Source organism: Ictidomys tridecemlineatus, chromosome 4 (genome assembly GCF_052094955.1).
Source record: "Ictidomys tridecemlineatus isolate mIctTri1 chromosome 4, mIctTri1.hap1, whole genome shotgun sequence".
Lineage (NCBI taxonomy): Eukaryota > Metazoa > Chordata > Mammalia > Rodentia > Sciuridae > Ictidomys > Ictidomys tridecemlineatus.
This window is the reverse complement of record NC_135480.1, coordinates 95,690,461-95,762,549: the sequence shown is the minus strand read 5'-3', so window position 1 is coordinate 95,762,549 and position 72,089 is coordinate 95,690,461. Positions and strand designations below refer to the sequence as shown.

The window sequence follows — 72,089 nt, the reverse complement described above, 5'->3', positions numbered from 1 at the left end:
ACCTAGGGCCTTGTGAATACTAGTCAAGTGCTCTACAACAGTCCTTTTTTTTTTTTTTTTGATAGTCTCACTAAGTTGTCAGAGCTCCCCTTGAACTTTAGATCTTACCTCGGTCTCCCAAGCAGCTCGAATTCTAGGATCACCACCCCACCCAGCTTGAGCATTTGTATTTCTTTTTGGAGAAAGTGTTCAAATCCTTTGCCATTTAATTAGATTATATGTCTTCTTCTGTTGAGTTACAAATGTTCTTTTATATTCTGGATAGTAGGCCCTTACAGATACATGATTTGCAAATACCATCTCCCATGTTTTAAGTTCTCTTTTTCACTCATAGTACCCTTGGAAGTACAAAACCTTTTAGTTTTGATAAAGTTAAATTTACCTATTTTATTTTCTTTGCTTATTTTTGCTTTAGGCATCATACCTAATAAACCACTGCCTAAACTAAGGTCATGAAAATTTACATCTACAATTTTTTCTAAGAATTTTGTAGCTTCACACTTAGTTCCTTGATTCATCTGGAATTAATTTTTAACAGCATAAGGCAGGGGTCCAGCTTCATTCTTTTGCATGTGGAAGTCCAGTTGTCCCAAGACCATCTTTGCTAAGTGCTTCTCTGTGTTTATTTTAGGGCATGCCTTAGACCAGGTGGGCACCTGGTCAGGTGGGCAGTTTACAACTCTGCTTTAACCTTCACCTCCTGCCTGTCAAAGCTTCAAGTTCAGCCAAATGGGAGAGACCTTTCTTGGGTATTTCCCGGGCATGTTCGTAGCCCCACACAAGCACGTGGCTTTCAGGATTCCCAAGAATTTGTTTGAACTTTTTAAAGCCCACTGTGGACTTCTCATCCTCTCGTCTTTTCTTTTGATTTTTGCTCAGTCTCTTGTTCGTCCCAATGGAATCATTGCCTCAGGAAGTGGCAAATGTTTAAAAATGCCTGCTGATTTTTTTCATGTTTTTATTAGCATATTATATTTTTGCATACTATTTTGGTTCATTCTGACGTAATCATATTGATTTTTTTTTTTTTTACAAAAATCATAGTGATAAGACTGTTCACACAGAGAAAGTTCTGAGTCAGGTGAAATAAAGACAAACTCAGAATTCAACTTTATAAAGCAACTTCCAAATACTGAGACATAGTGGCAGTTCTCTATGATGAGAGATTTTTGGAAAGCTCCAAGCCCATGCTGTCCCCTTCCCTTGGCTGCTATTTTGCTGGTCTTCACAGTTACCATAGGTATAAGGTTGTTTGCTTACAAGGCCCCCATGGAGATGGGGCCAGGGAGTAGAACGAGGCAGGTTAAAATGCCTCAAGGCTTACTGTTCTTGGTGATATCCAACCACTTTTTTAAAATGAATATTTGTAGATTGTTGCAGGACTTTTGTTTAATTTCCAGAGTTCTAAAAAAGTTGATCGTGGCCAGTGTTCCTATAGTTTTATGGAGGAATGGCTTTATCAGAGGTCCTCAATCTATTACTTTAAGTTCTTCTCTCGAAGGAACACTTTATAAATATTACCTTGATTCAATCCTACATTCTGGGGGAATTTTTGTTTTGTTTTGTTTGTTTATACTCACAAAGTACCCTATTTCTTTCCTCTTTTTTCCTTCAGTGAGTAAATTATAAAATTCAGAGGGGAGATGTGGAAAAAAATCCTATTTCCTGATTTTTTTTTCTTTAATAGTTTCCTTGTATTATGGCACTATGGACCAAAGTGTCAGGAACAAGGTGGACCTAAGCTGTTTCCTTCCAAAGAAATAAAGAAAAATCTATATTCAGTCTTTCTGGCTCTGTACCAGTCACGAAATGAACTCGAGATTGGAGACATTTCAATTAAGGAGGATTGGAAAAGGATGTGTAATAACTCAACAAAAGAGGGCTCCTGCACCCAGATTTCTTGCAGGAGAAAGAACAGAGCTTTTAAACAGACCAAGTATGTGGTAATTACTTGTGTGAATTTCCCTCCGTTGGTGTTGAACACTTCTCAACTGCTTTCCCCAAATAGCAGATGCTGAGATGAGTGAGAGCAAAATGAAACTCTAAGTTGAACATTTCCCTTTCTTGAGCAAAACTGGAGTAAGTAGGTAAAGGATCATTAGGGACAGGTGACTAGCAACTGGTGATTCATCATTGCTAGTGAGGTCTTGAACCAAATTCCAGAAGGCAGTGTGCTTCCAGGAGGGGTGGGACAAAGATTTGCATGTCTGACCTCATGCAGAAGCTCAGCCCCAGAGAATATAAACAGGGGAGCGGTCTTTGTCAGCCTCACCAGTGCCAGGCTCAGCCACTTCCAAACACAGCAAGGCCATGGCAGTCCCCCGATCCATGTTGCTACAACTGGGGCTGTCTCTGTGCTGTGCACTATACTTTTCTTCTGCCAGCCCTACACAATACAAAGACAACTGCATGGTCTTTGACACATCCGTCATCACCAACAACTCCAACATCACAGTCACCCCAGACGTCTTTGAGAACAACATAAACTACACAGGTGAGTAAAAGCCATTCTTTCTGCTGTCCCTTGTTCTCTGAGGGGTATGAGTCACAGGTTCAGAGCACACCCCTCCTTGTCTGCTTTCAGTTACGCAAAACATATGCTTTTAAGTTGGTCGGGAAGTGAGGGAAGAAAGAGAAAGAACAAAACTATGTGAGAAAGTGGACCAAGGGGACTATTTCTGCTGGTTCCCTGGACCACAGAGGCATGGCAGTCCAAGGCCCAGATTAACTAAGCCCAGCAAAAGCACACCTGGCACAAATTCTCTGACAAATAATAATGGGCATTTTTATCATTTTAAGGGCCATAACTGCGTTTGTTGCGGTATATAGTCTTTTTTTACATCCATTTGACAAAACAGTGACGCAGTGATGATCATACAATTCCAGGAGGCCTCATTTGCACTTAACCTAATGGGCAAAAAAATCTTACCAACTAGACAGATGGGGAAAACATCACCATCCCACTTTATATGTGAGAAACTCGGAGCTGAAAGAGGTTAAATGCTGTGCTCAGGGTCTCACTGCTAGCCGGTGGCAGAACCAGCTCTTGATTCTTGGTCTTTCTATTCTTAATCCAATGTTTTCCTTAGAAGTGTCTAAGAAAGTATTTTATAAATCCCCTTTGGGGAATCAGTCAAACTCAGAAGTCAAGGAACATGCTGTCTGTCCTGGATTGAACCTAGTAACCCCAGTACCACACACACACACACAAAAAGAATGTGGGTTCTAATTAGTTTCATGAGGCAGCAACAATGTTTGACATGATGCTTTATATGTAAGAATGTATTTAGTCCACAGACTGAGGCACAAATGCTAAGTGACTTCCTCAGGCCACAGGAAATGTGGAGCTGGGATATGAACCAGAGACCTGACCCTGACTGCACATCTCTTAATCACAGAAAGGAGAGCCAACACTCTTTACTACGTGCTGGGTACTATCTAAGGGATATTATTGTCCCATGAGAATGGAGGCACAGAGAAGTTCAAAATTTCCCTAAGGTCACTAGAACGTAACAGAGCTAATATTTGATCCTAAATAACAAGATCTGTCTAGCTTCAGATCCAGTCTTCTTATCCCCTATGCTATCCCGCCTCTCTTAAAAGTCGAGCCACATCTTGCAGAGAACTCCGGGGTGACAGCTGCACTCACAGTCTCCAGATTCTTGACCTCAGCAGGTGAACAACCATGGCATGCCTTCACACACTCAGCCTAGCTTATCTGTTCTTTCTACTCTTTCCTGGGGACTGCCACTAAGTGCTTGAGTTGTGATGGGGCTAACTAGGTCCCACTCCCTCAGGCAGTGGATCTCATTCTAGCATGGCAGGGAGGATAGTATAATATAATGAGTACCAAGTAAGTATGTGCATGAATCAAGGATTCATAGGCATTGTGGCAAGAAGGCCCAGCAGGGCCCTGATGTCATATGCCGTCCCATGGGGTGAAGGATTTTGTTAGTGAAGTAGGAAAATGAGAAGCTTATCATGTGAAGACCCTGTGGAGACATGGCAGATTTCTGAAAGGAGGGCAACAGGAAGACAAGGTGATCCACTGGGGGGAAAGGCAATCACAGTGTTTACAGAGGCACCAGCAGGAGCCAGGAAAAGGGAAGGGGGAAAAGAATGAGAGTTCTTTGAATGTTTTCCCATCTGTGCATATTATCAGATTCCATCTCAGAAGGGACAAGTGAGGTCTCTGTGGTAATCTAACTCATGATGAGAATACTTTTAAGTTGAAGATCAAAATCCTCTACCCACCGGGATAAGAAGAGCCAGATTCCACACCCACAACTACCCAGCAGGCTCTGTGGCTGCCTTTGTAGATCATCACTGCCAGGACTCAGGGCTTCCAGGGACTTTGAGTAAATGTCCACCCAAGCCAACTGCCTTTCCTTATTTTGGTTTCAGAATTCTTTTACGTTTGACCATTGTGTCGACATTAGTAAGACAAGTATAAATGACTTGGCAGATACCAAGAAACAGTCACAGCTCAGGCAATATCTTAGAACAGGTTCCCTGGGTCTGTTTTGATTTTAGGAAAGAAAAATCCTTAATACAGTGGCATTTACTCTGAGCCTTTGCTGGGTCAGCATCTGCCTCTATTTTTTTTTTCCTCTTTGGGCAAGAGGGATATGATTTGCTGGCCTTTCTTTCTTAACTTGCAGTTTAAAGTACCACATCAGATGGACAACTTCTAAAATCCATCAGCAAGCAGTTATTTTTTTGCCTTCCAGGTGCCCAGAACTGGGATCGCCAGATACTGACATAGATGAAAACTCAAAGTGTAATTTAGTTCTCAACTTTACAGTAAAAGATGTAAATGTTTCAGGTGTGAGAGGAAAAGTGGGCTAAATTGGTCCAGAGAAGGGACATGGGCAGGATGTTGGAGTGGAAGAGGGGATGGGAAGAAGGGAAGGATTCCAGACAGCAGCCAGACATGAATGAAGGCCAGGGCCAGGGATGGGCCCGGAGTGGGCTAGGTACATTTGCAGAAAGGGGAGAAATTATTCCTAGAGCAGAATACAAAGAGCAGAATGAAGCTTGGTTTTAGGGTCCTGAAAACCATGTGCTGGGTATTATTATTGACCAGACAGAAGCAGAAATATTTAAAAAAAAAAAAAAGCAGGAATGTTTCAATGCTTTAGAAGGAGGAACACTTGGACAGATATGTGTCCTGGTGCACAGGTTGTGGGAGAAAGTCTGGTCTGGCCACAGTGTTGTAAGGCAGCCTGAGGGAGAAAAGCTTGAGGCCAGAAATCCAGGGATACAGGTGCCTAGGAAGGGAGAAAAGAGGGTTTAATCCAGAGTGAAAGGGGGAAAGTAGAAAGAACAGGCAAGAACACATTCTTAGAGAACCAACAGAGTTAATGACTATCTGAATGATATCATCATGCGTCACCTTCCGCCATGATGTAGGACAAATGTTAGGGCTCCCTGAGCAAGTCGGGGCTGGTGGAATTGGATCAGCTGATTTTGATTGGCAAAGCAAACAACTAGCCAAGAGAAATGTAGTGTGCTAAAAATAATCACATCTGCAATTTATTTAACATCCACAAGGTGTTAGATTTTAACATTCTTCTCTTTAATCTTTCCAGGAACCTCTCTAGATAGGTATCATGATCCCAGATAATGAGGGGTAATGTCCTTATCCCCAAACCCAGAACAGGTGTAAAGTGGCCATTCAAGAAATGGGTGTAGTGTGGATGAACACTAAGAAACCAAGGCTCAAAGGTGACACAGCCTGCTGCTGAGTTTTAGAGCTAGAATTCCGTTCAGGACTGTTTGAGCTACATGATCCACTTTCTTTATTCTGTGATGAAGTCTTTGAAGGCATTCAGGTGGTGAGAGATCCCTGCAGACAACATCAGCCTAATACTGAGAATTCATTCATGAGCCATCTTCTAAGGGAGGAAATGGAGAGATTGAAATATTCTCTTCAAATTTTCTCCCCCCAATACATATCAGAATGCTGAAATTAACAAGTATCAGCAAGGTCCCTGTAAGTAAATGCCAGGCTGGGTCACAAGGGAAGACTCATCTGAGCAGAGAATAAGCCTAAGGAGTTATTTGACAGGTATTTAGTTTAGGTCTCTGTTGTCTCAGAGCCAAACCCCCCCCCCCCGCCGAACCTCACCCCTTTCCCATACCTTCAACATCGGAGCCCAAGAGCATCAGCACTCCTGGGATGTACTTTGCTTTTACTTAGCAACAGTATTATGTTCCTGGAGCACATCTCAAGAGCCCACCTGACACTATCACATCCATTAACCGTCCTCACACTCCCCTGGAGGAGGCCAAGCCAGCCCAGCTCAGAAAGGTTTGGAAATTTATTCCTAGGATCCCACCCCCTCTGTAGCAAACCAAGGCTAGAGGACAGGTCTTTTAATCACCTTTCACTGTAGAAAATTTGGAAACACACCAAAAAAAAAAAAAAAGCACTAAGAAAATTAAAATCATCTAATCACTACCAAGAAGTCACCACAGTTAACATCTCAATGTATTTCCTTCCAGACATTCTTCAACTTTTTCAAAAACAGTACCATGCTTTATGTACCCATTCTCTTTTTTTTATTTCTTTTTATTCTACTCATGTACTTATTTATTCTTATGTGGTGTTGAGAATCGAACCCAGTGCCTCACACATTCTAGGCAAGCGCACTACCACTGAGCCACAACCCAGTCCATCTATGTACCCAAGTGTCTTTCCTCACACTTATTTTGATTTCGTGCCCCATGCCCTGGCCCACACTGCAGGTGTCTGATGGCTTTCTCACTCTTTTCTCCTAGTATGGGTTCCTGTGAACGACAACCACAGTGCTGTGGTCCTGCAGGCCTTTGACAAGAACAACCACTCAGTGGGCTTCTGGCAAGACGCAGATGAGGACTGCAATGGCAGCGGCCTGTATCACGTGACCAGCTTCAAGCACCCACTCCTCAAGGCAAACTGGATAGTCTCTGGTTCTGAAGATTTAACTGAAGTTGAGCTGCAGTAAGTACTTGTCTCATTTTGCTTTGGGTTTTTAGACTTTTATTTGGGTCTTTGCAGTTTTACATTGACCCAGAAGATTAAAGCACAATCTGGATGCAACGCAGAGAAACCAGAAGTGGTGCTTCTTTTCTGCTTACCATTCTCTGCCTTGCCTTTCACCTCACGCATGCATGTGCATACATACACACACACACATACCACCACCACCACCACCACACCAGTTATGTTCCACATAAACAGAGAAAACTGGGCACCATTTTTCTTTCAGATTCTCTATATGCAAACTAGAGAATCACTATTTAAAACACAGATTCATTTTGGAAACGGCTTAGTAACAGGAAGGTGGTGATTGTGTAATAGAACAGGTTTCCCACTGTCACAGAAAATGGATGCCATCAGATTCTGAGGTGAGGCTACTTAAAGCTAGCATGACATTTGAACAACAAACCTTCCTCCCAGCTCTGGATTTGATATGAGCTTTACCTTAGGAACCAAGTGCTGGGATGTGTTTGTGTTCTCATGCTGTCATTTTGTACTGAAAGGGCAGGCCTGACTACCAGGCTATGTCCACTGTGAACAGCCCAGTTTCTGGCAGCTGGTGACCCTGATGGTGAGTCTGTTGGGCTGTTTTGCTCTCTCCAGTCATGCTCTGGCCTGGTCTGACTTAATTGGTTTCGGAGGAGGACTACAATGCCCACAGAGTGACATACAGGAGCAGAAGCCCAAGGGAACTGCTACTGTTCAGCCTCACAATGACAGCAGTTGCTTAGAAGCCAGCCAAGCCTAATTAGAATAAGAACTTTCCTCCCATCTCACCTCATTAAAGCCTCCACACCCCGTGCAACAACAGAAAAAGGACCAAAATGACAATCTGCAAGAGAAACAGCACAATCCCACTGACAGCCTGGTCTAAAACCCCTCTAACTCACACACCCACTAGAACACGCCAGCCTCTGCTCATTCACAATGTACACGCTACTCTCATGGCCTTGATGGGCAAGACTGACTCTAAGGGAGGGAAAGACAGGACATAGGTGACTCCACTGTGGTGGGCACTGAGCTGAGTAGGGCAGAAAGGGAATGTGAGGAGGTCCCAGCCTGTGGAAGTTCACTGTGAGGTCAGAGAGACAAAGTCCAGACACCTCAGCATCCCCTGTATTTCTCCCCTGATGGAGATCTGTCTGGGTTAGGAACAGGGAGAAATGACTTCATAGAAAAAGTTACTATTGAGCCTATAGACAGGTACAGCCAGGAGACATGTCACCAGGTGTTATAGACAGAGCAACTGTCTTGAACAAAGATGAGAGACTTGTACTAGCCTGTGAGGAATTCAGCCTGGTGAAGCTGGTGGGGATGGGGAATGGGAAAGGCTGTCTGGAAGTAAGACCTTGAAGGATACTAGTCAAGACAACATAGAGCAGACCGATATTGAATGATCTGCTAATTGTGTCATGGAGAAAGTCAGCACAAAAGAGGTGAAGAGGGTGGGGTGCCCAGGAAAGGCAGAGATGTGAGCTGAACTTGTGTATCCTGCAGCTGAGATCCTCACCATCTGTCTCACTAATTTTCCCTCCACAGAGTCTTCACTGTCAATTTCAACCGGACGGCTACAGTTTCTTCTCTGAAACTAGGAGGAAAAGGTGAGTTCCTCTGAGGCCCATTTGCATTTTTAGCAGTATACTCAATTGGCCAGGAAAATTACTTTTGGGGGGGGGGGACTAGGAAAAAAAGGCACTGCTTATTATGTATTACCCAGATATCAGTTGAGTATCCCAGTATCTAGGAACCTCTATAAGATTTGCTCAAACTCTTATCTCATGCCCTTTGGAAAATAAAGCCCTCACCAAGATCTCTATAAATTCCTAAAGGCCTTATTGTCTCCTAGTTACTGTGACTCCAAACTCCTAATAGGATCTGTTTTTATCCAATATTACATAGACATCTATATGAAAATCAGCATCCTTTTCCATTTTCACAGAGAATCTCCTCCCACACAGAGCCTTCATTGGGTAAACAATTGCCCAAAGAATGTCAAATGGGGGTGAGGATGGGAGTGGAGAGTTATACCAAAAAAAGTTGATACTATAGAAATATTGATAATTTTTCTGGATGCAGTGGTACATGTCTATAATTCCAGTAACTCAGGAGGCTGAGTGAGGCAAGAGGATCTACATTTAGAAGGCAGACAGCAATTTGGGGAGACCCTTATCAATTTAGCAAGACTCAACCTTACTCCTTCCTGAGATTCCTCACCTATCTTCTCCCTTCTCCGTCCCCTTCCTTTTCTCTTGCCTCCTTGTACTTTTAACTCCCAATAGGGACTTAAACTCAAGAAAGGAAGTTCAGAAAACATGCAACTTGCCTAAGATGACACAGAAAATCTAGAGCAAAATAAGATCTTCCATTCTACATTTTATACTGTTTTTCACTTTTCTCACATTTACATTAAAACTAAAAAAAAAAAGATAATCTTGTCCGATGAAATGTTTAAACATAAGATTCACCCAAGAATGAGAAACATTAGTCTTTCTCAGTGTCCAGACAACAGGACTTCCTCAGGAGCCCAGAGCACTGAAAGACATCCAGCATGCTGCCTATTTTCCTGCCAGTCATGCATTGCAAAATGTGCTCAAAGGGAATAATTATTTCCAACAACAAATTTTAAAGTGATTATGCCTAATGAAACTATTATATGAAAGTCTTCACTGTTTCCTTGGTGGCTTTTCCTCTATGAGAGAACTGGGATGTTATTTTCTTCCTTGAGGACATTTTTGAGATGAATACTTATGTAAATGCTAAGAAGGGGAGGGGAAGTTTGTTTCTAATTAGGCCCCCCTAGCTTTATGTTAATAAAAATCCAGTTTAAAAAAAAAAAAAGAAAAGGAAAAAGAAAGTGGTTATGTTCCAACTCTTTGGCTCCACAGAATGCCAGAGAATATTTGTCCTAGGGAAATGTTAAATGAGATAAGTCAATGCCACCAAACTGGAAAGCACACCCCACGCTGGTGGAAGACTGCCTTGGCCTGGGTGAATTATTGGACATTGCCCTTCCTCCTCATCCTGTAGTTCCCTCTATGGTCCACTCAAACCCTACTACTGCCAAGTTCTAATTTTTCTAGGATCAGACAAGCCCCCAGGACTACAAGTCTGGCTTTCTCTGCAAGACAACCTCAGAGAACCAATGCCTGGTCATGTCCCTGCATGTGAAAATGACCAGAGTTTCACAAACCAGAGCCAGGGGTTTCCATTAGTTTTAAAGCTGTTAAAGGTCTAAATGATATCAACTTCTCTCAAGTTCTTGACATTAGCAAGAAGAATAAAGGTCTGCCACTCTGGATCATATTTGCCCTGATTAATCGAATATTAAAGACATAAAGATATCTGAGGGCAGACTACCCGCCCCAACAATAAATTCAGCAGTCATATTTATTCAGTAGGTCTCCCCCTCACCTTGCAGGGCTGTGCACACCTCAGGGTGGAGGCTTATTTTTGTACTTAACACTCTACCCCCAGCTGTGCCCTCCTCTGCACATACCTGGCACTAGAGAGTGTTGACTGCATTTTACTCATGAACTCTGGTGTCAGGTGAGCTTCTTTTTTCTGGTGCCCACCCACCATGCAGCAGAGGTTCTGAGCTCATCAGTTTTGTTTGTTTGTTTGTTTTCCAGTGACAGCCACACCCTGGACCTCCAACCACATGAACAGCCTGACCACAATCCCGACCATAACCAAGACCACAGCCAAGACCACAACCAATACCACCACCAACACTACAAACATGACTACAACCATGACTACATCCAGGACCACATCCAGGACCACATCCCTAGCCACAACGAAAAGCTTGGCCGTCAGAGCACTCAGCAGTCCCATTGCAGGTGCCATCCACATCCTGCTTGTTTTTCTCACCAGCAAACTCCTCTTCTAAAGCACACAGTGATTGCTCCACCTGCAGCGCATCCCTCCATGCTCAGCTCCCATGCCTGCCACGGCTGGACTGTGTGAGTGAAGGCTCCACATTCTCCAGCGTGCACCCCGCTGCCTCTGCCTCAGACCACAGACCTAGGGCACTCTCTGGTGTATCTGTGTCACACAGATGTTCAACTGGGTCTTTCAGGACACAAATTATGCTTTTTGTAAATATTTAGACCTCCTCTGACTATCACTGGAGTTCTGCCTCTCAGTTTAACACGTTGACAGCCAACCTGAGCTTTTGTTCATTACCAAAGGATTCCTTTGCCCTCCCCCCCACACCCACCCCAGTTTCTGGGGGAAGAACCCTTTCTTCTTTTTAAGACAATCTCAGATTTCTGATCAAACCTGCTCAGGTAACTCATGGATGAAAGGGAAAGGAGAAATAGTCCTGAAGCTACTGGCTGCTTCCATTCTTATTCACACCAGTAGCTTTTGAAGGGCAAGAGAATAAGAAGATACAATGTCTGAACAGGAAAAAAAAATGACAGGAAAAATTATGTCAAAAAAGGCATTTTTTTCCTGTCACACCAAGTAAATGATACTCCAAATAAACGTGATGAATGTGTTAAATTCAAAGATAAGTCTTTAATGAATGATTAATATAAAAAAAACAGAAAATTCTAGTTTTATTCATTTATGTATTAAAAAACTTATGGAATGAGTGTGTGTATGTCTTCAAGGTCAAACCTAAGGATAAATTTATCTTGGTTTTCATTTTCCCAAGTACAAACTTGTCATTTTCCTCTTAGTAGTTTTCCACTAAAAAAAAAGGGGGTGGTGGGGAGCAAAATACAATATTTATACTACAATATAAAACAACAACAACAAAACCCATGGCATTTCCAGTAACAAGCTTAAAATAAGCAGCAAAGTTTTCTTTTAATAAATATGCTAAGTTCCAGGGTGACAGCACTCTCTCCTGATCCCTAAAATCATGTGCCTTGTGCAAGTTTGGACTCCATGTTTCCCTCTCCTCCTTAGAACATTCCGATGATATTTCTTACCACTCCCTGTTGTTTGGGACTGAAGAAAGCCCCACTGCAAATACTCAAGTCTGCTTATTCATTAAGGCTTGGCTTCATGAGTAACCTGCCACAGAGACAGGTTGGCTGTGATTCTTTTCTAGTGTCCAAAAAGGTCACTAAACAATTAATTTTCCCATCCAAAAATTTCCATCTACTAATTTAGGGGCTGGGAAAAGTGGTGTGCTCCTAAGCTCTTCAGAGGTAATGCTCCTGAATTTGGTGCCACACCAACCTGAGGGAGAAGTAACAATGGTTCCTGCAAAAGGCTGAGCAATTTTATGGGATGAGGAAGAGCCCATAAATATCCATTTGTCAACATTTCTCTTACACTTCATGATTGTTAATATTTAACACCATAAGAAATATACTAGTTTTTGTACTATAAAATTTCCTGCTTCGGTAAATATTTCAACCCTCTCCCCTTAGAAAATATATAAAAAGAATTTTACCACACTGTAGTCCATATGTAGAACACTTTTCTGATCTCGACAATGGCCAGCCCCAAATGCTTCAGGTTCAATTATCAACAAATATATATGGAGCATCTACTACCTGCTACATATTGTTCTAGGCTCTTGCATAAGGCGAAGATCCCTTCCCCAATGGATCCCAGCCTCAAACTTTCCTCATAAAATTTTCAATTCTTAAACATCTTCTATGTACAAATGCTGTTAGGTGCTTTTACATATGCCCCAGGTAATATCCTCACACAAACACACTTACCTGATGATTATCGATATTTTTAAAGATTAAAAAAAACTGAAGTTCAGAGAAGTCATGTAAGTGGCCTCAATCACAGGGCTGGAAAAAGTCAGAATAGGAATATAGACCTTCAAAACCTCAGATTTCCATTTAACCACGATGCCCTGAGTTGGCACTCACCCTACAGTCAACACTTGCCCTGATTCCTTGTGTGAGTGTATAGCAACAGCAATAATAGTAGCAGTGATGACTATTCAGTATATAGTAGCCATTATTCTAACATGTCTCCATGTGTGCCTTTCTGGGTTTGTCCTTGGAGTTTGTTAAAGTTTCTCGAATGTGGAAATTCATGACTTTTATCAACTTTGGTAAGTTGTCAACCATTCTCTTAGCATCCTTCTCTCCTCTCCTTCTAGAACTCTAATTATGCATATATTGGTACACTTGATGGATCTCACAGGTCTTTGAGACCTTGTTCATTTTTCTTCATTCTTTTTTTCCTCCTGCTCTTCAAACCGAATAATTTCAACTGACCTGTCTTCAAGTTCACTGATGCAATAACCTCATCTGTTCAAATCTGCTGTTGAACCTCTCTAGTGAATTTTCTATGTTGGCTATTATACTTTTCAAATCCAAAACGTCTACTTGGTTTCTTGTTATAATTTCTAGCTATTCATGGTAGGCTCTGTTATTCAGATGTCATTTTCCTGGTTTCCTGTAATTCTTTATCTTTGGTCTCCTTTTGCTCTTTCAGTATATTTAGGACAGTTAACTTTAGTTTTTGCCTAGTAAACTAGTCTCTGCCAGTTACTAGGCTTCCTCAAGGACAGATTTGTCAATATTTTTTTCCTTTGGCTGGACTATCCTTTCCTGTTAGAAACAACAATTGCCTATCTACCCAAAGGAATTCTGAGGAAGTAGGAAAGAAAATTGTGTGTGTGTTGTTTTCTTTGTAGGAGAAAAATAGCTGCTATGGGGATAAATGAGTTAATATATATAAAGCATATAGAACAGTGACTGGCACAACATAAGCACTATCTAAATATTATACTTTAATGCCTGAAAGGCATATACTGATCGTGCAATAAATGCACTGATCATGCAGGAGTGCTTCAGTAGGAAGAGGAGAAACTGGCAGTCAGGCAAGAAGAAAGGAGCTATGTAATCTGAAGGAGCTATGTAACCCTTTCTTCCTCCAGCCCCATTGATACTCTGTCCTTTACCCCAGTGCCAATCAAATAACGAGGACAAGGTTTTGAGAAGAAGGAAAACAAAGTTTTAATGATTTGCTAGCAAAGAATGCAGTAGACTTGGGTCTCAAGCCTGAGATTCTCTCCACCAGGAGGAATACAAAGGCTTGGGATCCAAATATCAGTAGATATAATTACTTAGTGTCCATCGGGTGTCCTTGGGAGAGCTTTGAGAGAGTGCTCCAGCTTCCAGGTGTGGAGTCTCTTTATTCTGTGGGCAGTGTATCACTGTGGGTAGTGAAGGACAAGAGAGCTTAGCCTAGGATGGGAGAAACGTTAGTCTTGTTTCCTCCACTGCTAGGGAGGAGGAGAGGGTAAGATAAAGAAAAGTTTGTTTGTTTGTTTTTGTTTTTTAAAAAGTCAGTTTTAAAATAAGCCACCTGTGGTTGAGCAGCAAGGTTTATATTCAAAGCATTAAGTGTTACATTTTCCCACTGTCAATTTTTACCTTCCATTTCTATGAGAAAATAGGTGATGACATCTCCAAGCTTGCTGAAAATGGGTGACAAAAGGGCTCCTTAGACTGGGGGGGATTTTACCTGTTATTGTTATTTTGTTTTGTGAGATTTTACTGGAAGGGATGAACATGTAATATTAACCTTAGTGGGGACCTGGGAGAAGCAGGTCTGTGTACAGCAGTTATGATTTGACTGATTTATTGTATGTACTTATTTTAGTCAGCTTTTTCATCACTGTGACCAAAACATCTGACAAGGACAATGTAGAGGAGAAAAAGTTTATTGGGGGCTCACAGTTTCAGAGGTTCAATCCATGATCAGCCGACTCCATAGCTCTGGGCCCAAGATGAAGGCGAACATCATGGCAGAAGTGCATGGGGGGAGAAGACAGCTCAGAACCCCGCAACAGGAAGCAGAGAGAGCTCCATTCATCAGCGACAAAATATAAGCCCCAAGGTCACACTCCCAGGTCACACTCTTGTAACTACTACCTGCCTATAGTTACCACCAAGTTAATCCATATCAGTAAATTAAACCACTGATTAAATTAAGGCTTTCAAACCCAATCATTTCACCTCTGAAAAATTCTTGCATTGTCCAATACATGAGCTTTTGGGGGACACATCGTATCTAAACCATAACAACACTGTTTTTATCTAGTGGGGTATTTTCTGTTACAGCCATATTTTCCCCTCTTCCCCTGGGGTACCAGGAAGGGTCTGCCATACACTATTATAGGGGCTCAATGTAAGCCAGCTTCTGGGGGCTACTGGTATTCAGAGGAGAGCACTTGGCAACACCTTATCCCATCACAAATGATTATTTTAGCATAACTTAGCCATTCTTTTCCTAAAGTTGATTCATTTTATCCATTTTTTTCCTGTAGATTGGGATCTTCAGGATGCATGTAACTTTGTTGGATATCCAATGCTTTGCTCACTTGTTGAGTCACTTTTGTAATGAAACATGATTCATTGTCACTCTGCATTGAAGAGGGGAGACTGTATCTTGGGATCAGCTCCTTTTTTTTTTTTTAAGAGAGAGTGAGAGAGGGAGAGAGAGAGAGAGAGAGAGAGAGAGAGAGAGAGAGAGAGAGAGAGAGAGAGAGAATTTTTTTAATATTTATTTTTAGTTCTCGGCAGATACAACATCTTTGTTGGTATGTGGTGCTGAGGATCGAACCCGGGCCACACGCATGCCAGGCGAGCGCGCTACCGCTTGAGCCACATCTCCAGCCCCGGGGATCAGCTCCTTTAAGAGGATGTTTACTATCTCCAAAGCTTTTTCTGTTCTGGTAGATAGCCTTAATTTATCCTGAGAAGGTGTTTATCACTACAAGCAAATGTCTGAAGTTTCCCCTGGTATTGGGAATTTGGATGGAATCTATCTGCCAATCATCAGAAGACTGAATTCCTATTGAATAAGACTGAATTCATATTGCATTCCTTTTACAGAAGGCCTGCCTTTTAGTTTATGGATTGTTTCTGGTACATAAGACACAGTTCTGAGTCACCTGCTGAATTATCTGTTGAATGTGAGCCCTTACAAGGACTTGAAATGCACCAGGGCACCTTCTGGCTGCCCTATCAGCATCCCTCCCACAGTGAATACTCTCATGTAGGTGTTTTCCCAAGCACCACATCAGTGCTTCCAGCAGGAGAATGAGCACATGGGAACTCCGTCTTCACTTGGCAGTGCTATCCCAAGAGTCAAAACTCCATTCTTTGGTCCATTTCTCATCTTCCTCAGTAAAAAGAGGTTTGTGTTAGTTTAATTTAAGCTGAAGTATTGGGGGCCCAATAAACTCTTTGTTCTTTATGCCCCTTCTAACGGCCCTATCATAACTCTCACAGGTCTTTTGCTATCAGCAGCCTGATTTTCTTGCCATATAAGTGTCAGTCTTCTGATAACCAAAACAATTCATGATTGTCACCTGTTTTGATTCAGTCATAGCTGGTATTCATGCCAATATTCAAGAGCATGTTTAATGTCCTTGTTTTTAGCAGTGAAGAGATTCTCTCTTTTATCTTTCTCTCTCTCTCTCTCTCTCTCTCTCTCTCTCTCTCTCTCTCTCTCTCTCTCTCTCTCTCTCTCTTCCTCTCCCCCTCTCTCTCAGAGAGCTCTGTGTCTATGCAATAACATGAAAACATATTTTGAGTTTTTCCTCTGAACAATCTGAAAGCTCTTGTCAGAGCAGTTATCTCAGTTTTCTGGGCTAATTTTCCCAGCTACAAAGCCTCAGTTTTTAGTAACTGCTGTTCTGTGACCATAGCTTACCCAGTTATCACTGGCGATTACCCATGAAGCTGCTGCTCCCTTCAGTGAAGAGGTCTCAATCTGGCTCTGTGAGAGGCTGATCAAACAAATCTGACCTTCCAGAGTAAAGAGTCTCCAAGATCTGTAAGCAGTCATGTTGTATTGGCCCATTATCATCTGCTGGCAACAGGGTTGCAAGATTTAAGGTGGACATGACTTCAAGACTGACATTTGGATTGTCTAATAGGATGACCTGGTATCTCCCCGTCCTTCCAACAGTCAGCCAATAGTCGTCCTTCTTTTTCACTACACATGGGAATTGCTGATTCACAAATACAGTAATGTGTTGCCCTAGAGTGGACTTCTCAGCTTCTTGTAGTATCTCACAAATGACAGCCATACCCAGAGGCTGGAGATGGGGCATCCTTTTGTTTTGGTCAAGCTATTTTGATAAATAGGCTACTGGTCAGGGCATGCCTCCCAATGCCTGTAGGAGAACTCCAAGGGCTATTCCTTGATTCTCATGCACATGCAACCTAAACTCCTTTTATAAGTCAGGCAAACCTAGGGCCAGGGCTGTGAGGAGGCTTCATTTTAACTTCTCAAAGGCAGCTTGGCATTCTGGGGTTCAAATCAAAGGTTCTATTTCTGTTCTTTTTAAGGTCTCATATAGAGGTTTAGCTATTGGTCCAAAATTCAGGATCCAAATATAGCGGAATCCTGCCATTTCCAAAAACTCAAATAACTGTTTCCAGTTCCTAGGTTCTCTAAGGTTCAAGATAGCCTGTTTATAATCTGGACATCAAACATCAGGTTTTTTGGCTAATCTGGAATACCAGATATAGGTGACTTGTTTATAAATCTGAGCTTTCATATTGACACTTTATATCCACAAGAGGTGAGGTGATCCACTGCAGTAATAGTGTTTGAAAGGCAGTATTTGTAGGTGGGGTTGGCTATAAGCAGGTCATCCACATATTATAAAAGGATTCCTTGATTCAGTCATAACTCTCACAGGTCTTTTTCTAGGCTCTCATTAAACAGAGTAGGACAGTTTTCAAAGACATAGACAGTCCAGCAATACTAGGTAGTTACTTTGGCAATGGACTCCTGCCTCTCAAAAGCAAACAATTAATTGGGACTTTCCTCCCAGTGAGATGTAGATGCAGGTTTGTATTAGTCTAATTTAAGATGAAGTATTAGGGGCCCAATAAACTGTATTGTATTTAAATGTATCCCTTAAATCTAGAACTGTGAAACAACCGTATTTACTTGGCACTGCAGTCAGCAAGGTATATGGATTTGGCACTATGGTGTGAATATTCTGGACAATATTATTTATAGCTCTTAAGTCTTATACAACTCAGTACTAATCAGTTTGAGGTTTCTTACCAGGCAGCATTGAGGTACTGGGGACCTGGCAAAGCCTACTCAATTCATGTTTTAAAAATCTGTCTAGAAAAGGGTGGCTCCCTATCAATGCCTCTCTCTTAAGGGGGTATTGTTTCTTCTGGGGTGGGTTACCTCCTCAAGTAAAGTCCTGATTGGGATAGTGGTAATCATCCTTCCCCAGGGTCCTACGTGCCCATAGGGGCTTCCTCACTTTCTAGCAGGCCTTCAGCAGAGTGGGCAAGTGAAAGCTGGAATCAGAGTGTGTTTTCTGGTGGCACTTACAAATGGAGTCATTGTTTTTGGGGTGAGAAAGTTATCTGTGCATTTAATTTACACAATAAATGTTGTCCCAGGAGAAGAATTGGATAATCTGCAATGTACAGAAACTGCACTTTAATTTTTGTTCTTCTAGCTTGCTTTCAAGGGGTTGGAGCAATGAATGTTATTGAGTCTGACTTCTTTGAATGTGTCCCAGTGAAAACTGGGACATATGGATCATCCCCATCCTGTTTTATGTACATAACATCCATAAAAATAGAAAAAATGAAGTTAAATATATAAGTACTTGATATAAGTAGGGAATAATATATGCAAAATTTTCTATACTTATTAATACAAGACCAATACATAAAAATAATTTTAGATACAGATGCTTGAGTCCAACAAATTCAAAAAGCCTTTCACTGAAATGACAAAATATGTACACACTGCATGTTTAACGAGTTTTGGAAATTTTTTATAATTATTTTAATTGTTGAGCCCTTTATGTGTATTCATGTGTGTATTTTAAGCCTAAAAGATCTACAGTCAAACCTCAGTTCTTCCACTTACTGGATGGCTTTGAACAAAATTCTTAATCTCCTCAAACCCCAGATACTTCTTCAGTAAACTGGAGGTGATTCCTACCCTAAAAAGTTGGGGTGATGGAGACAACTTATGTGTTATGGAGACTGGCATTATATTAATTCATAACAAGCCAAAACATCAAGGCAATCTCAAATAAGGTGGTTAAGTTGCCTTTTCTCTGTTCTAATCACTGTTTTCTCCTTCAAGAATGGAATCTTGACTTTCTCCCTACTTCACTGGGAATTATTGAGGGTTATTAAGTTAACAAGTCAGGTCACTGTTTGCTGAAAAAACACAAATACTACCTGTGATACACAATGAGTTCAGTTTCACATTCCATTCACATTCTTGCTCTTCGGGTCAAAGAGAGGAAATGATAAAAAGCATTGTTTGCAAAATCACCTAAGGCTCCCTGCTAGGGTAAACCTACACTCCAAGAGCTGGGGAAGAGGCAATAACTGTGCAGCTTTTCTGGGCTGCTAACTAATGATGATGTAGTCAGAGGACAGCTATTGACTAACAGAACTTTAATTCAGAGTTCGTGCTTATCTTTATCTAAATTAATAGTTGAGGACCAGGAGATTATACTAAAGTATGGAAATGGAAAATTCCCAGGAAGATAAAGTTAGCTAGAAAAATAGGTTTGGTGGAAGTCTTAGGAAACCTTACTGTGGTGACTGTTCTCTAAACTGAAATGCATTAAGAATATCTGAAGTTCGGTATTAAATCTCAAAAAAATTATCAAAACCATACTCTACCAATTCTTTAGAGATGGCAAGCGTATACATTTATTCAGTAAATAATTAGCTCTCTTGTGAGTTCCACACCACCACAGATCCAAAATATGAAGGAAAAAAAAAGTTTCTGTACTAAATACACACACGTTTTTTCTTACTATTAGTCCCTAAGCAAAACAGCATAACAGTTTTAACACCTTTACATTGCATTAGGTGTTATAAGTAACCTAGAGGTGATTTAAAGTCTACTAGAGGATATGTGTGGGTTATATGCTAATATTATCATTTTATACAAGGGACTTGAGCATCCATGTTTTTGGTATCTGTGGGTGGTCCTAGAACCAATTTCCCATGGATAGGAGGGATGATTATATTCAGCACCTGCACTGTAGGAGGCACTAACCTGGGTCCTGGGAAAACAAAAGTGAACTATACAGGCACGGCTTTGGTTCTCATGACATTGATATCTTCATGGTTGGGATGGATACTAAACTAGTATATAAATAAATAAAACAAAAGAAACCAATATAGAAAAAATTTTAACTAACAGAAAGGTGAGTGCAAAGTATATCAGCAAATAACAGAGGGCTTCTACCTATTCAGGGTGATCAAGGAAGGTGTCTTCAAGAAGGTGAAGGTAGGGCTGGAGTTGTAACTCAGTGGTAGAGCGCTTGCCTACTACATGTGAGGCACTGAGTTCAAACCTCAGCACCACATAATAAGAAATAAATAAAAGTTGGGTTTTTTTTTTTAAGTGACATTAAACTGAAGTCTGAAGAATGCTTAAGTTTTACGCAGGGGAATGAAGAGGGTAGGGAGGTGAGGGAGGGTAGGTTTCCAGGCAAAAGGGCAGCCGATCGATGCAAGGTCTCGAGGAAGGAATGAAATTGATATGCTCTCATACTTGGAAGGTCAATGTGAACAAAACAGTGAATGGCTTGAGGCTGCAAGTAGGCAGTGGCTAGATCACACAGAGCTTGGTAAACTAGTGTGAGGTGCTTGGATTGTATTCTAAAATCAAGAGGGAGCTTTCAGGAGATTATATGGGGCCTGAGGAGATCTCAATTGCTCTTTCAGAAAGACCCATAGAAGTGTGGAAGAGAACAAAAGTACAAGTAGAAAACAAGTTAAAAGACCATGTCAGAACTCCAGGCCAAAACATGGCAGCTTAGACTAGGGTGATTGCATCAGAAATGAAGACAATCAACATGAAACGTTTAGGAGGTAGAACCAGCAGAGCTTTCTGATAGATTAGATGTTAGAGGTAAGAAAAATCATTAATTCTTCTGTCTCAACGGCTGTTAAGCACAGGTGAGAGTGAGTTTGTGGCTATTTTGAAGGAAACAAACCAACTGATGAACCAATGGAAAGCAGAACTACACCACTTGCCTCTACCTTTCTTTTGCAGCAATAACAGTTCTCTCTGAGGCACTGTAGAGACCTTACCAGTTTATCTGGGACATTTTCCAAGTGTCTTACAGCAGAATCTTGCTGTAAAGTTAAATTATGTGAAACTAACAATGATTTTTCTGTATGTGAGGAAAGCTAGAAATATCTCAGACATAACAAAAGCAAAATGAGAACAGTCTGTTTCTGATCTTTAGGATAATTTCAAGTCCAGGAGGAATTTGAAAATTTGGTATTTGCAAAGCCAAATGGATAACTTATCACAGGTCTAGTGTACCAGTGACTACATGTACTGAGCTGATTGTAGTACTCTGGCCATTTTCATAACCCACCAGTGGTTACATCAATTAAGGCAATACCAATGAAAGCTGAGCTCTGGTCATTATGCTCATGAGATTCAGTGACTATATTTTTCATAACTTCACCTTAGAATTGGTTTTACTTTCAAGAGTTGTGCTTCTAAGATTGTTTTATATCCCTACCCACAAAACCCACAATTCCCTCTATAAACAACCACTGCTGCTCTGATATTTCACTCCTGCAAAATGAAATTGTGCTTTATTCCTCTGGCATCAAAAACAGCATGATACACACTTTCTGTCTACCTCCCTAGCCTGTCTCCTGCTATCTCCATCACACTTTTCACACTAGCGATGTAAATGTAATCTCCTCCCCTAGAGTGTGACCTAGACCTAGTGACCTGCTTCTAAGAAGCAAAATATAGAAAAACTGGTTAGGCTATAAACGACTGTGACATCAGTTTTGCAGGCACTCCCCTTGCCCTTTATCTGCCCGCTTGGATGGAGCAAGCTGTCTTGCAGGAGATGCTTTATAAAATACCTAAATGGCAAGAAACAGGAACTGAAGCTTCAGTCCAATCACCCATGTGGAACTGGATCTTGCCAACAACCATGTGAGTGAGTTGGGAAGATCCTTCCAGGTAGATCCTTGAGATGGCTGCAGCCTTTTCAGAGACCTTGGACCAAAGGTCACAACTAAGCCACCCCTGGCTCATGGCCCACAGAAACTGAGACAATAAATATATGCTGCTGTAAATCATGTTTAAGCTATGCTTTGGGTAATTTGTTACTCAGCAATAGGTAACTAATACCCTCACCAAGTAGGATGATTGTGGGGATAAAATGAGGTACTATAAAAGTACTCAGCAACATGCCTGATGCCACATTAGGCACTGCACAATGTTAACTTGATCCTCCTTCCCCCATCTCTTTATTTCTATTGCCACCACCATGGTCCAGGAACCCATCACTCCATGAATAGATTCCTGTAGTAGCTTTGCACCTGGTTTCCTTTCTTTCCTTTGTCCAGTTGGCTACCTTCTTTAAAAAACAAAATTTCAACAGCTTCCTATTACTTAAAAAACAAATCAAATTGACATTCAAGGACGTCCAGACTGTCCCATTCTATATTTCCAAGCTCATGTCCCACAACACTGTCCTACTTCACCATTATTCTACTAAGATTAACCTATTCACCATATCACCAATATGCCTGTATATTCCCTCCCTAGTAGCTTTGCCAAGTAACTTTTACCCTTTGGCATTCAGTCCCAAAGTTTTGCGCAATGACAGTATCGTAGCCAATGAGTCTCGTAGTCTCTCTTTTCTCCTGAATTCCAGACCACCACTCTCCTTCCCAATCACTGTCAGTACCATTAAGGACTTACCTCCTTAATGGAGTTTACAAAGCTTCCAAACCTCATTACCTCGGAATGATCTTCTCCCTTTTCTATAATAATAATATTTACTCATTTGGTATTTAAAATCATCTAAGTATAAAATAGGCAGAAATAATTCAGAAAGTACCTAATCCAAGGACTTAACTTTACAGGTAAAGAAACTGAACACCAGAGATAAGCATCAGTCAACTAAATATTAACACCTCTAGGGCCATAATTGAGCCTCAAAACTTTCAGGTTATTCAAGTCTAAAAATATGTGCCAAGTTCTCAATTTCTATGTAACAGTATAAAATTTCAACAATTTTTACCAATATGCCATTCATTTATTCAATGAGCAAAAATTGAGTCCTATTTATTAGCCACTTTGCTTAAAATAAGGACTTTGCCCACCAGGAATTTACAATAAAAAGGGAGGAAAAACATGAAAAGTAATAATTGTAAGTTTGATATGGTCTCTGAAAGGAAGAAAAAAAAATCACCTATACCTGTTTTTGGTCCTCCCATTCATTTACTCATCTTTTTCACTCATGAATTTGGTGGATGAATGGATGAATGACTAGATAGATAAACAAATAAAATTCTTTTCCTAAGGAGAGAAGGTAGGGGAGAAATGTTTCCCTTGAAGCAACTCATGAGCAACCAACACCTTGAGTGTCATTGTTATCAAGAAAAACATTTCTCTAACATATCAGATTTGAAAATTTTGGCATCTTTTTAAAAATCTGGAAATATAAATACATTGTCCTTTTTTGAGTCTATGTTTTGAAGTGAGAAAAATCTCAATTTTTAATTTATTTGCTGAGTAATCTTAAGCAAGTAGCTTAAACCCTCTCAATTTTCTTATCTGTAAAATGGGAATAGTAACTACCTTACATGGTGTTTGTGAGAGTTAAAACATAAAGTAACTTCATAAATAGTAGCTATACTGCCTTTCAATCATTACAAAACAGTCTACATAGATAAAAAATAAGTTTGATAACTACAACACATCCAAATTTAAGTGGGCAGTGATTATGAAAATTTGTAATAAAATTCCTATAGTTACTTCCTCTCCAGAATAAGTCTTCCTTTGCAAAATTTTCTAGAATCATGATCACTGCATAAGTTTTTTATTTCTTCCAGGCAGCAACATTCTGAGAATCCAGAAAAAATATAGATACTATGTGGAGATAAATATATAATCCTCCATTTAATAAGTTTAGAATATAAATGAACACAAGAGAATAGCTCTTTGTGCATAGCAAGCAAATACATTCTTGTGGACTTAGTCATGTTGAAAAGACACCAGAGATAATGCCAAGAATATACTTCAACTTATACAGGTAAGTTTAATGATCAGAATAAAATGGGATCAGTCAGGAAAAAGTGCATACAGGAAATACTTCACAGAGTACCACATCCTTTTTATGTTGGCTAGGTTAACATGGTTTAAAATACATCATTATTCTGCAGTCTTCCAAGTTTAAATTATTCAGGTGGCTATAACGTCTGGTATTCTAGACAAATACATATAATAGTATACTTATACTGTATAGTATGTTCAATTGTTGTTCCTCACTAGCAATTCATAGTTCAATACCCGTGTAAAGCTGCAATGTCTAATGTCCATAAAAGCAGCATTTCCGTCCATCTTTGTATATGCATTCGCAATGTACCACCTTAGATAATTTGTGGGTCTAACTTTCACTGAATAAATTTGTGCCTTTAGCATACCAAAAAATAGTAACCAAGGGAGTTCAAATTATATATAGTGTCTCCAGATTTTGTAGTCATCTGAATTTTTATTTCTTTATTTTTTATTTCTTTTTTGCTACACTGGGGATTGAACCCAGGGCCTGGCGCATGCTAAACACGTGCTCTACCACTGAGCTACATCCCCAACCCTTTTTATTTTATTCTGACAGAGTATCACTAAATTGCCTAGGCTAGCATTGAACTTGTAATCTTCCTGCCTCAGCCTCCCAGTGCTTAATTTTATTTTTTTATAAAATTCATCTACTTTAAATTGCATAAGCATTTCTACCATTTATATTAAGAAAAATGAATGCTAAAAATGAGATAAGAGAATACAAGAAAAATAGATTTTTCTTTCAAATATTAACACACCAAAACATTTTGCTGAAAATAAAGTGACTTTTAATCTATAGATAAAGGACTCTCTAAATGATATTCAGGATACATTACAAGCTTTATTTTAAAATAGATTTAAATTCATAACAGGTCTTATAATGATTTCAATAAATCAGGCACTTCAGAACACAATGTAGTACAACAATTATGTGGTGACTGCTTAATATTCCAAGAAGATAAAGATCTTTTTTAAATGTGGAAGGAAATTAGTCTTTCTACAGTGTTAATCCCTAAGAACTATTCTCCTTTATAGACTACAATATTATTGTCAGTTTCATGCACTTTTACTTTATAAAGAACTCCCACAGGAAGAAATTTCTGGAGGTTTTCCCAGATATATACAGCTACATTTTCTGTCGTGCTATAGAGGAAAAAAAAAAAAAAAGAAATTCAAAACGCAAAAAATAACCAAAATTTCATATCTAATAGTCACAGAAAACAAATTCTAGTGCTCAAAGATATCATTAAACTAGAACTTTAGAAATCACACAAAAATCAGATAAAATGTTAAAATTAATTCTTCTTTCTTACTATCTCTATAAAGCAAGATGGTGACACCCACCTTACAACATCTGCAAAATATGGTACATCTAGATCCAGATTCTTGTGATCAAGGGGCTTCATGATCGCCTCCTACACACAAAACAAAGGGGAAAACCACTGATTTTATTCATGACTCAAATTCCATACGGTTCTACCTAAGTCTCTAAATCTTACCCTATCATTTAGCCACTAACTCAGTACTGGTAAGTGATATATCCATGTCTTATACAGCAATCTTTCCAAAGTTTAAAGCTGTAAAAAATAAAGTCAGGTCCAGTTCCCTACAATGATTAGTTATCCTTGTTACTGAATGCAAAGAGGTGAGAAACTAAAAATTAGAATTGCCAGGGTTTTCTCGAAACACAAGTCACTGTGATTCAAAATTCAATTTAACACTTCTTGAATTCTGTCAAAAAAGTTACCAGAAATGCTTTTCCACAACAGTGCCACCTATAAAACAATGCCACAATATCATTAGGACAAACATCCAACAGCAGTATATTTTATAAAACAGACCTGGACTGGAATTATGTAAGTAGCTAAATTTCTGCTATAATAATTTAAGAATGATCTTAGGCTCTCAGAAGAAAAATTACAAATGTGTAAAGACTATGTTACCATTTAGATATGAGGTATCCCTCCAAAAGCTCCTGTGTAAGACAATGCAAGAATGTTCAGAAGTGAAATGATTAGATGATGAGAGATGTGACCTAATCATATTAATTAATTAATATGATCAACCAGGGGATTAATCCACTGATATGAATTAACTGGGTGTAACTATAAGCAGGAAGGTGTGGTTAGAGGAGATGGGTCACTGGGGGTAATGCCTTTATAATTTATAGTTTTTCTCTGGTAAACAAAGGGCTCTATCACTTTCTGTCTCCCCATAACCCCTCCGTCTCTCTCCCCACTCCTTCTCGTTCTCTCTCTCTCTCTCTTGTAAACACACAATTACTTCCTAATGCTCACATATATTAACACAATGTTTTTCATCGTCATTAGCAATGATTGTAATTGCTTTTTTTAAATAGGGTTTTCCTTTAAGTTCTTGTACAAAACTTCAAGCATTTGTGAAACAATCTAATTTTCTATATTATATGTCTTAAGGGTGCATTAATAATAATAACAATCATTTCATGATAAAACTAGAACAATATTTTTTAAAGGTACATCTGGATCCACTAGCTTTTAAAAATAATCAAACAATCAGGCATGGTAGTGCATGCCAGTAGTACCAGACACTTGGAAGCTTGCAAGTGCAAGGCCAGCCTGAACAACTTAATTCAATAACTTAGCATCTCCAAAATAAAAAACAAAAAGGACTGGGGTTGTAGCTATACAGTACAGCATGCTGGGTTCAATCCCCTGCACAAAAATAAATAAATAGATGAAATAAAATGGATCAAATGAAAAGATATTTTGAATGAATACCAAAAAAAAAAAAAAAAGATATCAGCTATTTCTCCCTCTGGAAATAGTCCACAGTCTCCCATGAATGTATATTCCTTGCTTTACCCCCAAAGCTTCTCTCTCACTCTTAAGATAGCCCACATTCTTCCTTGAATGTGCCTCTGTTTTCCTAAATAAATGTCTATGTCTTTGAAAAAAATAAAAAGGAAGGAAGGTAGGTAGGTAAAACAAATACCTTTGCTTTATCTTCAATCTCAGTTCAGTTTCAGCTTCTCCACAGAAGTCTCTTCTGCAGACTGCTTGTGCCATAAGCACACAAATAGGCATGTACAGTGTATGTTAGGTACACAAAGGAGGAAAAGAGCACAGCAAGCCCCTATGTAGTATTCAACTATATGTGGGCTTGAGAGCTCTAATTATTGTCTTACATGGTATAATACTTGGTGTATATATACTGTATGTCCTTAGAAGACACAAGGATTCTGTCTTCATAACTTTCTCATAGTTCTTTCAGCACAGTGCTATTTGTTTGTTTACACATTCTCTTATTTCAACCAACAACTTTTGAGCATTTACTTTTCTTTACCTCCTGAAAAGGTAACACAAGTACCCTGTGGGTTATGTTTCGTTCATCTTTGTATTCCTAGCTCTGAGCTCAAGAACTGTTGCAAAGTAGGCAAGAGTGTTGAATATATGGATACGTAATGGGAAGAAATAATGTTTATTAACATCATTTTTATGAAACAAATGTCAAATTTTAGAATAAAAGTAAGCTGCAGAGTTGATGTGAAGAACTAAATAAATGATAGCCTAATAAAATCAGCTAGATGGAAAAAAAGCCTACTCTCAACTTTACAATATGACCTGGGGCAAGTCAGTTAACTGCCTGGCATCTCTCAATCTTAATCTATGGAATGGAAAAAATGGTTTGGATGATCTCTAAGATCTCTTACAATGCAAGAATTATATGATAACACAATCAGTAAGTTCTTTATTAAATATCTGCTTCTGTGTTATCTCTGTAAAGAACTGCCCCTAAGTTTATAGTAAAGACAAAGTGAATAATAAATGGTGATGTTAAAATATAAGGGCAAAGGTATAAGGAATATTCAAAAAGGAAACAGAAAACTTCAAGGAGAAAATTGTGTCCGGAAATAAGGATAGAATTTGTGAAGTGGAGGAAATCAGTATATTCCAACAAGGAATACAAGGTAAGCATGCTACTTGCACATTGCCCCATCATTACAACACAGCTTTGACTACTTTCCATTAAGGAGACTTTTAGAAGGCCACGAGAGCAATTTCTCCAACTATCCTCCCAGGCCCACACCCAACTCCACTCACAAAGTCATGGAACCCCAAGTGATAACTGACTGGGGAGGTGGAAAGGAAGTCACCAAAAATTATGCTGAGGACACAGCACAGAATTAGCACCCAATATGGCATTTACCTCCATATATTTTTTGAGGTCAGTCAAATTCATAACCATTCCTGTAACAGGATCGATCTAAAGAAGAAAAAAAGGTAAATATTATTTTGAGAGGCTCTTCACATCAAAACTTCTGGTAAACTATCTTAGAGGCTGTGCAACATGCAAACTGTGCCCATATTGCCTGCATCCCAGAGACGACACCGATCTCAACACAAAAGTACACATGCATCAGGCGTTCTTTTCACTGCACAGCTCTTCCACCTGTCCACAGACAGCACACAAAGTCGACACTTAGGAAGAGGAAAGACCTAGAATGGCAGCAGTTCACCACACACAAAAGCCACCATTGCTGAAACTGAAACACAAGTTTTCAACATAGAATCCACTAAGGAGACTGAAAGAAAACTCAGCAATATAAACAAAACCACACAAATATGTTCAGCACATACCTCTCCATATACTGTCACCTCAACTATGGGAAAGAAAACAAAATTTTTTAAAAAAACATGATTTTCAAAAGATTAATATGAAAGCACATATTAGCAACATAAATTATTAGATCTCTGGCCCCCAAAGCTATACTTATATTTTACCCCAAAACATTTGTCCTTTTAGATATCTATACTGGAGGCTAAGGCAGGAAGATCACGGGTTCAAGGCCAGGCTGGCCAACTTAGTGAGATGCTGCCTCAGAATAAAAAATAAAAAAAAAAAAAAAAAATTTTTTAAAAAATAAGGACTAGGGATATAGCTTTCAGAGGTAGAGTGCTTTCCCAGCAAGTGCAAACCCTGGGTTCAATCACCAGTACTGGAAAAAATATATATCCTTTCAGTTAAGACCATTTTATCAACTAAAGCAAGACTCAACCAAGACAGAAGAGCTTAGTACGAGCTTTGACTAAGTACAGGAAATTAGCCAATGCCCAAAGGGGTATAAATTCTTATCTGTTTATACATGTTTACATGTTTATATATTCTGCTTATATATTTATCAAGGTGTATCTGAATCTCTACCTGTAAAAGCAGAAATGTACATGCAGGTGTCCATCTATACACCAAACTGGCCCATTTCTGGACAGCACCTCTGAGCAAGCAAAATTACTACTGGGCCTTAAAAAAGAATGCATACAAAAAAAAAAGAATGCATACACAGTTTACAGTAATACTTTGTTAAATAACAAGCACTTGCAAAGCATTTGAAAAAAGCCAATCAGTGCTTTACAAATTAATAGCTTCTATGAACTTGCACTTTTTCAGCTCCACACAAAAACCATTAGGTATTGTATGATAAGTGATACACCAAGGTATCATAGATAAACTAAGAGACAGTGACTAAATTAGAAATCTTGATTTTTCTGACCCCTTGTCTGGTCTTTTTTTAATGCCACCCCCCCCCCAAATGCTGCTATCCTCTATAGCTTACATAGCTGTTTTTTGAGTCTTCAGCTGTGTCTCAAAGAATCAAGTCTCTTATCCTTATACAAGTTACTTACTTTCTTGGAACACGGCTGGCAAAGTTTTAGACACAAACTATTTTTCTGCCATACAGTATTCTCAGGCAATATTCCCATTTTATTACTCATTGCTTACTCAAAGAATACAATCTGGGGCTGGGATTGTGGCTCAGTGGTAGAGCGCTTGCCTAACATGAGTGAGGCACTGGGCTCGATCCTTAGTACCACATAAAAGTAAAAAAGGTTAAAAAAAATAAATCTTTTTAAAAATGTGAAGGATGTTATAAAAATATAATCTAATTTTTAATTTTATTGTTTTTTAATTTAAACTAATTTTTAACTTACACATAAATATCACACATAAAAAATTAAATAAAATTGCACATAATAATGGCACGCCATGTGATGTTTCATTACATGTATACACAGTAATAATGCCTCAACTTTTACTGCCCACTGAAGTTCCCAAGGGATATTCAAATTAGATGAAAATTCAAAATTAACACACTTAGCTGTTGTTAATGTTTAAGTTAGGTTAAACATATCTATTCATCTGTGAGGTGAAATGTCAAGACACATCCAACCAAGGCAACAGAGCTTTTCATTTTTTGAAATTCCATTTTACTTCTGATTCAAGACTCAACGCATTCATACTGTCCTTAAGGCCCCTTACTAGTCACACTTGCATTTGCTGAATACTCTTTCACCCTTATTGAAGGGATAACATTTCATCCTCTCCATATACTGTTTTTTCTCTCACCTTTACAATTGTTCTCTCACCTTTATAATTGTGCCCATGGCCATTCGGATTATTGCATTTCCCAAAAAGTTTCAAGTTTTCCTCATCACTCAAAGATTTGCTGAGCAAAAGAAAAAGAAAATCAGCATGACACAGTATCAAATTCAGACCCTCTCTCTGTTCCTTACATTATCTGCTCTGGTCTTTGAAGAGTTTCAAAATTTATTGTTACTGTAACTCACCAAGTAGAAAACTCACTTTGATTTCATTACTCATCTGTACATGGGAACAAATGTGCAATCCCTAATTAGACTACTGTACTGCAAAAAAAAAAAAATAGCATAAACAAACTTTAAATTCAATCCCTCTGCTGCACAGGAAGATTCCAACTACCTTGATAATGGTCCTTTCATTTTTCAATTCAACAAGGATTACTGATAACCTACTATGGAAAAGGCAAGAGTAGAATGAAGCAAGGATATACAATTATAAACACAAGTAGATGTTTGTCCTCAAGCAGCTTAAAATCTCATTTCCCTGAAAAATAATCCCATGACTTCAGTTTCCTCTTTAAAAATCTTGTTCTACTCTGCCTCAACTTTTACTGCCCACTGAAGTTCCCAGGGGATATTCAAATTAGATGAAAATCCAAAATTAACAACACTTAGCTGTTGTTCCAGACAGAACACAATTTAATGAATTTTTATATCTATACCCACTCAATCTCAGCTTCTGAGTTCTTAGCTCCCTCATACGTTTGAGCTTCCTATTATAGAATCCCTTTCTTTTTATGGTTGTTATTATTTCTCCCATTTTCTCCTACTTCTCACTCTAAGGGCGCTACAATTCACAAAGCTTTTGCACAAAATTCTCTCAGAAATACAGATTCTTGTACTTAACTCGTCACAAAATTGGCCACATTGTAAGCTCCAGATAGGGAGCAGTGACAAGTGTGTATTGGTCCCTGTCATCTAGCAGAGGGCCTTATCAGCACAAAACAAACCCTGTCCAGCAATGGATGGATGAATCCTGTTATCCTCATTTTACAGACAAGGAAAACGCAGGCTCAGGGAGTGGAACTAGCTAGCGAGGAGTGCAAGAATCCTCAAAATCAACTAATTCTTTGATGCAGGAAGGCAGTCTGAGTGCTCGGGGTGCAAATCCCAACTGTGCGCCTGCTTAGAGAACAGAACATCAGGGCTCATTTCATCTTTGGTAGAAAGGAGACAAAACTAGCCTTGTCATTATATTAGACTCGGTAGCTCAAGCTCCTAGCATACAGAATTAGCTAAAGTCTATGGTGTTTGCGACGCTCTGGGTACTGTGTAATTTAGGAGTTAACTTCTGCTTAACCTCATACCACGGGGTAAACTAGGTGACTCAGGGTCAGAAGCCAGTGAGTACGGAACCTGGGGCGACTCCTCCGCACTGGGCAGTGTTAACCAGTGCGCTTCACGCTCCTGTGAAGTTGGCCAAGTCCAGAAACCACTGCATTTCTGCGCAGGTCCCCGATTACGGCCCCGGCGCGCGCGCACAACCCACCCTAAGGCCGCCGCCCCAGGCCCGCCCCAGCCCCGCCCCAACCCCGCCCCAGCCCCGCCCGCTCGGGCTCGAGCCCGCGCACGCAAGCGCGCACGCCGGCCCCGCCCCCCGTGGCGCTTCACGGCGGGGCGGGTGCCCGCCTGCTGCCATCACACTTGTGGGCACGCCCCACCTGTGCAGCCGGTGGCTCGCGCTGAAGGAGACTAGGCGGGACACTCGCGCCCGACGGCCACCGCCCGGGACCGCCATGCTCATGGTCTTCAGCCCCGCACCGGGCGGCCTGCGTCTTGTCTTTCCGCCCGCAGCGGCTGCGCAGTGCCAGCTTGCGCGTCCCGGAAGCGGTCTTCCAGGTTCCCGCCCATCTCGGCCGCGGGCGCCACACTCCGCCCGCTGGAGGCGGTTAACTGTGTCTCTAGCTATCTAAACACCTGCGAGCAATGGGTCGGGAGTTAGTGTCCTGAATTTTGTAAGTCTGCGCAGCCAGAGGCCACCCATGTGCTTAGGGCTTGTATGGGCACATTTTGTGTTCTGCAGTGACCTCTGAGCCTTCCCTCTAGAAAGCCCTGGCAGGGTTTATTAGAATAGAAAGCTTCAGTGGATGTGTGCTCTTATCAGGTGAATCCCAGAGCTGCAGTCCACAAACTGCTTAATAACACCCGAAATTTGAGGGCATCTGTAGGACCAAGGGGCAATCGGAGATGACAGAACTATAACTTTCGGACTGTTGTGTAAGACTCTAAATTTCAGGAGTTGAGGCTGGGGCTGCGGCTCAGTGGCAGAGCACTTGCCTAGCATTGTTAAATGGGTTGGCATAGCCCAAACACGTACACCCATGTGACACATTAACAGGAAGAATGGTTGCCTTTGGAGAGAAAGGGCCTTGTTTCCTCACATCTACTGGCAAGGATGTTCCCAGTACTGTTCACCTTTTGCCTCTGTTTTCTCGTTAAATATATACTAGACACCTGCCAGGTGCCTGGCACTGTTCCAGCCACTGGGAAGACAGCTTACATTGTATATGAGAAAAATCAGATGATGGAAAGCAAGACAAGTCAGTGATTGGTAAGAGACTAGGAAGTTTCCTGTACATTTAAGAAAAGGAAGATAAAAATCACAGGGATTGTAGAAACAAGCCCCAGTGGTGTTCTCTTAAACATCTTCTGTCTCTAGCGATATCTTGTGTTTATTAATGCTATATAGCAAACATTATTCACTCATTTTTCAAATGCTTCTCTCTCCACTGGGCTGTAAAGAGAGGACTTAACAGAACTTAAAATTTTCAAAGATTTTTTTGAGATAAGGCCTACTCCAAGATTAAAAATTTTTCAAAAGCCCAGATAAGTGAATTACATATACAAGATCACTCAGAAAATAAACAATATTTCCCAGATATTGACTATATTACAGCTATATGCTCTCTAATAATCAATGGTTACACACTTCACTCATTCTGAAAATGTTTTAAATAGAACAAATATACAAAAACAGAAGGAATTTATGAGAAATTGTTTTAATTACACGTTTTAGTAAAATATTTCATTGCATTTGCAGTCTTTCCTCTAATTTGTTCAAGCTAATTCTACACAAAGGTATTCACCAAATTCACCTTCAAAGTCCAGTTAAAGTTATATTGAAACTCCTCCCAAAATCATAAATTGAAGTTCTAACCCATAGACCCTTTGAATATAGGTTGGAAAGGTTTTTGCAGATGTAATTAGGTGAGATGCAGTCATTAGTGTGGGCCCCAATTGAAGATGACAAGTGGATGACCTTATAAAAAGGGAAAATAGTCAAGTGTGGTAATTAGTACATACCTGTAGTCCCAGCTATTCAGGAAGCTGACACATAAGAATGGCTTGAGTCTCAGAGTAAGGGGCCAGCCCAAACAATAAAAATAAGTAAATAACATAGTAAGACCCCATCTCAATAAAATAAGTTAATAATAAAAAGGGAAAATTTTACACAGAGACAGACTCATATACAGGGAATGCCATGTCAAGTACAGGGACAATGCCATCTACAAATCAAGGAGAGAGGCCTGAAAACAAATCCTTCCTTCACAGCCCTTGGAAGGAACAAACCAACCTTAATGTCACACTTGCATCTTTCATCTATAATTCCTGCTTCACTCACACAAGATCTACTAGCTCTGTGCTTGGTTCCTTTTCTCAGGTTTCTTTACTCAGAGGCAGCTCCTATCAGCTCCTATTAAGAGGACCCATAAGATAGTGAAATGAACACATATTAACTTGTAACCCCCATAGCCATCACCCTCCAGCCCTTATTCACTCAATAAGTTAAAAAATGTTTACTCAATATCCTAATGTCAGACACTTATGCCAGAGTAACATAATATGAATAATGAACATAAAGTTCAGTTAGTGGACGAGTCAAAAAGAAATAATATCATGACAAACTAAAAAAGACTAGTTCTGTCTCAGAAGGTAAAGGAAGGCTTCAGAGAGAAGCTGAACTGGATTTTTAAAGGACTTTACCAGATGGATAAGTAACAATTGTAGGAAGAAGATGACAAGAACAAGGGAAATGTGGAAAATTTCCACATAAATGTAGCTCATTTAGTGCCTATTGACAAGTTATTGTTTACAATAGGGACTAGGTGAGAGATGATATTGTAAACATTGGAGACCAAATTATTGAAGGGCTGTTAGTGTCCCTCTTTAAGTATAAAGGAAAGAAGGCTCCACCCGCCTCCTATCTCCTTCCTCGTTTCTCTCCAATAAAAGGGAATTTTCATTTCTTGAATCATTTCCAGGTACCTTTCCTGAGCCTTCTTTACTCACAGGCAAGGTAAGAATGTGTGAAAGTACCAAAGATGGCTGTGGCTTATGGTCTGGAACTATGCTCCCGTGGGGAGGGGGGACTGGGCCCAAACTCCTCACCTCTTGTAGTCCTGGCCATCTAATTCACCTTCTCACCCCTGTGTGCTGCTTTTCAGGTCTAGATTCTAAGCCTGCTATCATTGGCATTCATATTTCTTCTAACCCAGGCACTGATCATCTCTCTTCTTTTCCCCTCACTCATACACTATATACTCCCTTTCTTTGAGTCTCTGGAACCTGGCTAGTGATTGATGGGCTAGGGAAGAGGCCCTACCTCTGTGCTGCACCTTAGTTATGTGCTCAATTTACTGGAACTTTCTGCATTGTATTACCAGGCACAGCGCTTAGATTATAAAATGCCATTGATCTTTTTTATCTTTTTCTTTTGTGTGTGTGTATGTATGCGTGTGTGTATGATTTGTTTGTTGTGTGTGTGTGTGTGTGTGTGTGTGTGTGTGTGTGTGTCTGTCTGTCTGTCTGTCTTCTTCAGGAACCTTGGCAGGGCCAAGGCAAAATTCAGGCATCCTTGAGTCAAAAATCTTATGAGTATACTGCCAGCCTTTGTATATTTGAACATCACTCCCTGTATACGAATATACGAATGGAGTAAGAAATATAAAACAGAGAAATGATGACATCAGATCTGTATGCTTCCCAGAGGTCAACCAGAGTCATCTTTACCCCTCAAGTCTAGCTAATAGATTAAATTTCCCTAATTTGTCTGAGAAAGTACAATGAATGCCTTTTCAGGGACTTCTGTGAACTTATCGGAACTTATGCTTCATGACTGCCTTGGGCTCTTCGCTTCCTCATCTGCTACATTGGTTCTGTTAACCCCTTCTTGCCATTCTATAGATGCTTTTGTGTTTTGCATCTCACAGAACCAGACATAGTTCTTGGCCCTTTTACTTATTGTCACAATACAAACGCCCCACACAAGACATTTATATGCTTTGAATGCTTCACTAAAGAGCTCATGGTTTGTGAAGTTTGAAATAACTCTTAAGAAAAATTAAAGAGGAAACCAATTATGTTGGCCCAGGACTATAAAGAAAACCTAACTAGGAGTTCATAGGTGCCCCCAAATTACATGTTTGGCAGCCTTCTTCAACAACAATCAATATGTAGACAGAGCCTGGACAGTTTAACTAGCCCAAGATTTGGGTTCACCCAGGGGAAGGGGGTGTAGCTAAAGGGAAATAAAACAAGGGTTTTTGAGGGTGTTGGCAAGAGTGTGGTTTACTTTGCTCTTTAAGGCTTCTGGTAAAAACTGCTGGGGTTTAGAAATGTGGAGATTATATGGTCTCTAGTGCCACCTGTTGCCCAACTAAATGAAGAACTACTGGCTTTTCATCCATCTCTGAGAACTATTACCGGAGATTAGAAGAAATGACTGATTTTAGTCATAACAACCACCTCCAAAGGCTGAGCTGGGAAAAGGTGGGGATGAGAGAAGGTAGTCTGCAGGAGGGTCAACAATTACAGTAGCATCTGCAGTGGACAGCAGAGAAAGAGAGCCAGTTTAGAGAAGGCCTCCAAGCATGAATGGGCTAGCTTCCTGCTATCCATACCTTAGACAATGATAACAGGCTGGTGGTGATGGAGAGAACAAGGTGCTTTTCAGATCTAGTTCTGGATATAAGCCTACTATCTATGATCACTTATAATTCTCACAGGACCTCTGTCATCTATCTATATTTTTTAATTTTTATTTTTTCTAAGTAGTTATACATGACAGTGGAATGCATTTTGATACATCATACATAAATGGAGTATAACTTCTCATTCTTATGGTTATACGTGATGTAGAATTACAAAGATCATGTAATCATATACACATATAGCATAATAATGTCCAATTAATTATACTATCATTCCTACCCCCATACCTCCTCCCCTCCCCTCACCCTATTCTGCCCAATCCAAAGTTCCTCCATTCTTCCCTACCACCACTACCCCCCCAATTATGAATCAGCATCCACTTATCAGAGAAAACATTCAGCCTTGGTTTGGAGGTGTTAGCTTATTTCGCTTAGCATGATATTCTCCAACTCCATCCGTTTACCTGCAAATGCCATAATGTCATTCTTCTTTAAGACTGAGTAATATTCCATTGTGAATATGTACCACATTTTCTTTATCCATTCGTCTGTTGAAGGCACCTAGGTTGGTTACATAGCTTAGCTATTGTGAATTGAGCTGCTATAAACATTGATGTGGTTGTGTCACTGTAGTATGCTGATTTTAAGAGCTTTGGATATAAACCTAGGACTGGGTCAAATGGTGGTTCCATTCCAAGTTTTCCAAGGAATATTCATACTGCTTTCCAGAGTGGTTGCACAACCACATTATTGCTTGTATTCTTGATAATTGTCATTCTGACTGGAGATGAAATCTTAGAGTAGTTTTGATTTGCATTTCTCTAATTTCTAGAGATGTTGAACATTTTTTCATTTTTTATTTGTTGATCATTTTTATTTCTTCTTCTGTGAAATGTCTATTTAGTTCCTTAGCCCATTTATTCATTGGGTTATTTGATTTTTATTGTTGTTAAATTTTCTGAGTTCTTTATATATCTTGGAGATTGATGTTCCATCTGAGATGCATGTGGTAAAGATTTTTTCTAATTTTGTAGGCTCTCTCTTCACATTATTGATTGTTTCATTTGCTAAGAAGAAGCTTTTTAGTTTGAATCCATCCCAGTAATTGATTCTTTTTTAAAAAAAATTATTTTTTAGTTGTACATAGTACCTTTATTTATTTTTATGTGGTGCTAAGGATAAAACCCAGGGCTTTGCTAGGCAAGTGCTCTACTGCTGAGCCACAACCGCAATCCCCAGGAATTGATTCTTGATTTTACTTTTTGAACTTTAAGGAGTCTTGTTAAGGATACAGATTTGGGCCTACTTTTTTCTTCTGTTAGGGTAGGGTCTCTGTTCTAGTGTCATAGTCTTTGATCCACTTTGAGTTTTGTGCAGGGTGAGAGACAGAGTTTTAATTTCATTTTGTTATATGTGCATTTCCAATTTTCCTAGCACCATTTACTGAAGAGGCTATTTTTCTCCAATGTATGTTTTTGGCATTTTGGCCTAGTTTGAGAAAACCATATTTATGTGGATTTGTCTCTGTGTATTCTATTCTGTACCATTGGTCTACATGTCTATTTTGGTGCCAATACCAGGGCATTTTTGTTACTATTGCTCTATAGTATAGTTTAAGCTCTGGTATTGTGATGCCTCCTGCTTTATTATTCTTCCTGAGGATTGCTTTGGCTATTCTGGGCCTCTTATTTTTCCAAAGGAATTTCATGACTATTTTTTCTATTTCTAAGAAGAATGTTATCATGGGTGGGGTTGTAGCTCTGTGGTAGAGTGCTTGCCTTTCATGCATGGGCACTAGGTTCAATCCTCACCACCACATAAATAAATAAAATAAAGGTATTGTGTCCATCTACAACTAAATTTTTTTTTAAAAAAGGAAGATTGTCATCAGAACTTTCATAGGAATTGCACTAAATCTGTGTAGCTCTTTTGGTAAAGATGGCCATTTTGACAATATTAATTATGCCTGTTCAAGAACATGGGAGACCTTTCCATCTTCTAAGTTCTTCAATTTTTCGTTAGTGTTCTGTAGTTTTCATTGTAGAGGTCTTTCACCTCTTTTGTTAGAATAATCCCCAAGTATTTTTTTGAGGCTATTGTGAATGGGGTAGTTTTCCCAATTTCTCTTTCAGTTGATTTATCACTGATGTATAGAAATGCATTTGATTTATTTATCAGTACTGATTTTCTATCCTGCTACTTTGCTGAATTCATTTATTAGTTCTAGAAGTTTTCTGGTCGAATTTTTTGGATTGTCTAAATAATAGAACCATGTCATTGGCAAATAGTGATAGTTTGAGTTCTTTTTTTCCTATTCATAGTCCTTCAATTTCTTTCATCTATCTAATTACTCTGCTAGAGTTTCAAGGATTATGTTGAATAGAAGTGGTAAAAGAGGGCATCCATATCTTGTTCCAGTTTTTAGAGGGAATGCTTTCAATTTTTTTTTCCATTTAGAATAATGTTGGCCTTGGGCTTAACATAGATAGCCTTTACAATAACTTTTATAATGTACTACTGAACATACCTCATCCACCTATCTGATGGTGGCAAGGACTCCATTTTAGTTTTCTTTCATGTATTCTTATTATTAGCTAGAGGGAAATATATCCAATAAATGTATATTTAAAACTCTTCTCAAAAGGCTATATTACCCTTGCTTAATGATTTCAAGGACAATCCCTAAGAAAATATAAAACCATAATTTTCTTACAAATTCTGTTTTTAATAGGACTTAAAACCAAATGCCTGTGGTTTGGGAAGTAGGATGCCTTCTTCTCTCTTTTCCACAGAGTACACTCACTTTAAATCTAGTTCCCAGACCTTGAAGTTATCCCATCAGATAGGTACAAATGTGCCGTGGAAGCCATAAGGCATTTGCACAGGTACCTCTGCTCGGCCTAGTTCTTCAAAGTTCCTGGCATCCAAGACAAGGAGAAAATTGTTTTCATTCTAGAAAAGGAAAGACAATATTGAACATTCCCTTCAAAAATCAGTCTATCTCCTCTGGGTGATAAAGTTCCTAAGAGAGAGACCATGTCTTATTCACTTTATTTATCTAGCAGCAGCATCTAGTACAATGCCTCACCTATTCACTCACTAAATGTTTGCTGAATTGCTGAACTCAACTGAAAATAAAATTGTGGCTGAGTATTTTTACACTTAAAGCAAATTAAATTCTTTACATCAGTCACCTTCATAGGATCTCTTTGAATCTAACAATCATTTTACCTGGCCCTTTCCAATCCCCTAAGAGACACAGAAATTTTTTCTTCTGAACTAGAAATGCCTCAATTTTTGTGTTACTTCAGAGCTGTTCAAAGAGCAGCATTGCAAAGCAGACTGAGATTGCCCTTATCTAATTACATGAGTGCCATATGTATGGCATGAGGACTAAACCCTTGGCACATATTACTAATTAATCACAGTATTTTTCCACCAAACCATTTAATGGCCAAGAATCCTATACCCCAGGCAGCCACTAATAATTGATCAAAGCTGGTACTCAAAGTGAACCTATTTGCCATTATATTGCCCCTGACAAGGAAGTCATTTAGTAAATAACAGTATTGAGATACTATACCAGGGCTTAGGATATTGGACTTTGAGGTCAGGACATTGAAACTGGCAACATAGATAATTGGCAACATAACTGGCAACATAAAAATGATATAAATATTAGACAAGAAACCAGTAGACTTACATACTGGCTTTACCACTAGGAGATCTGCTACAAGTCTCCTTCAACTACTTTAAGCTATAAATTCCATATTTTTAAAGTGGAATCCCAAAAAGTTGCTTTGATAACTAAGATACTATGATTAAAGCACTTTGTAGTACACACCTGTAATCCCAGTGGCTTGAGAGTTCAAAGCCAGCCTCAGCAAAAGTGAGGCCCTAAGCAACTCAGTGAGACCTTGTCTCTAAATAAAATACAAAACAGGGCTGGGGGTGTTGCTCAGTGGTCAAATGCCCCTGAGTTCAATCCCCAGTACCCTCCTCAAAAAAATACTTTGTAAATAACAAATTCCCATGCAAATGTGAGTTATTATTATGATTCTACAAATAGAACTTTAAAACAATAATAAAGTATAGACCTTGATAAAAGGATTGGCCAAAGGTAAGAAGGGGAAGAAAAGGAAGATGGTGCCATATAGGAATCAAAATAAACTATGGACTGCATCATTCAATATCATCCTCAAACAACTCAATGCTACTTTTTTTCTGACTGGTGTTAGGGAAATATATTACCTGCTTGGGAGTGATCACCACAGAAAGAATAATTCCATCATCTTCTTCTTTAGCTCCTGGTACTGGAACAAAAATAGGTTCTGAGGGATAAAAGCCATCTTCTCTCCAAAACTGAAAAGTCCAAAAAAAGTATTTTATAAAAGGCCATTCATGGTGGGAAGCTTTCTATAGCTTCTGTTATTCCCAGTATGAAGTGGCTGTTGATAGAATATTGCAACAATTAAAAAAAATCAGGCTGAGTTGAATACAGGAGAGGATTGGGAAGCTTTGGCAGCCCCAGATTCCATCACCATCAAACATTATTTGTGTGATTATAATTTCCCATCAACCTGAAATATTTTTCCAACAACCTCAACCTCACATATAACATCAACCTACAATAACATCAAACATAGAATTGGTTTTTCTGGGCTTGGTGTTCATTTAGATTTCCTAAAGGAAACATATTCACTTTTCTTTTTTTTAATATTTTTTTAGTTATCAATGGTCCTTTATTTATTTGTTTATTTATTTATTTATTTATATGTTGTGTTGAGAATCGAACCCAGTGCCTCACACATGCTCTTACACTGAGCCACAACCCCAGCCCCATACCCGCATCCCAAATGATTCCATGGTTCTCAAACTTAGGAAAAGAAAATGGTTTAGCTGTTTAAATATTAAACTATCAAGAATGACCTTAAGCAAAGCAAACTAATTCTAAGGACAGACAAGGTCTTTGAAAATTTCAGAAAAAGATAAAGGTTTTTGTTACCTTCAGTGACTTGTTTATCACATCAACCTTCATCAGAGAATCCCCCACCAAATGCCGAAAGCCACAGCCATAGAAGAAATTATATTTTTTGCCACTGAACTGGCCATAGTTGATCTGAGGAAATTCAATGCCTCCTTCTTCCTCTAGGTCCTCATAATGTAGATTTTCATGAGAGCACCAGATCTAAAAGAGGTCCCAAAAGGAACTGAAGTGGTTGTTTAATTGTCATTTATTTTCTTTAGTGTAGGTCAGTGATGTATCATTTTTATATTGTTACTCTTTCCATCATGACTGCATAGAACATTATCAGATTTTGTGAATAAGTTGTCAAGTGACATGGGAGATGGAAGTAGCTTTTTATTCCACTAAAGACATTGATGGCTGCACATTGATATGTCTGGGGTAAGTGCATCTCATCTAGAAGGTGAGATGGTCAATGATAATCTCGAATGATTAGACATTGCACAACAATTAGAAAGTTTATATAGCTGTTTCAAAACACAAAAAGGATAGTCAACACAGTGTTTATTCCTACTCAGTTTCTGAGATTCTTGTGTAAGCAAGGTTTCATGACCTTACCCTGCTCAGCTAAATGTTATAAAACCTATTGGGCACCAAACATTCTGGAGAAGAGCCAAAGACTAAAGTAACACCACTGAAGTCAAAGTTTTAGTCTACTGTCCATTCATAGCATACCTTCCCATCACTCTGTTTCACAGCACTGGCTGAAGAATAGGACAATGGACTGAGGTTCTCTCCTGCAGGGTCATTCTCACTGATATGTAAGGGCAACACAAACCTTCGAGGGAAAGATAGGGCTGCCGAATTATAGACCTGTTGAGGAGAGAGAAATAAACAGATGAAAAATTGTCATACATAATAGGATAACAGCACACCCCAATAATTTGGATGCAGTCAACATTATTGGCATTCTTAAGTAATTATATAAACAATAATTTCCATTCATTCATTCAACAAATATTTGTTGACTATCTACCATAGGTTAATTACTATTTTAGACACTGGGGATATGCAGTGAACAAAGCAAAGTCTTTGGCTTCATGCAACTTATTCTAGTAGCAGAATAATAATAAATATTAAAACTATACAATATATGTTATTTAATTGGCTTCAGATGACCAAATGATTAAAGCCAGAGGTCTGCAGGACTAAATAGCAAGGAGAGGTGCTCTCTACTTCAGATTGGTTGTAAAGTAAAGGATCAACCTACAGGCCTGGATTGCTCAACCCCTGAATATTGTTGAGAAATGCCTGTTTTTATGACTAACCCTTGGCTGAGTCCTGGGAGCTGAGTTCTTGGAATGGTGTGTGTGTGTGTGTGTGTGTGTGTGTGTGTGTGTGTGTGTGTGTGAAGCCTTGAATCACACAGGTATTTTATGTTAACAATGTAACTGAAACAAACACCTGAATTCTCCTGACAGTCTGGAACTTTAGTAACTAAGATTTGTCCTGTAGGGGCTATATTCCTACTTGACCACTCCCAGATGCAATTAACTTAAAAATTTAGTGATTAGGTTTAATGGCCAAAAATGCACAGATGAAGAAAGAATTTTTAGATACTAAGGCAGTAGAAAAAAATAACCCCCCAAGAAAATGCTTAGAAAGAAACAAGGATAGAAAATACTAATAGGAATAAAATGACAGAAGGATAGGGTGAAAAGTACTAATGTTAAGTGTATTGTAGTCCCCCTAAAAAGGAGAAAATGGTAGTGTCTTCATAATATCCCTGAGGCAAATTTCCAGTTCTTTGAAGTGGGACCCCACAGATCTGTATTCCAGGAATAAGAATAAACCTTCAGCTATAAAGTTGAGTTACAGCTGCCAGACATGGGAATACTCATTGCTCACAGTACAAATATTACCATATGCAATATTTGAAGAACTAATGGGTGAAATGTTTCAAAATTATAGAAAGACATCAGACAATATATTCAAGAATCCTTAAAAATCCAAGTGAAAAAATTAAAAGGAAAGCATTTAAGATATTATAGCTTTTTAAAAAACAGAGAAAAAAAATTTAAAGCAGCCAGAGGAGAGAAAAAGATAAACTCAAAGAAACAAAGATTAGATTAACAAATGATTTCTCAACAGGAATCAGAAGACAATAAAATGATATCTTAAAAGGGTTCAAAGAAAATAATTAACAACAGGGCTGGGGTTGTGGCTCAGTGGTACAGCGCTTGCCTAGCACATGTGGGGTCCAATTCTCAGCACCACATATAAATGAATAAAATAAAGGTCTATTGACAACTAAAAAATTATTAAAAGAAAAATTCTAAAAACAAAGAAAATAACTAACAAATTAGAGTTCTTTTCCATAAAAACATTCTTCTAAAAAGGAACAAAAATACATTTTTTCTGACAAATAAATTTCCATCAATAGATGAACAGATAGCAAAATGCAGAATCAAACAGAAAAATATTCAACCTAAAAAAGGAACAAAATTCTGATACACACTACAACATGAATAAATTTTGAAAATATTATGTATGTAAAATAAGTCATACACACAAGGATGAAGTATGTAAAATATGCAGATTCATGTACGAGAATATCTGAAATAGAACAATTACCAAAGGATGTTCTTTAGTTAGAAGAACATGTTTCCAGATAGAAATGTCTGAAAGACTAGGAAGAATTAAAAGCAATAAAAAAGGTATAAATGAGGTCTAAAGGGGTAGTATGCATAATTATGATTACATAAGGAAATGATAATAATAATGCCTTTTAGTATTTAAAAAATACTTGAGAATCAACCTAACAAAAGAAGTGAAAGATTTATACAATGAAAACTACAGAACCCTAAAGAGAGAAGTAGAAGAAGATCTTAGAAGATGGAAAAATATACCCTGTTCATGGATAGGCAGAACTAACATCATCAAAATGACGATATTACCAAAAGTTCTCTATAGGTTTAATGCAATGCCAATCAAAATCCCAACAGCATTTCTTGTAGAAATAGAGAAAGCAATCATGAAATTCATATGGAAAAATAAAAGACCCAGAATAGCAAAAACAATGCTAAGCAGGAAGTGTGAATCAGGCGGTATAGCGATACCAGACTTCAAACTATACTACAGAGCAATATTAACAAAAACAGCATGGTACTGGTACCAAAACAGGCGGGTGGATCAATGGTACAGAACAGAGGACACAGAAACCAATCCACAAAACTACAACTATCTTATATTTGATAAAGGGGCTAAAAGCATGCAATGGAGGAAGGATAGCATCTTCAACAAATGGTGCTAGGAAAATTGGAAATCCATATGCAACAAAATGAAACTGAATCCCTTTCTCTCACCATGCACAAAAATTAACTCAAAATGGATCAAGGAGCTTGATATCAAATCAGAGACACAGCGTCTGATAGAAGAAAAAGTTGGCTCCGATCTACATACTGTGGGGTCGGGCTCCAAATTCCTTAATAGGACACCCATAGCACAAGAGTTAATAACTAGAATCAACAAATGGGACTTACTCAAACTAAAAAGTTTTTTCTCATCAAAAGAAACAATAAGAGAGGTAAATAGGGAGCCTACATCCTGGGAACAAATCTTTACTCCTCACATTTCAGATAGAGTCCTAATATCCAGAGTATACAAAGAACTCAAAAAATTGGACAATAAGATAACAAATAACCCAATCAACAAATGGGCCAAGGACCTGAACAGACACTTCTCAGAGGAGGACATACAATCAATCAACAAGTACATGAAAAAATGCTCACCATCGCTAGCAGTCAGAGAAATGCAAATCAAAACCACCCTAATATACCATCTCACTCCAGTAAGATTGGCAACCATTAGGAAGTCAAACAACAACAAGTGCTGTCGAGGATGTGGGAAAAAGGGTACACTTGTTCATTGTTGGTGGGACTGCAAATTGGTGCAGCCAATTTGGAAAGCAGTATGGAGATTTGTTGGAAAGCTGGGAATGGAACCACCATTTGACCCAGCTATTCCCTTTCTTGGTCTATTCCCTAAAGACCTAAAAAGAGCATGCTACAGGGACACTGCTACATCGATGTTCATAGCAGCACAATTCACAATAGCAAGACTGTGGAACCAACCTAGATGCCCTTCAAAAGACGAATGGATAAAAAAAAATGTGGCATTTATACACAATGGAGTATTACTCTGCAATAAAAAATGACAAAATTATAGAATTTGGAGGGAAATGGATGGCATTAGAGCAGATTATGCTAAGTGAAGCCAGCCAATCCCTAAAAAACAAATGCCAAATGTCTTCTTTGATTTAAGGAGAGTAACTAAGAACAGAGTAGGGACGAAGAGCATGAGAAGAAGATTAACATTAAACAGGGATGAGAGGTGGGAGGGAAAGGGAGAGAGAAGGGAAATTGCATGGAAATGGAAGGAGACCCTCAGGGTTATACAAAATTACATACAAGAGGAAGTGAGGGGAAAGGGAAAAATAATACAAGGGGGAGAAATGAATTACAGTAGAGGGGGTAGAGAGAGAAAAGGGGAGGGGAGGGGAGGGGAGGGGGGATAGTAGAGGATAGGAAAGGCAGCAGAATACAACAGACACTAGTATGGCAATATGTAAATCAATGGAAGTGTAACTGATGTGATTCTGCAATCTGTATACGGGGTAAAAATGGGAGTTCATAACCCACTTGAATCAAAGTGTGAAATATGATATATCAAGAACTATGTAATGTTTTGAACAACCAACAATAAAAAAATAAAAATAAAAAAGAGAGAGAATTAAAATATACAAGTAGAGTAGAATATAAGCCACGAGTAAACAAAGGGACTTAAAGTACTGCAAAGTCCTTGCATTGTCTGACAAGAAGTAAAAAGACCAATTTACAATGTATTTTAATAATTGCTTATATATTTAAGTCTCTTAAATAATTGCTCAAAGAACATAAAACTACCAAAGTAATGGGCAAGGTTTGGGGGAGTGGAGAGGCAAATTAAAAAATAAAATGTAGAGAAGGTGAAAAAAGAGGAGAAAAAGAATCATTATACAAATAAGAAACAAATCACAAGATGACATTTTTAAACCCTGATATATTAGTGCTTGATTCAACTAAATGGCTCAATTAAAAGTAAGGAATTACCACAGTGGATTTTAAAAATACATGCTGCTTACAAATACAAATTTTGAAAGATTAAAAGTAAAAGGATAGGGCTGGGGATGTGGCTCAAGCGGTAGTGCGCTTGCCTGGCATGCGTGAGGCCCAGGTTCGATCCTCAACACAACATACAAACAAAGATGTTGTGTCCACCGATAACTAAAAAATAAATATTAAAAAAAATTCTCTCTCTCTCTCCCCTTCTCCCTCTCTCACTCTCTCTTTAAAAAAAAAAGTAAAAGGATAGAAAAGTTATAGCCTGCAAACAGCAAGAAAAAGTAAATTTTAAGACAAAAAACATTGTTCAGAGGTAAATATTCAACAAACTAGAAAAGTAAAACAATTCTAAATTCATATGCACATAATAACAGAGCACCAAATATGTTAAAGCAAAAATTAGAAGGACTTTATGGATAAACAAAAAAATCTATATGCTATTTTAAAATATATCTTTTAATAACCAATAGATCAGAAATCAATAAGGACAGAGAACATTTGAATATTATTAGCCAATGTTATCCAATTGACAAACATGAAAATTACATCCAAAATACAGAATATATCTCCTTTTAAGATGCATATTTTTAATATGGCATTATTTTTAGTTGTAGATGGACACAATATCTGTATTTATTTATTTTTATGTGATGCTGAAAATCAAACCCAGTGCCTCACATCGGCGAGGGAGGTGCTCTATCATTGATCTACAGCTCCAGCCCCTAAGATGGCACATTTTTTAAATGAACTTACTTTGGCTCTTAAAGAAAATCTCAATACATTGCAAAGTATTAAAATCATACAGTAAAATTAAACTAGAAATCAGTGACAAAAACAACCTAGAAAAATCCCTGTATGTTTGAGAATAAGAAATAAAGAAATACTTCATGTTTGTATAAATAAGTCAAAATATACTCTACGGTCAGGTATTTCTAAAAAGGACAAATAAAATTTTTTAGAAAGAAATAAAGGTATGTATTTCAAAGAAGAAAAGTCAGTGAAAATCAGAAAATGCTTTAACTTAAAATTTAAAAAATAATAAAATACATCAAAACTTGTGGCGTGCAGCTAAAGCTCTCTTAGAGAAAAATTTACAACAGCAAAAGTTTAAGCTAGAAGGAGAAAAGATGAAAAACAACAAACTAAGTTAAAAGAAGGGTAGCACATCAGCATGATGAAAGCAGAAAAGAAAATAATAAGAGAAAAAATGATAAAATTAAAAACACACGCACACACATTAAAGAATATCAACAAAATCACAAAGATGATCTTTTGGAAAAGCCTTATTAAATCAATTAGATCCTGACAAGCTAAACAAACAAGAAAGACAAAGAAAACAACCATATTAGGAATAAAAAAAAATGTGAGAAGAGGTAGGGCAACCCATCAATTGACTACATGCATCTAAAAATACCAGATGATCACAGTATAGGTAACTTCTACCAATAAAATTGAAGTTTTAGATGACATGGATTAATTTCTACCAAAACACAATTTACCAAATCTGACACAATAAGAAACAGAGAATTGGAATAATCCTATACCATTAAAAATAGAATTCATAATTTAAGGTTTATCTGTGGAGAAATTCACAGGCCCAAAAGGCTTTACTATTAAATTATTACAAAAAATTTAAGAAATAATGCCAATCCTATATAATCTCACCAGAAAGAAGAAAAAGAAAGAAAAATTTCCAACTTGTCTGAGATCAGCAAAACCTTGAAACCCATACCTTATAAGGGCATTACAGAAAAAAATTACAAGTTAATTTTATTCATGAACACATGTAAATTATTAGCAATATTTAAATATTAGCAATGCAAATCTACCAATGCATTAAAAAGAAAATACAAAAAAAAAGCAAATACCATGCAACCAACTGGAATTTACTTTAGGAATGGAAGTAAAATTCAAAATTCAATCAATGGCTGTTCTAAACATTCCTTAAGAATCAATCATTGTGGGCTGGGGATGTAGCTCAGCGGTAGAGCACTAGCCTAGCATGTGTGAGGCCCTGGGTTTGATCCTCAGCACCACATAAAAATAAATAAATAAAATAAAGTCATTGTGTCCAACTACACCTAAAAAATAAAAATAAAAAAGAATCATTCTACTTTACCACATTAATGGGATAAAGGATAAAATTTATGTTATTATCTCAGCAGTGCAGAAAAACTTTTGATGAAATCCAATATCCATCCATGATAAAATTTTTAATAATATAGGAATAAAAGGATACTTTCCTAATCCAATAAAGTGTGTCTTTATTTTTTTAATTTATTAATAATTTATGTTCATGCACAATCTGCACACAAATGTTTATAACAGCTTTATTCACAATCACTGAAAATTATAAGCAAACAAGATGTTCTGTAGAGAAATGGATACTCAACTTTAGTACAAGAGAATATTACTCAATTATAAAAAGAAATGAGCTATCAATTTTTTTCTTTAAACCTAAAACTTCTCTAAAACATAAATCTATTAACTTATTTTAATATATAGTAAACAGCATGCTTAATGATAAAATTCTGAAAGCTTTTCCTCTCAGATTGGGACTCAGACAAGGACATCACTGTCACCACTTATCAATAATGTACTGGAGATCCAGTGACATAAGACAAGGAAAAGAAAAGATCAAATAAACAGTTTAGAAAGGAAGAAAAGAAAATGTCATTTTTTGCATATGATAAAGATAGTGATATGGAAAATCTAAAAGAATCTATGGATTTTTAGAATTTATAAGACCCTTACATTATTGACTACAAGATGAATAAAAAGCAGTTGCTGAGGAGGATTCAAGATGGCAGACTAGAGAGAGGCTGCATTCTGTGTCACTCTGTGACCTGGGATTCAAGTAGTGGGAATACTGTTTCTCTGCAAGTGATTAGTGGACCCCTGAGAGCTCCTCCATTGAGGAATCATGGCTGCAGTGCCAGCACAGGACTCCTGGCCACTCGCCCACGTGGGACCTCCTGGTACCCGAGAAGGACCATCAGCATCAGCGCCTGCGCAAGACTCTTGACTGCTGCTCACATGAAGGATCGCTGGCTACAGTTCCCATGTGGAAGCCCATCTACCAACGTGGGGCTCTGCCTGTGGCCTCCATCTTGGGACACAGCAACCACAACCATAGTCCCCTACATGCAGTAGCCTGCACCTGGGGACACTGCACAGGTCCGGAGACAGCTGCAAGCCACAGCACTATATGCCACAGAGCTGCATCTCTGAACACACAGCACATTGTCACCCACCCAACCTGGCACCCATGGGTGAAAGCAGCCGCCTCCATCTTGGGACGCCTTTGTCACCATCTTTAGTTGGGGCAACCCCCAGCTTGGAACACTGGCTGGGGCTTAGAAGCAATATCAAGGTACTTAAAATCCCCAACTCCCTCCTCCTGATTGTTTCTTTGTTTGTACATCATTTAATTTTCTATAATAATATTTTAAAATAAAATATAAGAAGCAAACATTTGTTAGATACAAAGGAGAATACCAAGTAAGAAAAACAATTTTGTGCTTTAAGATAAAGTTAAAAGAAATTAAATCAGCCAGCTAACTTGGCACAGTAATTGCAGCTATGTAGCCAGTCCATATCTCGAAAAACCTGGTCCTGACCAACTGCTCTGTGACAGGTGCGTAGCCCACAAGACCTCCAGAGAGAAACGTTCCTTATTGGTAAGTAGAAATGGAAGGGGTGAGTGAGATACAGTTTAGAAACTAAATTAGGGACTAGGAATTGTGAGGTTTGCAGACAATATAAGGAGATAAGACCACAGGCCCACATCACACAAGCCAGCTCCAAAGGAGATCCTTGGGGTGCATTTTTTTTTCCTTTATACTAAAGGAAAAACCAATCAAAGGAGAAACCAAGACAAGTTAAATACCAAAAATAAACAAAAATGACCAGGAAAACAAATCATGTCTCAATAATAATCCTAAACATTAATGGCCTAAACTCACCAATCAAAAGACTTGGACTGGCAGATTGGATTTAAAAAATATATATATGCTGCCTTAAAGAGACTCAACTCATAAGAAAAAGACACGCACAGACTGAAGGTGAAAGGTTAGGAAAAAACATACCACTCACATGGACTATGGAAACAAGCAGGTGTTTCCATACTCATATCAAATAAAGTAGACTTCAAGCCAAAGTTAATCAAAGGGGATAAAGAAGGATATTTTATACTGCTTAAGCGAACCATACATCAACAAGACATAATGATTATAAATATATGTATATATGTCCCAAACAATGGAGCATCTCCATTTATCAAACTCTTCTCAAGTTCAAGAGTCAAATAGACAACAACACAATTATCCTGGGTGACTTTAACATACCTCTTTCACCACTGGATAGATCTTCCAAACAAAAGCTAAACAAAGAAAATATAGAACTCAATAACACAATAAATAACTTAGACTTAATTGACATATATAGAATATTTCATCCTTCAACAAGAGAATACACTTTCTTCTCAGCAGCACATGGATCCTTCTCTAAAATAGACCATATACTATGCCACAAAGCAAGTCTTAGCAAATACAAAAGAGAGAGAGAGAGAGAGGAGAGAGAGAGAGAGAGAGAGAGAGAGAGAGAGAGAGAGAGAGACACTTCCCTGCATTCTATCAGATCATAATGGAATGAAACTATAAATCAATGATAAAATAAAAAATAGAAGCTACTTCAATACCTGGAGACTAAATAATATGTAATTAAATGAACAATGGGTTGCAAAAAGTATCAAAGAGGAGATTAAAAAATTCTTAGAGGTAAATGAGAACACTGATACAACATATTGAAATCTCTAGGACACTATGAAGGCAGTACTAAGAGGAAGGTTCATTGCATAGAGCTCATTCCTTAAAAGAAGAAAAAGTCAACAAATAAATGACCTAACACTACATCTCAAAGCCGTAGAAAAAGAAGAACAAATCAACATCAAAAGCAGCAGAAGACAGGAAATAAATGAAATCAATGAAATGGAAACAAAAGAAACAATTGAAAAAAATTACAAATCAAAAAGTTGGTTCTTTGAAAAAATAAATAAAATTAATAAACCCTTAGCCATGCTAACAAACAGAAGGAGAGAGAAAACTCAAATTACTAACATACATGATGAAAAATGAAATACCACACCAGATACTATAGAAATACAGAAGATAATTAGAAATTATTTTGGAAATTTGTACTCCAATAAAACAGAAAATATTGAAGGTATCGACAAATTTCAGAGTCATATGATTTGCCCAAACTGAATCAGGATGATATATACAAGTTAAACAGATCAATTTCAAGCAATGAAATAGAATAGGGATGCAGCCACATCAATGTTTATAGCAGCACAATTCACAATAGCTAAATGTGGAACCAACCTAGTTGCCCTTCAGTAGATGAATGGATAAAGAAACTGTGGTATATATACACAATGGAATACTACTCAGCATTAAAAAAGAATAAAATCATGGCATTTGCAGGTAAATGGATGGAGTAGGAGAATATAATGCTAAGTAAAGTAAGCCAATCCAAAAAAAACAACAAGATATGTAATATCCTTATAATGAAAAGTACAACATTACTGAGAGAAATTAAAGAGGATCCCAATAAATGGAGGAATATTCCACATTCATGGATTAGAAGACTCAACACTGTAAAGATAACAGTCATCCTCAAGTTGACATATACTTTCAATGATCCCAGTCAGGTTTTTTTCCTTTGCAAAAACTGACGAACTGATTTGAAAATTTATGGGTATGCAGAGAGCTAAGAAAAACGCAGGCAATCTTAAAAATGAAAACAGCTAAAAAACTTAAACTACACATATCAGAACCTACCATAAAGCTATAAATAGTTAGGAAGTATAGGTAAACTTATTAATAGGTACTGTTTTAAGATATTTTAAAATAAAACTATAAATAAAAAGTAAAACTAAAGACAAAGCAAATTTATATTATATAATACAAGAGCAATTTTTACCTTGAATTTAGTATCAGGAAAAAGTGAATCTCTTCAGCTAGATGAAGTAATACACTGGTAGTCCATTTTAATATCCTTCCAGCAAAACATGTTCAATATATTCAGTGCTTAAATGTAATATAGAACTACGCACAATGGCTTCATAGCACCTATCTTAGCTGTCTTTACCATGTTTTCTATTTACTAAGCATTAAGTAAGCTACTTCAAATTATTTTTTAATATTAAATAAACAAATGACAAACCTGTATCTTCAATGCTTTAAAACTACTCTCCCTCCTTGTTTGCTACAAGAGGGCAAGGGAAACAGATAATTGCAAAGCCAAAGCCAGATTTTGGAAACAATACATTTATTTTATTTATTTATTTTCCAAAGCCAGATTTTGACTGCATCACAGCTATCCTGCCAACTGACAAATCAGTGACGTTTACCTGATCGAGCCCTTCCCCAGATTTCCTGAGATTCTGTAGTTGGTAAATATCTAGGTTTCTTCCATTATCTTGACAGCACATATCAATTATAATACAGCCCTCATCCTCAAAGGCATTGATTTGATGAAAAGTAATAAAAGGTTTGCTGTAGTACATCCCTGGAAGAAGCTGCAGGGGAAAACACAAACTGAGGTTGGTTGGTTGGTTTAACATTTTCTTTTCTTTCCTTTAGGGAACAGATCCACAAAATTCAAATTAAGGACACCCCTACTCCTTATATTGTACACCCAGTAGTTATAAAAGTAGAATCCATAATGTAGAAACAAATGTGCTTTAATTTAATTGCTTGCTTAATTATTTGATATAGAACAGTCAACTGCAACAACTAATTAGAAAGTCCTCATGAAATATGGTCCAATGTTTTAAAGGATAAATAAATTCTTAACTACATAGTTAAATAGAAAATACTACTACTTCGTAAACCTATTAACTAATTAACTAATTTTTTTCAAAAAATTAATTAATTCTTTTTCAAAGTAATGCACTCATTATTAAAATTTTTTAATGAAATTCAGGTAGAGCAAAATTAGAATAGTACTACTTGGAAAGGTTAAAATGTAACAGCACTGTTATTAATCAGGAGTATAAAAAGATATTCAACTAACATGACTTGGACTTTGGTGGGGTTATCATATTGACATGTTGATAAGTCACAGAAGGAACTAATGGAAGTATCATTGCAAAAGTTACAGAGGATCTCTCATGAGTACTATTCTCTTTTGCAACTACTATGATAGGGAAATCCATGATAAGAGAGTTTCCTAGATGCCATTTTAATTGAATCAGATAATTAAAAGAATAAAAACATTTTCTATAACTTTCCAATATGTAAATACACTGTAGTAATTAATAACTAGCCCAACCAACAAAAGAAGGTGATATTCTTGATTAAGGGTGTCTTAAATAATGCTGGTGACGATTTAAAAAAAATCAACCACAAGGAAATTCACATTTGAGTCCAACCATTTTCATGATAAATATTCTCAAAATACTCCACCTGTCCAGTGTGTTTATCCACCACATAAAATCGGGTATTATACTGAGGTTCCCAGCTTATCCCATCTGAAAAGGCCTTTCCTCGAATTTTAGAAGTGACAAATTTCCACAGGTTCATCTTTAGAGGCTGTTCAATGAAGATTATATAGTTCTTTGTCATTCCTAAAAGGTTCCATCAAACAATAAAATATTATTTAGCAAACTGGAATTGTATGAAATGTGACAGTTACAAGACTGGTGCCTGGACATATTATTGCTGACCTAAACAAATGACAGCCAGAAATACTTCTTCACTATTTCCCAGCTTTGCTAGACATATTTCCTGTTCCTACATAAAAAGGGGAACTGCTTAGAATAGCTTGGGTTGAATGTCCTCAGCTTATCTGTCATCTTTTTTATATTTAAACTATTTTGGTTTATGAACAAAGTAAAGTGTCATTTATGACCTGTACATTTATCCCTAGTCCTTTTCTATTTATACTGGGGGTATATATACACCTAGGAGCATGGCCAGAACAATTTAAAATACAGAAAATAAATATTCTGAATAGAAGTTGAAGGAATCTGTGTAGAATATGAATTTGCCCAAAAACATATAGTCTAGACCTTTTCATGTATGATGATTACTTGTGGGCTTTAAAGTTGCCAAAACTGTGAACTGTCACTTAACTTTTTGGTAATTTCTTGCACTGAAGTTAGAAAGCTAGCAGTTAGCTAAGTTCATCTTATTAAGTGAAGCACTTCTTATGCAAGTAGTTAGCTAGCATAAGAAGTGCTTGACTAAATAAGATGAACTTAGCTGGTATTAAAATGCAAACCTGGTATTATCACAACACTCTTAACGAACTATTAACACAGCACTTGCCAAAACAGGGCCCAGTGCAATTTGCCTCCTCTCTGGACTCACCAAAGCTGTGGTAGTAAGAAGGTTTCATTTTCTCTTCAGAAGAAATAGAACATATCACCTGGGCTCCATGTATTGTTTCCCCAAGGTCCACCTTCTCTGGAGGAACCCGAATAATATTATAGCAGGAACCTGGAAAACAGACCTGTCTTTACTGTTTACATACATTCTAGAATAATAAGGAAAAAAAAAAGACCTTACCCTTGTCAAGGACTTGGCAGTTAGTAGGCAAACTATAAATAGCTATTGATAGATTAATTAACATCATATTTGATAAATCAGTCAATGAATGAATAACTATTTGGATGATATTTAAAAATTACCTTGGCATTAGAATTGCCAGTGTGGGTCATGATAAATTGGGTAACATAGAATTTTGCAATCTTCAGTCTTCTTTTTTTTTTTTTTTTTTTTTTTTTTTATTGTTGGTCGTTCAAAACCTTACACAGTTCTTAATACATCATATTTCACAGTTTGATTCAAGCGGGTTATGAACTCCCAACTTTACCCCATATACAGATTGCTGTATCACATCAGTTTTCAGTCTTCTTTTGGAACAAATAACCAGGTAGTTCTTGATCTGCTTTTTCTGCAATTACATAATGAGTACTTGCTGAACTCCAGGCACTGTCCTAAATGTTCTAAGCATTATTTCCCAGGGATTTGTATATAATAGTGTAAGAATCTCTTCTCTTATAAAGCTTAAATTCTAATAAATCGTATAAGTAAAAAGGACAATGCATCAGGTGGTAATAAGTAAAACAGAAAATAAGCCAGGGAATGGTGATCAGTAGTAACTGTGTAAGGGTAGGGCCACTGTTTGCACTTTTAAATCTGGTAGTCCTTTTCTATTTATACTGGGGAAGGCTTCACTGAGTAAGTGGCATATAAATAAAGACCTGAAGGAAATGAAGAAGACAGCCTTGAGGTTTATCTGAGAGAAACTCATTCCAGACAGAGGGAAGAGCAAATGCAAAGATTCTCAGCCAGGAGCAAATTTGGAATGTTCAAATAATAGCAGAGACCAGAGTGGTTCTATCATAAGGAACAAGGAAGAGAATCTAAGAGATGAGGCCAGAGAGGTGGGAATGGCTTAAAAAGGACTACTCTGGATGCTTATACAATAAAGTGGGCCAAGAGCAGCAGTAAGGAAACTAATAGGCCTCTGCAATCATTTTAAATTAAAGAAGATGGTGACTTGAAATAGACTGGCAGCCAAGGAGTGGTATGACATGGTTAAACTTTGGAGACATATTGAAGGCATTGCTGAAATTACTTTTTAATCAATTAAATATGGATGTGAGAGAGATATGTGAAGATGACTCCTAAGTTATTGTCATGAGTAACTATAAAAATGGAGTTTCCATAAACTGAGATGAGAAAGACTCATTTTAAGAAGAGAAAATTCATGGGGGAAGATCAGGAGTTTGGTTTTGGACAAATTAATTTTGCAACGTCTAGTAGACATCTGGTTAAAAAAAAAAAAAAGATCACTGGGATGGGACTGAGGTTATGGCTCAGTGGTAGAGTGCTTGCCTTGCACAAGTGAGTCCCTGGGTTCCATCCTTAGCACCACATATTTAAAAAACAAATAAAATAAAGGTATTGTGTCCATCTACAACTAAAAAAAATTTTTTTTTTAAATCACTGACTAAGCAACTAGAAATAAATTACTAGGTAGACCCAGTTGGAGATATGGGCATGTTTAAGACCCTATTACACATTTATAAAACATCATGTTCAGTGATTAAGGAAATAACAGACAAACTCTATGGTTTCAGGAACACTGACTATCTTTAACTGATTAGTATGAAAGATATATTTTAAATAAGTTATTAAAAAACAGATCAATTATGTTTAAAGGATTTTGTTAATTTTAAAAATATCTGGGAAAGCTAATACAATTGAAAGTTTTCTGTTTCCCAAAGATGGAAATTAATGGCAAACACTTTACTTTATTACAATGAGAATCACTAAATTTCCCCCAAATGTAACCTAGGTAGTTGAGCTCCCTGGAGCTACATGTACATGAGTTTTAGTTCAAAAATTTCTCATTAAACCAAATAATCTAGTGAGAAAAAAGAAACAGGTTCAGTGTTAGTTGGGATTAGAAGACAAAGGAAACATTTCCTGTCTCTGTAATTGGATTAAGTGGCAAATACAAATTCACTGAATTTAAACACATTAGTCAATGAACTATGGTAACTGCAAATTTTGAAGGCATTAGTCAAGGCAAACACACCCAGGAAACACCCAGCAGAGGGAATACTCAAAGAAGATAAGACCAGTCCAGTACTGTTAGTCTAACTGGCAGGCCCACCAGGAGTTTGTGTAAACAGCAACTCAATGCAAAGTAATCACAAGGCACAGCCCCTTGTGATTGGTGGCTGGATTTATCAGGGAGCTGCAGGAACACAGAGATCATCCAAGGATCATATTTAAAAATGCAAATTTTTGGCCCTCTTTCAGTTCTACTGAATCAGAATCTGAAGATAAACAAAACTCATTGATCTACAATGCTGGCAAACATTCCAGATGATTCTTAGACACATTGAAGGCTGAGGATCACAGATCTGATGACTATTTTTTTTGACATAAGTAATCCTGAATGGTTCAACAGTATTTTTCATATGAATGAGTTACAAAGTGATTTACTTGATCAACAGAGTTGATTAAGAAGTATACTTTTCATCAAAAAAGACAGGTAGACAAAATAACCAGTATATCCATTTGCTGAAATATTTTACCTAGAAGGATGTTTGCTGTTCCCTATAACATTTCTGAAGAATTCACCTCTTCCTGGAATTACAGAAGAGGAGAGGAAGCTGGATGCTAGGGTGTCCAGGGCATCCTATCTGTACCTGAGCCAGTAAATCACAAAACTGCCATATTCATCATCTTCATATAGATTCAGATGTGTACATATGAAATACACAGGAACAACCCACAAAGCCAATTACTCACCAAAAGTATACCACTAACTTATACAAAGGTTTCATAGGTTGTAGATGGTAAGTTAAATGATACCTAAATAGAAAGATAATCAGAAATGTCTAGTACTTATACTAACACACTCCTTTTCACACAGAGACATGTATACTCAGGTATAGAGACATGAGTTAGCATGTTCTAAGATAATGGATAGATAGGTGAAAAGTTTCTTAACAAGTGAAGGAAGAAAGAGTGACTAGGTAAAGACTGGGTAATAGTGACTAAGTAAACAAAAAAGCAATGCCATCTTCTGATGGATTAGTAATTCATTGTGATAGATTACTAATGAGATGGTCTAATAGCAAACCTTTGAGTGTGAGTTGGGCTTGGAATCAGATCTGGTCTCAGAGACATGGAAGCTTACCTAAGCAAGTGACTTAAATTTCCTCAAGATTCACTGCCCTCATGGATAAAATGGAGAAAATGATAACACTTCTCAGGAAGCCATTATAAGGATTAAATGAGAAAATATAGAAGAGAATGCTTAACACTGTCACATGGCAGTTACTTGTTATACATTAATGATCATTATTCACTGTTAGAAATTTCTGGAACAGATTGATATGCAATAGTGAAAGCATGTGAATGACCAGGAAAGAGATGTGGTATAAATAATTGTGAATGCAACTCCACTATGATTTTAACTTTCTTTGTAGTACATTATTCTCATGACAAAAATAAATTCCTTTCTATGTAATAGTCGATGTACCTTCCCTATATGTGCTTGCTGCAGCATTCTAAATTTCTTATACTTATGGTATGGTACTGCTTAAAAATTCAAGTTCAAGATATATTTACTGAAAATCCCTAAAACACTTGTAAAACAAAGTCATGATGGAACATAAAAATGTAAGTTATGCTGAAAAGGACAAATAGAAAATCAGCTGCTAAGCAAAGGTGCAAAAGGACCAGAGAACAGATACTTAATCATATATTTAAGCTCAGTAATGCCACTTTGGAAATTTCCTTCTGAATCTTTCAAGTGAAGTTTCATGTGTTTACATCTTAACCATAATAAAATAATAGAAGAGGAAGACAGTTAACTCCCAATTATTTCTAAAAATACCTCCATCCCAACTTTACCTTGTGGTCCATAGGAGTTCCCCATATTGTATGCTGTTCCATCTGGATCATAATGAGGATGTGCAGTTGCTCCATTTACAGCAATAAATTTGCTCCAATCCACCTGCAAATTTAAGATCATTAGAGATTTTTAAATATTACATGCACAGATCTCTACTGATATGCATAAGTAGTAGAGACATGTAAACTATTTTTAAATAATATATGAAAACTACAGTATAAGCCCTAATTTCTTACCTCTGAGAAATCAAAATTAGTGTTCCCACTAAAGAAAAAGAAATTGAATCTAAAAGCCAAAACCCACCACCAACAACAATAACCTAAATAGATTTATCCAAGATTAAGGGAAAGTTCAAAAGAAGCAAAAGAATTAAAATTAAAATTTTAGTCAATGTGTTAAAACAATATGGATCTAAGGCTGTGGTTGTAGCTCTGTGGCAGAGTGTTTGCCTAGAGTGTGAAGCACTGAGTTCAATCCTCAGCACCACATAAAAATAAATAATAAATAAAGGTATTGTGTCCATCTATATTTTTAAAAATATTTGAAAAAAAAATATGGATCCAGACAATCTCCAGTTCAATACTATTCTGCTAGAAAGAACATAAGCCTATCAAAGTAAATCAGCAATTTTCTATTTCTCCTCTACCCTAACCTTCAGATATTAGGATTAAGTTTTCTACCTTTAAGTAAAACCAACCCCATACTCCATTCTAATCAGGACAAAGGATGAATGTGTTCTGAATCAATGGATAACTTTGTTTTTGTGATTAAGCCTCCAGTTTCTTCTACAGGTACCTACTATTCTAAAAAAGCATTTTGAATGGAAAGAAATGTTCAGATCTATTTTACTCATTTTTTAACCTATACATTACCTTTTCTATTTTCTCCAGAGTTTCAATGTCCACTTTATTCATAAAATTGGTCTCAGTGCTCATGTAATAATCACCTTTGTACTGCACATAGTTGACATTGGTATTGTCTGTCATGGCTGAAACCAACCATCAGAATTATTTTAGCATAAGAATTTACTGTAGTAGACACTAAGTATATATTTACAGAGAGAAAATAGCTTCAACATCCTCTCACACCAAACAAAACATATTTTTCAAAATTTGTATTTCCATGGATTATAATATAATAATTTTAAATAATGGTCACTATCACCTACAAAATTCTGGGCATGTGAAAGGCTGCTTACCAGGCTGTTCAAACTTTGACAAGAAACGTTCAAAAATATTTTTGCATGGATCAGGAAAAGCCAGTGTGCCAAATTCTGAGATCACAATTCGATTTCCAACACTGTTGGTCTTATATGTGTCACTCTGTAGAAACTTGCTCCTATATGTCACTGTGCCTTTCTCCATCCTGAACTGATGAAGCAAAGCCATTCCATCAAACCAGTGACTGTACCTGCAAATTCGAGAAAAGAACAGGAAAAGATATATCAGTAAGAAAAGCATGCAGTCAAAATTAAAGGTGGAATAACACATCCACATTTCAAATGAAGAGAAGAAGATTACATGGACTCCCAGTACCACCTGATTATTCAGAGAGTTTAAAATTCAGGGAAGATGGCATTTTGAATATCCTGTTTGTATGCTTTTCTTCTATTAATCTTCCCTACATCAGTTTAATACTGGGGATTGAACCTGGGGAACAACAGCAACTTATGTTCTCCTGAACCTTACCCTTGTCAAAAATTCGAAAATCTCACATTCCATAAGGCTAAAGAAAAACCCTACAGTGTGAATCTTAAGATAATTCTGAAATTTACCCTGCTGCCAAGAGACTAGCTTAAGAGGTTATGAAAAACTTGACACCTTACAAATTAGAACAAGTTCCTAAGCTTTTAGAAATAGTTATCTTCATAGCTTATATATATTAAATTTTCCATTTACTTTAAATTTTTTCAAATTTTTCACAATTGTATAAAGTAAAATAAACAGGATGACTGTCCTTCCTGCATAATCATTTTTGTCCTTATAATTATACTAGAAATGTTCTACTTAAATGATAGAATATTGAAAAACTGTAAGAAAAATTTTGTGGTTTTGCTTTTAAAAGGGCTTATTATGTGGTCCTTTCATATGCTTGACAGAGTGAATGCTTAATGATAGGTAAACAAAGCTAACATCATTGTCTTAAAAGGCAATGGATGGGCTGAGGTTGTGGCTCAGTGATAGAGCATTTGCCTATCTTGTGTGAGGCACTGGGTTCAATCCTCAGCACTGCACATAAATAAATAAAGTCCATTGAGAATTAAGAAAATACTTAAAAAAAAAAGACAATGGTTTCTCAAAGTAAAGATTAGGAAAGATATTTGTTCACCCATGTTCATAGTGGCTTTACTCACAACAGCCAAAAGGTGTAAGCAGCTTAAATTTCTACTGATGGTTGAATGGATACACAAATGTTTACATTGTGGGGGTTCAAGCATGCCACCCTAAAATATGTCACTTTGACATACTGATTATTTTGTGTTAAAAGCACTTGAAAAACACCAACTGCAAGAAGAGCTCTCTGACCTTCCCTTTTCTTTCTGAAAGCAAAAAATAACTCCCACGAGAAAGGTACTTTCTATGTGCCAGAAGGAAGACATTTCTATTGCTGGAGATGGGGCATGGAGGCCAAGAGAAATCTGTAACAAACTTTGGTAAACTTGTCTTCATAGTCACTTTCCTACAATTAACTGCTCTAGACTTAACCCTTGTCTTGTCATATTTCCACAATTTACCACTCTTTGTCCAACCCAGCATATAATCTTTCAGTTCTGATACTTTAGGTCATCATTTTTCTTGTGAGGGTTCCCCAGTTGATGTAACAATTATTAAATAATGTTTGTATGCTTTCTTCTATTAATCTTCCCTACATCAGTTTAATACTGGGGATTGAACCAAGGGGCACCCTACCTACACTCTCAGCCCTTTTATTTTTTATTTTGAGATAAACTTGTGATCTTCCTGACTCAGTCTCCTCTCAGTTGTTGGAACTATAGGTCTGCACCACCTCCCCTAGCAGATAAGGTTTTTGTTGTTTTGTTTCATTTTAAGTTGTAGATGAACACAATACCTTTATTTTATTTATTTATTTTTATGTGGTGCCAAGAATCAAACCCAGTCCTTCACACATGCTAAGTAAGCACTCTACCACAGAGCTACAACCACAGCCTCCAGATGAGGTATTTAAAGTAGTCAAAATCATAGCAACAGGAAGAAGAATGCTGTGTGTTGGGCTGGTGGGGAAGGATAATTGGTGTGTTGTGTTAACTGGTAAAGAGTGTCAGTTTTGCAAAACATTCTGAAAGTCTGTCTCACAACAATGCAAATTCACTTAACACTACTGAACTGCACACATTAAATGATTAAGGCATATGGAAATGTTTATATTTCATGTATCTTACCACAGTTTTTTAAATTCAGGAAAGAAAGAAAAAGTCACTCTTAAACCAATCATTTCAGATGGCACCTTTATTATACACTAACTTCAGTAAGATCTTGGGTCTGTTCCTGGACTATTTATTCCATGTGATTTATCTATTCACCTATTCATGTCATTTATCTATCCACCTATTAAAACACTATTCACAGTGTTTTAATCGCAGAGGATTTATAGTATATTTTGATGTCTGCTCACTACTCCTGAAAATTTTTCATTTTCAATGTTTTCTTGACGATTCTTGAATATTTATTTCTTCTAATGAACTTTACTATCAATTTGTCTAATTGCCTTAAATAGCTTGTTGGAGTTTTTATTAAGATTGCATTAGGCCTTGGGTTCAATTCCTAACACCACAAGGGAAAAAAAAGAAGAAGAATGGACTTTGGGCTGGGGTTGTAGGTCAGTGGTAGAGCATTTACCCAGCACGTGTAAGGCACTGAGTTTCAATCCTCAGCACCACATAAAAATAAATACATAAAATAAAGGTATTGTGTCCATTTAAAACTAAAAAACAATTTAACAAAAAAGATTGCATTAGATTTATAAATTAACTTACATAAAACTGAAATCTTTATAATGTTGAATCATTCTACTCAAGATCAGGAGATGGGCTTTCCATTTGTTCAAGTGCATCTTTCAAGAGTTTTAAAGTTAGCACATTTCTAGGTAAGTTAGTTTCAAAGTATTTAATCTTCTTTGTCACAATTGGAAATGAAGTTTTTCCTATCATTATGTTACTGCTTTTGTCTATGACAGCTACTGATTTTAGTATGTTGATTTTATACCCTGTTACTTTATGTTTATTGTTAAGATTGAGTTTTATTATTGATTCTCTATAGTTTTGCAGGTTTGCTACTATATCATCTGCAAAGAAGAGTGAGTTTTACTTCTTTACTAAGCCTTCTGCCCTTAATTAATATCACTGGTCTAATTGTATTTCTTATAACTGGTATAATGTTGAACAGCAATGGCGATACTGACATCCTCTCCTTGTTCCTGGAGTTAGAAAAAATTGCTTGTAGTAATTCTCAACTTAGTATTACTCAACTTACTTACTGTAGTATTATTCAACTTATTTACTTAGTTTTAGCACAAAATATTGAGACAGAGATAGAACCATAGAGATAGATATGTATGATATGATAAATATGATATGTATACTAAGCATATATGCAAACATAGTTATGTTAAGAAACTGCCTCATGTGGTGGTGCATGCCTATAATCCCAGCCACTCTGGAGGCTGAGGCAGGAGGATCTCAAGTACAAAGCCAGCCTCAGCAAAAGCAAGGCACTAAGCAACTCAGTGAGACCCTGTCTCTAAATAAAATTCAAAACAGGACTCAGAATGTGGCTCAGTGGTCAAGTGCCCCTGAGTTTAATCCCTGGTACCCCTCCCCAAAAAAGAAACTATCCATTAAGTCCTATTTTCTTGAGCAGATTTTTTGAGCAATTGATGTTGACTTTTGGCAAGTATCTTTCAACCTTTATGGAGATAATTCTATGTTTATTTTTGCAGAGATCTATTAATGTGGTTATATAATAATTTATGTATATAATGAATCTATCTTGCATTCTTGGAATTACTCCCACCTGATTATAGTGAATTTTATTTTTAATGTGATGTTAGATTTTTCTTGTTAATAAAATATCTTAGTCCTATGTTAATATCATACATTTTGTATTTTATAATGGGTTTTTACAAATAAAATTAGTCTATAATTTCATTTTTGCACTATCTTTATCCTGTTTAAATATCAATATCATAAAAATTTGGGAATTTTCCCTTTATTTTCAATGCTCTATAAAAATTATAAAGCATTAGAACTACTTCATATCTGAAGGTTTGAGAGACTTCTGTAAAATAATCTGGACCTTGTGCTCTTCTCCTCTTCCTCCTTTTTCTTCGAATATGTCTTTATTGACATTCTCTATTTCTTCTACATAAACTGGTCTTTTTAAACTTTATATCTCTACCAATTTTAGCAATCTGTTTTTCCCTAGAAAATTATCCATTTCATCAAGGTTTTGAAATGTATGTGCTTAGAGATTTACAAAGTCTGACCTTGAAGTTGATATCCTCCTGCCTCAACCTCCTGAGTTGCTGGGATTACAGGCATGAGCTACCAGGCCCTGCTGATAGTGTAAAGTTTTTTGTTTATTTGTTTTTTAATCAAAACAACAACAATAAATCTATATATGACTGCAATTATTTAAAACAATTCTATGGAAACAGGGTAGAGAACTGGCAAGAAATACACCAAAGTGCAATAGGGGATATGTCAAGTGGTACTTGCTTTTCCCCCCTCTCTACATTAAAAATATTTTATGTAAATAACAATTTTTATAATGAGTAATTTTTTTCCAATACTTAAAAATGATTAAAAAACAAAGCAGAATCCTTCCAGAACATAGGCATTTTGCTTCACATCCCTACTAGACACACAGACATGATATCCTCAAGAGTTTATATCTATTCATCGAGTGCTAACTGAGTGCAGTACACTGTTCTGGATATTAAAGATATCAAGTGATTAAAAAGTCTCTGCTTTCATGGAACTTATATTCTAATAGGGACAACACAGCTAACACACAAATCAACAAACTAAACCACATACAATGACAGTGCTATATAGAGAATTAAATTGGTAATATAATAATTTCTAGTGTTTTTAAATTGGAAGATAGAGAAGACTCAAAGAACAGGAGATCTAGTGTTTATCTGGATGATAAGAATGAGACCTGGGAAGATCAGGAAGACAGCTAAGAGAGTTAATGCTAAGATGCTGAGCAAAAATAGATGTGGCCGATAGCTAAATTGTGGAGCCAACTCAGATGTCCTTCAGTAGATGAATGGATAGGGAAACTTTGGTATACATACACAATGGAACATTACTCAGCATTAAAAGAGAATAAAATCATGGCATTTGCAGGTAAAAGGATGGAGTTGGAGAAAATCATGCTAAGTGAAGAAAGCCAATCCCAAAAAAAAAACAAATGTTTTTGGAATGTTTTCTTTGATATGAGGATGCTGACTCATAATGGCGATGAGGTGTGGGGGTGGAGCATTGGAGGAATGGAGGAACTTTAGATAGGGCAAAGGGGAGGGAGGGAGGGAAAGGAAGGGAGCAAGGAAGTAGGAATGATGGTGGAATGAGTTAGACATCATTACCCTAAGTACATGTATGAAGACACGAATAGTGTGAAAATACTTTGTGTACTTGAAAAATTGTGCTCTATATGTGTAATATGAAATGAATGCATTCTGCCATCATGTGTAACAAATTAGAATAAATAAATAATTTAATTTAAAAAAAAAAGATGTGGCCAGTATAAGGAACTGAAAGAGGGCATTGCATCTGGGGAGTATGGGGTGCAAGCAAGAATGGTAGGAGGTAAAGACACTGCTGTCCTTCAACTTGTGATGCAACAGCTTGGTAGTCACACAGTCCTGTCACTTCTCTTTTGGCATAAACTTTGAGGGCTTCAAATTTACAATATTCTGCAGAGTAGGAAAAGAAAGACATTTAAAAAACAATTAAGTCTTGTTGGGTTTTTTTCTCCACTAGGCTATACTTTCTGTCCTGTAATCACAGGAACTGAAATACAATGTTTGCTTCAGAGAAAAAAAAAAAAAGATATTAATTCCTATTCCAAATCAGCCCGTTCCAAAAATCTACATTGTTCTCCAAAATGTAGGCTTACTTATCCTTCCCAAATTCGAATTTTCCAGGTCCAACTCGAAGTAGATAGCCATGGAGCCACTCAGGAATGTGTCCCTTGACTTGAGCAGAGATGTTCTGCACAGTCTCCTCCACCGTGGTCAGCAGTGGTGCAATACATGGCAGATTCTGCCGCTGCCCCAAGAGGGTTTTTTTCTGATGAGTATTTTCCATGTATGTCTTCAAAACTGTGAAGAGAAAGCCAAAGTACAACACAAACAAAAAAATTGCCAGATTTTCTATAAACATGCCTATTGACCCATAAGCAATAATCTATAGACTGACAGCTTAAGGGAAATATGATCCTAACATCAAATGGTCTCCAAATCCTTCCCTCTGCTTCCTCATTCTCAGACTACCAATACTGGTTCTCGACTTTTGAGACACAAAAATCTTTCTTTTGTTTCTTGCAGTACTAATCTGCCTAAGAATTAACTCAATACTTTATTTACTCATTTCTCATAGTTAAGCAATGCTTATCTTTTTACAAGGATCACTCTACATGCTAACCCTAGATGTGCTAATAACAACTTCACTGTTAAAATTTAAAATGATTGGGTTGAGGCTGTAGCTCAGTGGTGGAGCACTTGCCTAGCACGTGTGAAGCACTGGGTTTGATCATCAGCACCACATAAAAATAAATAAAGGTATTGTGTCCATCTATAACAACAACAACAAAATTTAAATGACCACCATTCAATATTATCATAATTACCTTGACCCCAGTATTTTAGATATACTAGAATGTGATCTCAAAAATTTATAGTGATTTCTAAGAATTTGATATGATGTTAAATTTAATTTTTTCTATTTTTTAATATTTCTTTTAGTTGTAGATGGACACAATAACTTTATTTTATTTATTTATTTTTATGTGTTGCTGAGGATCAAACCCAGTGCCTCACACATTCGAGGCAAGCACTCTACCACTGAGCTACAGCCCTAGCCCCTAATTTCTTCCATTTTAATAGCATATGGATGAAAGGACATGGCATTTTCTATGAAAGTAGTATCATAAATTAATTTATGCAGTGATACTCATTATGAGATTACCAGAAGTCCAAAAACTACAAGAAGTAAAACTCATATATTCAGAAGCTGAAATTATCCCTAATATTTCATACTTACTGAGTGTTCACAAGACAGTATTGCTTAATGCAGAAGGGTAATCAATGCAAATAATCAATCAAATACTATAAAATACAATCCTTTATTTTTTTCATAAAAGTTTAACAGTGATACAGAAGTCGAAAGTAGAAAAACAAACAAACACATATGGATACCATTCCCCTGACTAAATATGATTTTCATTCTTTAGGCAGATATTCAGTTCAGAGGCACACGAGAACTTTTACTTTCCTGCATGTAACAATTCAGTCAAGCCCAACTATTTCCTGATTTCCCAAATAAAATTCACTTTCATTCTGTATGTCCTTCCTAAAACTTCTCCTTTAAAAAACTCTATGTATTGCACAAGTTCTATCTCAAATGTTACTTCCTTTAAAAGGAAGCACAGTGTAATATTTAAGACTGTAGGCTCAAATTCTGCCTGGCCTCAGACTTCTTGGTTTCAAATCTTGGTCACTTCCCAAACAGACTCTCAAACTCTCTGTACTATTTCCTCCTTTATATTTGGGGAAATAATAATTCTCATCATACCTAAAGCTATAAGTAAATGAGTTAGAATACAATAAATACTCAAAAGTATAGGTATTATCATTTACATAGCTTTTAATGAATAATCCAATAAGATTTACTATATATCTTCTTTCTTGGAATTACTTTATCCATTTAACAAAGTGCCAGGCACTGCTGAAGGATAAAAGGCATTAGAAACTTCACTCTACTCTGCTTAGTAAAAAAAAACAGATTATTGATAATAAGTGATTTGTTAAACATTGTTTCTCAAAGTCCAGTCCGAGGATATTTGCAAAGAAATAGTACCTGATGTTGTTGCTGAAATGCAAACTCCTGGACACAACTCTGTACATAATAAATCAGAATCTCTGGAAGAAAGCAATCAGGTATTCTTAGGCATATTGAAGTTTGGGAACCATATTATTAGAGATTTTTTTTAAAAAAAAATTTAGTTGTAGATGGACACAATACCTTTTTATTTATTTATTTTTATGTGGTGCTGAGGATTGAACCCAATGCGCCTCACACATTCTAGGAAAGCGCTCTACCACTGAGCCATGACTCCAGCCCTATAAGAGGTATTAAGATGCTGCTTTTTTAGCATATGGAAATGGTAGGAGACCTTCAGTGATACACAAAATTATAAGAGGTTATGAGGGGCAAGGGGGAGGGGGAAAAAAGGGAGAGAATTGAACAACAGCAGAGGAGGTAGAGAGGGAAGATGGGAGGGGAGGGGAGGGGAGGGGGGATAGTAGGGGATAGGAAAGGTAGCAGAATACAACAGTCACTAATATGCCATTATGTAAAAATGTGAGTATGTAACAGAAGTGAGTCTGCAATTTGTATTTGGGGAGTTCAAAACCCAATTGAGTCAAATGTATGAAAGATGATATATCATGAGCTCTGTAATGTTTTGAACAATCAATAAAAAAATGAAAATTAAAAAAAAGATGCTGCTTTTTTTAAAAAAACAGAGAGAGAGAGAGAAGCAAACCTATTTATTTTATCCTACTTTTATTAACTTTATATAGATTTGTCTTATTCTCCTTCTTATTCTCCTCTTAAATTAAAATAAATTCCTTGAAGTCAGGTATTTTACTCATCTCACTTTTTTAAGTAAAATTAAATTGAATAACCTGATTGGGTGCTTATCTGAGTACAGGTGCATTTGAAACATTTTACATTTTAGAAAGTATTTTTATGTCTATATGTTCTATACTCCATGTTGTTGGCAATATAGTACATGCTCTTCAAACTTTCTGTGGTACTTGATATTGTTGTCAACATCTCTTCAAATCCCTTTCTATTCTTGGCTTCTGACACACACTGTACTATTCTGACTTTCCTGCTCCCTTTCTGACAACTCTGTGCTTTATGCCAGCTTTATTGCTTATTAACTGACAACCTTGGGCATATTCCTTAATCTCTCTGAACTTCAGGTTTTTCAATGATAAAGTTGGAATAAAAAGAGGTTAACACTTCCTGTTCATGTCGATCTCATAATTAAATATAATGATACTTTCTAAATGTTAATTCCCTTTATTGGCTCCTTTTCCCTTATCACCACATAAATCTTCCTAAGGTGTCACCTTGAACCTTTATTCTTTCATCTCAGCATTTTCACTTGTAATCTCTATCTAGTTTCAATTCACCAATTACTTCTAGCAAGTGATTCTTAAACATGTCAAAATATAATTCTTTATTTCCCCTTTCCAAATAAAATTTTTCACCAGCCACATCACCCAGCTTCAAGATCTCTGTAAGCTTTGAATTCATTTTGTGCACTCCCCCTCGCATTCACTAAATGGTTAAGTTTTGCTGACTATACCAACACTGAGCCAGTAAGGGGATGTTAAGGAGAGAACATAAGGTGGCCAATATAAATTATTAGGGCTCAAAAGTCTGTAAGTGTGCCTAGGGGAAATTGTAAAGATTTTGAACAGTTCCTCCCTCCTGGACAACTCCCTTTATTTTTTTCCTGAACCAGTCCTCAGCACAGATGCCTCAACTTCTCTTTCCTACTTGTCACTTCCTTCTTACTGTTCTAACTTGGGCTCTCACCTCTTAACTGGATATTATAGCAGCCTCCTAACTGGAAGGAGAAATTAGGGAATCAAATTATTTTCTACACCACAGCTTCCTAATTAGTGGGCTTATTATCCCCTTTGTGTTTGGGATGGCCAAAGGCCTTCAGCTCTAAATAGCACATCTGCAGGACTGCAGATCCCATCTTGCATGGTAAAAATATTACCATATTTTTATGTCATTCTGCCTCTTGATAATGTATTTTACTCCAGCCTACCTGGACCAGTCCCATTTTCTTCTTATCATAATCATAACATTCTCATTCACAAGGATAACATTCTCATAACACAAGGATATTTCTCGTGTTCTTCAGATGGAATTCACATATCTAACTCATCCTTCAAGATCCAGTTTCCATGTAACCTGCTTCCTAAGCATGGCATTCCCATTTCCTATAGCAAGAACTGATTCTCCTGAGTCTGACATCACAAAGAAGCAATTTATAGCTCTTATAGCTCTTGTGTTATTTCCTGTCTTGTATGTTTTAGATGAATATGTTCTACAAACTCTACCACCAGTATTCCTCGAATACAGGATCTGGCTTTTGTCTCCCCTCTTCTTCCAGTACCTATTACTTTGCATAATGCAAGCAAAGTTATTGGATTAAATAATTATACAATTCATAATGCATATGGGTTAGATTTCTGACAGTTCTATATGAGCCAATTTCAAGAAATAAAATCATGAAACAATAGTAGAAATATAATAGAAAAAGTAGGTTTGAAGGCAATTCCCCAGAATGCAAATAGAAAAACCAAATATTTACATTAGAACATGTGGCAGTGATTTTCAATTTAGAAAAATCTGAACAGTAAATATCCTTCCTATTATAGATCCAAGAAAATCCCTAAACCTGAATCCTACCCCTATATTTTGTATAAAACATGAACATGAGGACTGTTTCCCTAACAATAAACAAACAAATCCTGACTGGGCCTTCTTTCACTTCTGGCTCTGCAGAGTTGCTGCCTGTATCTGCTCTGCACAGAAAGGGAAAGCTTCAAAAGCCTTCAGTAATCTTCGGGGAAATAAGCACAGAGTCTTAAGTACAGACTGGCAGGAAAAGGAAAAGAAAGGGTAAATCCCCTACCTGGGAGCCGGTACACTGCCACAGAAAGAAAACCTACTGCAGTGGTAGAACGATTCCTGACAAAATGGAGAAAGATTTGAAAACACATTTTTAATTTGTTCAGTAGCTGCAGATCCTGTGATTTCAAATGCTTACACTCACCGGCAGTCACAGTTGGAAGAAACGCTAAACAATAAACGCTAAACAATAAACGCTCACAGAACTTCCTGGTTGTCCCTGACTCTCCAGGGTTGTCCCTGGCTCAGTGACAAAATGGGATGGGGAGGGGAGGTAAGGGGTGGAGCTTCAAAACACCAGTAATCTCTTCTTGTCTCCAGAGCAAATATCCCAACAAACTATCTATATAATGAGTCTTTCATTTTGAAATATTAAAATTGTATCACCAATAGTAGACTCCCTTTTTAAACTTTCCTCTATCTTTACACTATTGGTAAGTCAGTTGATTTGGATCCAAGGTGATCACCTTCATTGTGCCATTCCTCTCCTCTGAAAGATTCAGACACAAAATAAAGTCCAAATTTAAGATGGTCAATAAAGGATTCTACAATTAAGAAACAACTTACCTTTCATTCTTTGCCTTTCTATCATTTCATACCTTTTCAATCGTTGTTTTTACAAACATTTTTTTGACAACATAGTACCACAGGGCATACCCTGTGAAGGTATGCCCACTGTAAAAAATACATATATGATTTTATTAATTTAACAAACATTTTTGAACACCAGTCTATTGAATACTATGATACAAAGTAAGAATACCAAAAAACAAGAGTCAGCCCCTGCTCTCTAGCAGTTTAGATGATAACTATTCCCCATTATGAATTCTCATCTCTGCAAAGTGTCTAACATACCATGATGTGCTGTGGTTCTTCTATGCCCTTAAACAAGCTTTTCCCTGTCTGAAATAGTCTACCTTCTTTCATTTTCAGAAATACAACTCAAAATCTACTTCCCAAGGGCTGTGGATGTAGTTCAGTGGTAGAGTGCTTGCATAGCATGCTCATGGACCTGGGTTCAATCTCTACCACTGAAAAAAAAAAAAAAAAACTTTTTGACCTCCTTTCCAGTTCTAGTAACTCCCATAGAAATGCTTTTAACATTGGCATATCACGTC

The 72,089-nt window shown here is 37.3% G+C and overlaps 3 protein-coding genes across 10 annotated transcripts; 1 reads left to right on the top strand and 2 right to left on the bottom strand.

Moving 5' to 3' along the window:
• The first annotated feature begins 2,242 nt into the window (after nucleotides 1-2,242).
• On the top strand, nucleotides 2,243-11,530 carry Plet1 (placenta expressed transcript 1). Its single transcript, XM_078046994.1, has 4 exons — nucleotides 2,243-2,494; nucleotides 6,784-6,985; nucleotides 8,564-8,625; nucleotides 10,654-11,530. Exons 1-4 carry the CDS (start codon nucleotides 2,311-2,313, stop codon nucleotides 10,911-10,913), a joined length of 708 nt encoding a protein of 235 aa, XP_077903120.1. The 5' UTR covers nucleotides 2,243-2,310; the 3' UTR covers nucleotides 10,914-11,530.
• A 13,373-nt stretch (nucleotides 11,531-24,903) lies between these two features.
• Nucleotides 24,904-32,332, bottom strand: Pts (6-pyruvoyltetrahydropterin synthase). 2 transcript variants are annotated; one of them, XM_078046992.1, is made up of 6 exons: nucleotides 32,160-32,332; nucleotides 30,487-30,566; nucleotides 28,702-28,724; nucleotides 28,271-28,327; nucleotides 25,427-25,497; nucleotides 24,904-25,225 (listed from the first exon to the last, which is right to left on the bottom strand). In XM_078046992.1, exons 1-6 carry the CDS (start codon nucleotides 32,240-32,242, stop codon nucleotides 25,102-25,104), a joined length of 438 nt encoding a protein of 145 aa, XP_077903118.1. In that variant the 5' UTR covers nucleotides 32,243-32,332; the 3' UTR covers nucleotides 24,904-25,101. The 2 variants fall into 2 exon arrangements, with proteins under 2 accessions (XP_077903118.1, XP_077903119.1); XM_078046993.1 differs by lacking the exon at nucleotides 28,702-28,724 and having other exon boundaries at nucleotides 32,160-32,318.
• A 6,800-nt stretch (nucleotides 32,333-39,132) lies between these two features.
• On the bottom strand, nucleotides 39,133-71,206 carry Bco2 (beta-carotene oxygenase 2). 7 transcript variants are annotated; one of them, XM_040285205.2, is made up of 13 exons: nucleotides 71,117-71,155; nucleotides 70,976-71,031; nucleotides 66,146-66,350; nucleotides 60,202-60,413; nucleotides 59,876-59,991; nucleotides 59,003-59,105; nucleotides 54,932-55,060; nucleotides 54,026-54,186; nucleotides 52,969-53,136; nucleotides 42,130-42,267; nucleotides 41,434-41,616; nucleotides 40,680-40,790; nucleotides 39,133-39,380 (listed from the first exon to the last, which is right to left on the bottom strand). In XM_040285205.2, exons 3-13 carry the CDS (start codon nucleotides 66,334-66,336, stop codon nucleotides 39,267-39,269), a joined length of 1,626 nt encoding a protein of 541 aa, XP_040141139.1. In that variant the 5' UTR covers nucleotides 66,337-66,350; nucleotides 70,976-71,031; nucleotides 71,117-71,155; the 3' UTR covers nucleotides 39,133-39,266. The 7 variants fall into 7 exon arrangements, with proteins under 7 accessions (XP_040141139.1, XP_005334275.1, XP_005334273.1 ...); XM_005334218.4 differs by lacking the exon at nucleotides 70,976-71,031 and having other exon boundaries at nucleotides 71,117-71,206; XM_005334216.5 differs by lacking the exon at nucleotides 71,117-71,155 and having other exon boundaries at nucleotides 70,976-71,110.
• Nucleotides 71,207-72,089: the final 883 nt, after the last annotated feature.

Bases quoted from the DNA above. Each gene is read 5' to 3' on its own strand.
- Pts (XM_078046992.1), bottom strand. From the start codon at position 32,242: ATGAGCATGGCGGTCCCGGGCGGTGGCCGTCGGGCGCGAGTGTCCCGC. The intron at 30,567-32,159 runs GTGGGGCGTGCC...TCTTTTGCTCAG, and splicing joins GCGAGCCACCGGCTGCACAG to CAAATCTTTGAGTGATGAGG. The intron at 28,725-30,486 runs GTGAGAGAACAA...TCTTTCCCATAG, and splicing joins CCATGGGCACAATTATAAAG to TTGAGGTGACAGTATATGGA.
- Plet1 (XM_078046994.1), top strand. From the start codon at position 2,311: ATGGCAGTCCCCCGATCCATGTTGCTACAACTGGGGCTGTCTCTGTGC. The intron at 6,986-8,563 runs GTAAGTACTTGT...TTCCCTCCACAG, and splicing joins TTAACTGAAGTTGAGCTGCA to AGTCTTCACTGTCAATTTCA. The intron at 8,626-10,653 runs GTGAGTTCCTCT...TTTGTTTTCCAG, and splicing joins TCTGAAACTAGGAGGAAAAG to TGACAGCCACACCCTGGACC.
- Bco2 (XM_005334216.5), bottom strand. From the start codon at position 71,063: ATGTGTTTTCAAATCTTTCTCCATTTTGTCAGGAATCGTTCTACCACT. The intron at 60,414-66,145 runs GTAAGCCTACAT...TCGAATTTGCAG, and splicing joins TTCGAATTTGGGAAGGATAA to GTACAGTCACTGGTTTGATG. The intron at 59,992-60,201 runs GTAAGCAGCCTT...GGTTGGTTTCAG, and splicing joins GTCAAAGTTTGAACAGCCTG to CCATGACAGACAATACCAAT.